The sequence below is a fragment of the Salmo salar genome, chromosome ssa28 (assembly GCF_905237065.1).
Source record: "Salmo salar chromosome ssa28, Ssal_v3.1, whole genome shotgun sequence".
Taxonomy (NCBI): domain Eukaryota; kingdom Metazoa; phylum Chordata; class Actinopteri; order Salmoniformes; family Salmonidae; genus Salmo; species Salmo salar.
Genome location: NC_059469.1, coordinates 36,924,446 through 36,989,406, shown reverse-complemented (window position 1 = coordinate 36,989,406; position 64,961 = coordinate 36,924,446). Strand labels below are relative to the sequence as shown.

Genomic DNA, 64,961 nt, shown 5'->3' with positions numbered 1-64,961 from the left:
GTACACAGTTCCATTGACAACATGCCTAAACATTTTGACGACCTTGTTCGTTAACAATGACTCAATGACTTATCATTCTGATGACAGTGACATGATCATTGGCATGAATATTTACTTTTGAGAGATGTACTAAGGATTTTTAGTGACTGACTAGCTTTAGAAACACATCTATTGTATATTGCAGTTTGTATAAATTGTTCTGAGAAACGCACTTATTGCACTTATTATTTTGCACGTTAGGGATGATGTGAAAAATGCACCAAAGCGACTTAGTGTAACAGTGTAGGTTCCGTCCCTCTCTTCGCCCCAACCCGGGCTCGAACCAGGGACCCTCTGCACACATCCACAACTGACACCCCCACGAAGCATCGTTACCCATAGCGCCACAAAAGCCGCGGGGAAACCCTACTTCAAGTCTCAGAGCGAGTGACGTCACTGATTGAAATGCTACTAGCGCGTACCACCGCTAACTAACTAGCCATTTCACATCGGTTACATGAGTAACTGTAACATGAGCATAAATATTACATTTTAGTAATTTAGCAGCCGCTCTTATCCAAAGCGACTTACAGTAGTGAATGCATACATTTCATTTCATGCATTTTTTTATTAAAAATAAAAAATAAATTGTACTGGCTCCCTGTGGGAATCGAACCCACAACCCTGGCGTTGCACACACCATGCTGGCATTGCAAACACCATGCTCTACCAAGTTTGTAATATTGATAGGCACAAATTATTTATTTTTCAAGTCCATTTCTGCTTGATACCTGGTATGTCAAATTGCAATGTTTTTCTTTGGTAAATGTTCTTTCTTTGTAAATAAAGTATGCAATTTATCTTATCTCCTTGGTGTTTGAGCTTTATTTTCTGAAAATATTTTGGGATGTTCAACACTTACAGACCCAGATTAAATATTTCTAAAAACAGTGACCCAAGTCTCTCCAGTATGTGTGGTGTGTTAGGACCTCACTGTCTGCCACATTGAAGAACTCCGGGGTTCAGTGAATTATCACTTCTACCTCTAAAATCAGCAATCAAAGGATTCATTCATGCTCCTTAGATGCCAGGTTAGGGTTACACACTAATGTTCTGTCATGTTCTATTGATCCCCTGAAGTAGCCTTGGTCACCCCCTGGCCACCCCATGTAGAAAACTCTAGTTCTGCCACTGCTTCCTATGGAGCTTGTCCTAGCCACTGTGCTTCTGCATCGCTTGCCGTTTGGGGTTTTTGGGTGGGTTTCTGTACAGCACTTTGATGACATCTGCTGATGTAAAAAGGGGCTTTATAAATACATTTGATTTGATTGAGATACCAACATAAAAAAAAAGGGGTAGTTGCATCGGGTGTGACCACCATTTGCCTCATGCAGCGCGACATCTCCGTTGCATAAAGTTGATCAGGCTGTTGACTGTGGAATGTTGTCCCACTCCTTTTCAATGGTTGTGGGAAGTTGCTGGACATTGGGGGGAACTGGAACACACTGTCGTACAAGTCGATCCAGAGCATCCCAAACATGCTCAATGGATGACATGTCTGGTGATTATGCAGGCCATGGAAGAACTGGGAAATGTTCAGCTTCCAGGAATTGTGTACAGATCCTTGCGACATGGGGCCGTGCATTATCATGCTGAAACATGAGGTGATGGCAGAGGATGAATGGCACGACAATGGACCTCAGGATCACATCACAGTATCTCTGTGTACTCAAATTTCCAACAAAATGCAATTGTGTTCGTTGTCCGTAGCTTATGCCTGCCCATACCCTAACCCCTCCTCCACCATGGGGCACTCTGTTCACAACGTTGACATCAGCAAACCGCTAGTTCACACAACGCCATACACGCTGTCTGCCATCTGCCCGGTACAGTTGAAACCGGGATTCACCCATTTAGAGCACACTTCTCCAGTGGCCATTTAAGGTGAGCATTTGCCCACTGAAGTCAGTTACGACACCAAACTGCAGTCAGGTCAAGACCCTGGTCAGGACGACGAGCACGTAGGTAACTGCCACTTGAGTAAATGAGGGATACAATATTGAAAGCATGATGTGCTTCTACACAGGAAGTTGCAGACACTTATAGAATCTATGCTAAGGCGCATTGAAGCTTTTCTGGCAGCTCAATTAAGATCCAATCAAATTGTATTAGTCACATGCGCCAAACAGGTGTAGACCTTACAGTGAAATGCTTACTTACAACCACTTAATCAACAATGCAGTTAAAAAAAAATATATGGATAAAAATAAAAAGTAACAAGTAATTAAAGAGCAGCAATAAAATAACAATAGCGAGACTATATTCAGGGGAGTACCGGTACAGCGTCAATGTGCAGGGGCACCGGTTAGTTGAGGTAATATGTACATGCAGGTAGAGTTATTAAAGTGACTATGCATAGATGATAACAGAGAGTAGCAGCGGTGTAAAAATGGGGGGGGGGGGCAATGCAAATAGTCTGGGTAGCCATTTGATTAGGTGTTCAGGAGTCTTATGGCTTGGGGGTAGAAGCTGTTTAGAAGCCTCTTGGACCTAGACTTGGCGCTCCGGTACCGCTTGCCGTGCGGTAGCAGAGAGAACAGTCTATGACTAGGGTGGTTGGAGTCTTGACAATTTTTAGGGCCTTTCTCTGATACCTCCTGGTATAGAGGTCCTGGATGGCAGGAAGCTTTGCCCCAGTGATGTACTGGGTCATTCGCACTACCCTCTGTAGTGCCTTGCGGTCAGAGGCCGAGCAGTTGCCATACCAGGCAGTGATACATACAGTCAGGATGCTCTCGATGGTGCAGCTGTAGAACCTTTTGAGGATCTGAGGACCCATGCCAAATCTTTTCAGTCTCCTGAAGGAGAATAGGTTTTGTCGTGCCCTCTTCACGACTGTCTTGGTATGCTTGGACCATGTTAGTTTGTGATGATGTGGACACCAAGGAACTTGAAGCTCTCAACCTGCTCCACTGCAGCCCCGTCGATGAGAATGGGGGCGTGCTCGGTCCTCCTTTTCCTGTAGTCCACAATCATCTCCTTTGTTTTGATCACGTTGAGGGAGAGGTTGTTGTCCTGGCAACACACTGCCAGGTCTCTGACCTCCTCCCTAAGACACTTTCAGTTGGTGTTTCCTTTATTTTGGCAGTTACCTGTAACTGCAGGCTACACGGAGAATGGAACAGCTTGAGTCGCGCAAAAGGGAATTTAACATTGCAGATAAAGTTTTGAATGAGACAATTGTGTGTACAACATCTAAAGTCCTGCATTACTATACTGAGAGCTTTGGTGTTTGTCCGATGGGCATTATGATCTGGTTGCATGCAGCTGTGCACTGAATTTATGATTATTTGGGTTCTGCCAGCTGTGGGCATGTGGTCAGGATTAAACCCAACCCAAGGTAAACAGTTACTGTATGGTACCCTTCGTTCTGTGATGTATCATTTTTTCCTATCATCTCACCAAATGTCCGTTTTGGACGAGACTGATTTGACAAATTACAATACTTACACTTTATAGTCAATTTTGACACTAAAATAAATGTTTCTCGCTCATATCGATTCCATATAGCCCATTTTCTAAATGAAAAGTAGCTTTTTCGGGGCAGTCGCTCCAGGGCCCTCAAACTCAACTCTGGACCTCAAAGCTAGTTCCACTGTTTTTTCCTTTTCCCCCAGTAATCAGGGACTGATTTTGACCTGGGACACCAGGTGGGTGCAATGAATTATCAGGTAAAACAGAAAACCAGCAGGCTCCAGGCCTCGTAGGGTAAGAGTTGAATTCCCCCTGCTCTAGGGTAGGGCTCTCCAACCCTGTTCCTGGAGAGCTACCATGCAGGTTTTCGCTCCAACCCCAGTTGTAACTAACCTGATTCAGCTTATCAACCAGCTAATTATTAAAATCAGGTGTAGTAGAGTGTTGGTGTGAAGAGCTGTACAAAGAACAGGGTTGGAACCTGCTGGTTTAGGGTTTAGTTAGGGACGTCCCAAGGATTCCATAAAGCACTAACTTTGGTGAATCATTACCACATACATGTAATCTCTCTTTGCATAATCCTCGCTCCCTTTCCTCCCCTCCTTAGCTTTCCTAGATCCATTTCCTCCTATCTTAATTTCTAGCCTCCTTTCTTTTATCCCTTCCCCGCCACCCTACCCTTTTGCTCTAATTTCTTCTAACATCCTTTCCTTTCCTCCTATTCTAGTTTCCTTTCCTTCTTCATTTGCTCACATTTCCTTCCCTAACTGTATTTTCTCTTCTCCTTCCCATTCCTAGATCTCAATTCAAGATTGGCTTAAAAAAAAAAAGAATAAAAAAAGAATAATAATAATAATTTAAAAAAAAGATCGTGTTGATGCAGAGATTGAAGTTCAATCATAGGAATGTGGGCGTATGGATAATTTATAATAATCAGAAATACATAGTTATCACACAAAACACTAGATGGAAAAGGTTTGTTTGAAACATAATGAATATCTAAGTCTTCTACGAGCACTTCCGGTAAAAAAAAAACAATCTCTCTCCCGATTGGTCGAATTTAAAAAAGAGACCGCGACAGTTCTGGATGACAACAGAAAACTGTTTTTCGTTGCGAAACATTTTATTTTTTGTTGGGGAAAAACAAAAAGTCTGTCACGTAAGTAGACATTAAAAACCCTAATATCAATAAGAAAAATACTATATATATATTTTTTTTTTCTCATAATGATTCGAATATATAGGGTAAGTTAGTGGTTTTGCATGTCTCTTCCATTATGTTACAAAAAGACTTGACGTTAGCTAGTTAAGTTAGCTGTGTTGGCGTCGCATCGTCGGGAATAGTGTTTAGACAACTTAACTAGCTGTCGGTGCAAATACCAATTTGTTTCGTTAAAGCCAACAACATGTTTTACTCCGCTTGCTAGCAAGTAGTACTTTGATCTGCTTACGTTGAATGTCGAAGGTGATTGTTGTTAGCTAGCTAGTTGCTAGTGTAGAAGGTGCGTTGGTAACTAACTATAGCCAGTGTTTTTTGCTCAACACCTGTTTTCTTTGATCCCACCACATTTATTTGACACAGGATGATGGAATCAGGTTATCACAGCAGATTGGGAAGCGTGGAGAGGGAAATGAACGTCGACGACCTGAGGAAAGACCTTTTATCAGAGTTTCACTCACAGGAGTCATGCCTAGAAGAAAACGAGCACTTGCAGGTGTACCTCCGCATTAGACCGTTCACATCAATTGAAAGTGAAAATGGCGAATCACAGGTAATGTAACACACTGCTCCTCTGGCTTGAAATAGTTTTTTCACAAGAAGCACACACACACGTCAGGTAACAAGAGCCTTGGATAATAACTGTTGACCAAAGTTTAAATTGACCATTGACTCGCTGTCCTTTTGCTGTACAAATTCAAGGAGTGCGTTTCCATTGAGCCCCCAGACAAGGTCCTCCTCAAGGCTCCAAGGACTTCCCTGTCAGCAGGGCTTAGTGACAAATCAGTCCCGCAGACAGCTCAAAGGTTCCAGTTCTCACAGGTCAGTCAGCAGGGCCTGGCAGTGGCTCAGTTGGTAGAGCATGGTGTTTGCAACGACAGGGTTGTGGGTTCGATTCCCACGGGGGACCAGTACAGGGGAAAAAATGTATGAAATCTATGCTTTCACTACTGTAAGTCGCTCTGGAAAAGAGCGTTTGCTAAATGACTAAAATGTAAATGTGTGTGTATATATATATATTTTTTTTGTTGCCTGCCAGCTAAATCTGACGCATTTACGGTAATGGCGATTTTTAAATGTGCACTATCCCTGTAATCAAATCAAATGTATTTATATAGCCCTTCTTACATCAGCTGATATCTCAAAGTGCTGTACAGAAACCCAGCCTAAAACCCCAAACAGCAAGCAATGCAGGTGTAGAAGCACGGTGGCTAGGAAAAACTCCCTAGAAAGGTCAAAACCTAGGAAGAAACCTAGAGAGGAACCAGGCTATGAGGGGTGGACCAGTCCTCTTCTGGCTGTGCCGGGTGGAGATTATAACAGAACATGGCCAAGATGTTCAGATGTTCATAAATGACCAGCATGGTCAAATAATAATAAAACACATTTTAACAAGGTAGAACAAAAACACACATGAAAATAAATAATAACCACGTTTGTAATAAAGGAACAGAAGATGTATCCTCTAACAACACTGTTTATTTTTGTCCTCAGGTCTTGGGGCCAGAAACCTCTCAGAGGGAGATGTTTGATGGCACCGTGAGAAGTCTGGTCAAGGATGTTTTGGAAGGTGGAAATTCTCTGGTTTTCACATACGGAGTCACAAATGCGGGAAAGACGTTCACATTTCTAGGTTTGATTTCTGGATTATTTTTTTTGTTTTTCTTGCCTTGCAGCGTTGTGGAAAGATGCATACTGTTTTGTCATAACATCCTACTTGTACACGAGGGCTAGCCTGAGTTAGCTGTCGCACAGACTCACTGTGTATGAATAACACTGTGAAACACAATCCTTTTTAAAGTCAAATCATATGTTTACCCTTCACCCACTTTCAAACCCTGCTCTTTATGACCAACTCCCACAAACACACTAAGACAACATGATTCACACATTAACAGATCTTCAACACCTGTTGTTTTTTCTTAAGGTCCAGAGGCCAACGCAGGGATCCTCCCCAGGTCTTTGAATGTCATCTTCAACAGCATCGAGGGGCGTGTTTACAACCAGATGACTATCAAGCCACAGCGATGCAGAGAGTTCATCAGGCTCACTAAAGATCAGCAAAGTGAGGAGGCCACTAGCAAGAGAAATCTCTTCAGGCTCCTCAAGGAGGTACAGCATTGGTTTATTAACCTAAATTCATATATATTTTTTTAAATCTTTGTTTTAATTTTTTAAAGCCATTGCATTACTCAACAAGTTTTTCTTTGGGTTTAATAATTTATATTATATCATTGCTCTTCCCCCATAGAGTGATAACCCGAAAAGCTCCACCAGCCAGACAAGCTCCACCAGCCAGACAACCCTGCAAGGCAAGGAGATGCATCATTTATGTGTTCTTACACTACTATGCATGTTCATGTTTTGCATTTATACATGATTGTCACATGTCACATTGCTCTCTCGCTCTCTCGCTCTCGCTCTCGCTCTCTCGAAGTTTGGTGCATCGTTTGTCATCACAACAGACTTCTATCCAACAAGAGGGTTTGTAAACAGTCTAACAGCACCACTTGTTTCTCTGACAGGGTCCACACTAAGTGACATTGAGAGGACTGTGACTGAAGACGCTTTCAGTCTGGTTTTTGACGCACACACCAAGTTCTCAGTCTGGGTGTCCTTCTGTGAAATCTACAACGAGAATATTCACGACTTGCTGGAGCCCATACCGATCGGAGCCCTGAAGAGATCCACGCTGCGGCTGTCGCAGGATGTCAAAGGCAACTCCTTTGTGAAAGGTAACAGATGCATTGGAGGTGTAAAATATTAACCCACAATCCTGTTGTTAAAGCACCACGCTCTACCAACTGAGCTGCAAAGGACCAAATGTTCCTGCGTGTAATTTCAGATCTGAAGTGGATACAAGTGAACAATGCGGAGGAAGCCTACAAGGTGATGAAGCTAGGGAAGAAGAACCAGAGCTTTGCCAGCACAAAGCTAAACCTCCTCTCAAGCAGGAGGTATGATCATTTTTAAGCGCGTCAATACCTTTTTCAATGATTAATTTGAATGTTTCTTTGGGCTGCTACTAACTTGCTTTGAGCCAGGTTCACACAGTAGAGTAGATTTGACTGCTTAATAAAATAAATTCTGTTCCGTTCCTATGCTCAGCCACAGCATATTTTCTGTTCGTATCCTGCGGATTGAAGATGCTAGGATTCCTCGTGTTAACTCTGTCAGCGAGTAAGTGAAATGCATATTTCATTCATTTGCTCACAATAAATATCTTCTATGAGCCCCGTGCAGTATTTGTGGGTGTCTAAGGCAGGGCATTCCCCCCCCCCTTTCTGTTCAGGCTGTCCCTGTGTGACCTGGCTGGGTCTGAGAGGTGTGCTAAAACTCAGAATAAAGGGGAGCGTTTGAAAGAGGCCGGGAACATCAACACTTCCCTGATGACGCTGGGCAAGTGCATCAACGCTTTACGTCAAAGCCAGCAATCCAAGTGAGCCTTGTCTGCTTTTTAACATATGTAATACAGAGTCTACCAAACATTAGGAACGCCTTCCTAATATTGGGGGGTATACATAATCTTTTAGCTGAATCTGCTGCAACTCATTTCTCAGTGCTCTGAGAAGTGTGTTTTTGTTGTACATTGTCCCTGTCCAAATCTAATAAATACATTTTTATATTCTGACCTGCCCCTTGTTGCTAGGCTACCACAGCACATCCCTTTCAGGGAGAGCAAGCTCACCCACTACCTGCAGGGCTTCTTCTGTGGGCGGGGCAAAGCCTGCATGGTAGTCAACATCAACCAGTGTGCCTCCATGTACGACGAGACGATCAACGTGCTCAAGTTCTCCGCTGTGGCTCAGAAGGTGGTGGTGCTGACATCCAAGACCGCCCCTTATCTCGCCGCCAAGACGTCGACCCAGGAACTGTCCATGATCGTCGACCACGCAGACAGGAAGAAACTGTTGGGTCAGCGGAGAAGGAGCTCCCTGGTTGGCTGGGAGACCAGTCTGGAGGATGTGCAGGAGGATGACATGGAAGCGGAGAGCACGACAGAGGACAGCGTGATTGAGGAGACCATGCAAGAAGTGGACGATGACAAGTTTCTCATCGATAAAGATGCTTATGAGGTAAGGGTCTCCCCCTAGCTACTAGGGCTGGGAGTTGCCAGGGACCTCATTACACCCTACTGAGGGCCCTCATTACACCAGGCCTCATTGCACCCGACCTCATTGCACCCTACTGAGGGACCTCATTGCACCCTACTGAGGGACCTCATTGCACCCTACTGAGGGACCTCATTGCACCCTACTGAGGGACCTCATTGCACCCTACTGAGGGACCTCATTGCACCCTACTGAGGGACCTCATTGCACCCTACTGAGGGACCTCATTGCACCCTACTGAGGGACCTCATTGCACCCTACCTCATTGCACCCTACCTCATTGCACCCTACCTCATTGCACCCTACCTCATTGCACCCTACTGAGGGACCTCATTGCACCCTACCTCATTGCACCCTACTGAGAGACCTCATTGCACCCTACCTCATTGCACCCTACTGAGGGACCTCATTGCACCCTACTGAGAGACCTCATTGCACCCTACCTCATTGCACCCTACTGAGAGACCTCATTGCACCCTACCTCATTGCACCCTACTGAGAGACCTCATTGCACCCTACTGAGAGACCTCATTGCACCCTACCTCATTGCACCCTACTGAGGGACCTCATTGCACCCTACTGAGGGACCTCATTGCACCCTACTGAGGGACCTCATTGCACCCTACTGAGGGACCTCATTGCACCCTACTGAGGGACCTCATTGCACCCTACTGAGGGACCTCATTGCACCCTACTGAGGGACCTCATTGCACCCTACTGAGGGACCTCATTGCACCCTACCTCATTGCACCCTACCTCATTGCACCCTACCTCATTGCACCCTACCTCATTGCACCCTACCTCATTGCACCCTACTGAGGGACCTCATTGCACCCTACCTCATTGCACCCTACCTCATTGCACCCTACCTCATTGCACCCTACCTCATTGCACCCTACCTCATTGCACCCTACTGAGGGACCTCATTGCACCCTACTGAGAGACCTCATTGCACCCTACCTCATTACACCCTACTGAGAGACCTCATTGCACCCTACCTCATTGCACCCTACTGAGGGACCTCATTGCACCCTACTGAGAGACCTCATTGCACCCTACCTCATTGCACCCTACTGAGAGACCTCATTGCACCCTACCTCATTGCACCCTACTGAGGGACCTCATTGCACCCTGCTGAGGGACCTCATTGCACCCTGCTGAGGGACCTCATTGCACCCTGCTGAGGGACCTCATTGCACCCTGCTGAGGGACCTCATTGCACCCTGCTGAGGGACCTCATTGCACCCTACCTCATTGCACCCGACTGAAGGACCTCATTGCATGATATTATCACCATACTGGGGTGCCATTACAATATGTGTTGTGATTTGATACTTTGATTATTTTTTTTGCGTTCCGAACATATTGCTCACCACATGTCTGCTGCAGAGGGACAAGAGGGTCATGATAACTAGTTTTGATCAGTTGTGGAAATAAGTGCTGAAAACAAATTGCATTCCTATTTTAAAAGGTGGAGAACAAGCTATGAAGGAAAAATGAGTTTTGGTGCAGGTACAGCCAACTAGCGCAAAAATAATACAGCGACGTTGTCAAAAAGATAATATCACGATATGTAAAATAATACAGCGACGTTGTCAAAAAGATAATATCACGATATGTAACCGGATTGATTTGTTCCCCCATCACTACTAACCTCTGTTTAGTAGTCACCTACATTACCAGGCCCTGATTAGATATTTCGGGAAGATTCAGGCCTACTAATAGTCTCGTAAAGGGACCAGAGTTTTGCCTAATCAGGTCACATTGTCAAAAAACTGGTTACTTTTTATTAATGTGACGTTCACCCAGAACTAAAGTCTTGTATAATTTGGTCAGATGCTTGATTTAATATATACTGCTCAAAAAAATAAAGGGAACACTAAAATAACACATCCTAGATCTGAATGAATGAAATAATCTTATTAAATACTTTTTTCTTTACATAGTTTAATGTGCTGACAACAAAATCACACAAAAATAATCAATGGAAATCCAATTTATCAACCCATGGAGGTCTGGATTTGGAGTCACACTCAAAATTAAAGTGGAAAACCACACTACAGGCTGATCCAACTTTGATGTAATGTCCTTAAAACAAGTCAAAATGAGGCTCAGTAGTGTGTGTGGCCTCCACGTACCTGTATGACCTCCCTACAACGCCTGGGCATGCTCCTGATGAGGTGGCGGATGGTCTCCTGAGGGATCTCCTCCCAGACCTGGACTAAAGCATTCGCCAACTCCTGGACAGTCTGTGGTGCAACGTGGCGTTGGTGGATGGAGCGAGACATGATGTCCCAGATGTGCTCAATTGGATTCAGGTCTGGGGAACGGGCGGGCCAGTCCATAGCATCAATGCCTTCCTCTTGCAGGAACTGCTGACACACTCCAGCCACATGAGGTCTAGCATTGTCTTGCATTAGGAGGAACCCAGGGCCAACCGCACCAGCATATGCTCTCACAAGGGGTCTGAGGATCTCATCTTGGTACCTAACGGCAGTCAGGCTACCTCTGGCGAGCACATGGAGGGCTGTGCGGCCCCCCAAAGAAATGCCACCCCACACCATGACTGACCCACTGCCAAACCGGTCATGCTGGAGGATGTTGCAGGCAGCAGAACGTTCTCCACGGCGTCTCCAGACTGTCATGTCTGTCACATGTGCTCAGTGTGAACCTGCTTTCATCTGTGAAGAGCACAGGGTGCCAGTGGCTAATTTGCCAATCTTGGTGTTCTCTGGCAAATGCCAAACGTCCTGCACGGTGTTGGGCTGTAAGCACAACCCCCACCTGTGGACGTCGGGCCCTCATACCACCCTCATGGAGTCTGTTTCTGACCGTTTGAGCAGACACATGCACATTTGTGGCCTGCTGGAGGTCATTTTGCAGGGCTCTGGCAGTGCTCCTCTTGCCCCTCCTTGCACAAAGGCGGAGGTAGCGGTCCTGCTGCTGGGTTGTTGCCCTCCTACAGCCTCCTCCATGTCTCCTGATGTACTGGCCTGTCTCCTGGTAGCGCCTCCATGCTCTGGACACTACGCTGACAGACGCAGCAAACCTTCTTGCCACAGCTCTCATTGATGTGCCATCCTGGATGAGCTGCACTACCTGAGCCACTTGTGTGGGTTGTAGACTCCGTCTCATGCTACCACTAGAGTGAAAGCACCGCCAGCATTCAAAAGTGACCAAAACATCAGCCAGGAAGCATAGGAACTGAGAAGTGGTCTGTGGTTACCACCTGCAGAACCACTCCTTTATTGGGGGTGTCTTGCTAATTGCCTATAATTTCCACCTGTTGTCTATTCCATTTGCACAACAGCATGTGAAATTTATTGTCAATCAGTGTTGCTTCCTAAGTGGACAGTTTGATTTCACAGAAGTGTGATTGACTTGGAGTTACATTGTGTTGTTTAAGTGTTCCCTTTATTTTTTTGAGCAGTATATATATTTTTTTTAAGTCTGTCAACGAGAGATGAATGTGAAGTTTTTTAAAAATGCTATATGTCTGTCAACCCTTTCAGAGCCAGCTCCTCCAGTTGAAGGAGCTCCGGGAACAACTCCAGAAAGAGAGATCTGAAAACCTGGCGTTGGAATCCCGCATCCGTGACGAGGTCACAAAGGAGTTCTCTGACCTCTTCTCTGAAATGCAGACCGATTACAAGTGAGCTCTTCTCGGCCATTTTGTTTTAAGTCATAATTTTTGTTTGGCTGCTTTAAATAATAATAGATTGGATTTATACATTGCCTTTCTATCAACTGAGGTACTCAAAGCTTTACATAGTAAGGGGGATTTAAAGGTAAATATTTTTATTACATAAAACTGAACAAGCTGTAGCTATAATAACTTGATTTCTGTGTCTTAAAGGGAACGTCTGGCCAAAGAGAAGGAGATTGTCGAGGAGAGAGCGGAGAGGCGTCTAGAGATCCTGAAGAATCTAGTGAACAAGAACACCAGTCAAGGGGAGCTGGACAGAGCAGAGCGAGCCACGGTAATGCGGCCTAACTATAGACACGTTGGCCGTCTAGCAGTGTCAACCTCCATGTTGCCTTGTCTCTTCTGTCACCTGACTTTGCTCATAACTACTCTATTGAGGAAATATATACTATGACATGAGGTCTCACCTAGCTATCTATCTTAAGACGAATGTACGAACTAAGCTGGATAAGAGCTTCTGCTAAATGACTCAAAATGTGTATCGTCTCATGTAGAAGGAGAGCTCGTCGTTGGGAGGCATGTTTGACTCCATGTGCAGTGACCTGGCAGGCATAAAGATGGCGGCTGAGACGGCCAAGACATGTCTGGTGGTCGCCCACCCCAGTAGTGACACCGTCTCCAACCTCTCAGTGCAGCTCCCTGTCGAAACCAATGGTAACCATCTGGCGCCCAGTTGTTTTTCATTCTAGCACTACACAATGGATTCCACTAAGCAAAGGCTTGATGATGATTTGAATCGGGGGGGGGGGTGTGTGTGTAATGTTTAAAAACCAAGATGTGCACCCCAGGACCAGGATTATGAAACACCGTCAGCGTCTGTGGAACTCTGTCAGCGATAACCTGTTAATCATCAGTTTTCAGTATCCATCAATGACATAAGCAGACTGGTTTACCTGATGGGTTTTTTCCAGTGGCTATGAGGGAACATGCTAGGTTTCCTTCTGGTTGATTAGTCCGTTGTCTTCCGTTGATTTCAGAACTGGAAAATGATCGCAGACGAGCACCGCAATCAAAGGAACAGCTTGACGAGGCTAGGAAGGTACTGTCAAATTGTATTTTGGGTGGGGTATTTTTTTGCAGCAAATGGGACTTATTTTTGGTTCTGACTAATCAATCGTGGACAGACTACATACACCACATTGATGCTGCAGTTTTAGTTCTGTGTTAACTGAGAGTCGTACTGACAAACCCTTATTTGTGTTTTTCTCTTGAGTCTCAGGAGCTGAAGTTCTCCGACCTTCTGGAGATGTGTCATGAGAAGGACGAGATGATCTCCTCGCTTCAGAACACCGTGGACCAGCAGGTCAAAGACACTATCAAAGATGTAAGTTCATTTTTAAATGACAAGCGATCAGCCTGTTTCATAACCCAGGGGTTCTCAAACCTTTTGGGGGCCGGGGACCCCTTTTTGTGACAGCAAATTCATCAGGGACCACCCTCGTAATCACAACACATCAAATGTGATTGGTCACATAGACATGATTAGCAGATGTTATTGCGAGTGTTGTGAAATGCTTGTGCTTCTAGTTCCGACAGTGCAGTAATATCTAACAATTCCACAACAACTACCTAATACACACATCTAAGTAAAGGAATGGAATAAGAATATTTTAATATATGGATGAGCAGCATAGGCAAGATGCAATAGATGGCATGTAATGTACAGTTGAAGTTGGAAGCTTACAAACCCAAGCCAAATACATTTAAACTGTTTTTCACAATTCCTGACATTTAATCCTAGTAAACGTTCCCTGTTTTAGGTCAGTTAGGATCACCACTTTATTTTAAGAAGGTGTAATGTCAGAATAATAGTAGAGATTTATTTCAGCTTTTATTTCTTTCATCACATTCCCAGTGGGTCTGAAGTTTACATGCACTCAATTAGTATTTGGTAGCATTGCCTTTAAATTGTTTAACTTGGGTCTAACGTTTCGGTTAGCCTTCCACAAGCTTCCCACAATAAATTGGGTGAATTCTGGCCCATTTATCCTGACAGAGCTGGTATAACTGAGTCAGGTTTGTGGGCCTCCTTGCTCACACACGCCTTTTCAGTTCTGCCCACCCATTTTTCTATGGGATTGAGGTCAGGGCTTTGTGATGGCCACTCCAATACCTTGACTTTGTTGTCCTTAAGCCATTTTGCCACAACTTTGGAAGTATGTTTGGGGGTCATTGTCCATTTGGAAGACCCATTTGCGACCAAGCTTTAACTTCCTGACTGATGTCTTGAGATGTTGCTTCAATATATCCACATCATTTTCTTTCCTAATGATGCCATCTATTTTGTGAAGTGCACCAGTCCCTCCTGCAGCAAAGCACCCCCACAACATGATGCTGCCACCCCCGTGCTTCATGGATGGGGTTCTTTGGCTTGCAAGCATCCCCCCCTTTTTCCTCCTAACATAACGATGGTCATTATGGCCAAACAATTCTATTTTTGTTTCATCAGACCAGAGGATATTTCTTTAAAGTACAGTCTTCGTCCCCATGTGCAGTTGCAAACCATAGTCTGGCTTTTTTATGGCGGCTTTGGAGCAGTGGCTTCTTCCTTGCTGAGCGGCCTTTCAGGTTATGTCGATATAGGACTCGTTTTACTGTGGCTATAGATACTTTTCTACCTGTTTCCTCCAGCATTTTCACAAGGTCCTTTGCTGTTGTTCTGGGATTGATTTGCACCAAAGTACGTTCATCTCTAGGAGACAGAATGCGTCTCCTTCCTGAGTGGTATGACGGCTGCGTGGTCCCATGGTGTTTATACTTGCGTATTATTGTTTGTACAGATGAACGTGGTACCTTCAGGCATTTGGCAATTGCTCCCAAGGATGAACCAGATTTCTGGAGGTCTAGAATTTATTTTCTGAGGTCTTGGCTGATTTATTTTGATTTTTTTTTCCCAATGATGTCAAGCAAAGAGGCACTGAGTTTGAAGGTACAGTGGGGGGAAAAGTATTTGATCCCCTGCTGATTTTGTACATTTGCCCACTTACAAAGAAATGATCAGTCTATAATTTTAATAGTAGGTTTATTTGAACACAGAGACAGAATAACAAAAAATCCAGAAAAACGCATGTCAAATGTTATAAAATGATTTACATTTTAATGAGGGAAATGAGTATTTGACCCCTCTGCAAAACATGACTTAGTACTTGGTGGCAAAACCCTTGTTGGCAATCAGAGGTCAGATGTTTCTTGTAGTTGGCCACCAGGTTTGCACACATCTCAGGAGGGATTTTGTCCCACTCCTCTTTGCAGATCTTCTCCAAGTCATTAAGGTTTCGAGGCTGACGTTTGGCAACTCGAACCTTCAGCTTTCTCCACAGATTTTCTATGGGTTTAAGGTCTGGCGACTGGCAAGACCACTCCAGGACCTTAATGTGCTTCTTCTTGAGCCACTCCTTTGTTGCCTTGGCCGTGTGTTTTGGGTCATTGTCATGCTGGAATACCCATCCACGACCCATTTTCAATGCCCTGGCTGAGGGAAGGAGGTTCTCACCCAAGATTTGACGGTACATGGCCCCGTCCATCGTCCCTTTGATGCGGTGAAGTTGTCCTGTCCCCTTAGCAGAAACACACCCCCAAAGCATAATGTTTCCACCTCCATGTCTGATGGTGTTCTTGGGGTCATAGGCAGCATTCCTCCTCCTCCAAACACGGCGAGTTGAGTTGATGTCAAAGAGCTTCATTTTGGTCTCATCTGACCACAGCACTTTCACCAGTTGTCCTCTGAATCATTCAGATGTTCATTGGCAAACTTCAGACGGGCATGTATATGTATTCTTGAGCAGGGGGACCTTGCGGGCGCTGCAGGATTTCAGTCCTTCATGGCGTAGTGTGTTACCAATTGTTTTCTTGGTGACTATGGTCCCAGCTGCCTTGAGATCATTGACAAGATCCTCCCGTGTAGTTCTGGGCTGATTCCTCACCGTTCTCATGATCATTGCAACTCTACGAGGTGAGATCTTGCATGGAGCCCCAGGCCGAGGGATATTGACAGTTCTTTTGTGTTTCTTCCATTTGCGAATAATTGCACCAACTGTTGTCACCTTCTCACCAAGCTGCTTGGCGATGGTCTTGTAGCCCATTCCAGCCTTGTGTAGGTCTACAATCTTGTCCCTGACACCTTTGGAGAGCTCTTTGGTCTTGGCCATGGTGGAGAGTTTGGAATCTGATTGCTTCTGTGGACAGGTGTCTTTTTTACAGGTAACAAGCTGCGGTTAGGAGCACTCCCTTTAACCTCTCTGGGCCAGTGGGACGCTTGCGTCCCACCTACTCAACAGCCAGTGTAATCCCGTGGCGCGATATTCAAATACCTTAGAAATGCTATTACTTCAATTTCTCAAACATATGACTATTTTACAGCTATTTAAATACAAGACTCTCGTTAATCTAACCACACTGTCCGATTTCAAAAAGGCTTTACAACGAAAGCAAAACATTAGATTATGTCAGCAGAGTACCAAGCCAGAAATAATCAGACACCCATTTTTCAAGCTAGCATATAATATCACATAAACCCAAACCACAGCTAAATGCAGCACTAACCTTTGATCTTCATCAGATGACAATCCTAGGACATTATGTTATACAATACATGCATGTTTTTTTTTCAATCAAGTTCATATTTATATCAAAAAACAGCTTTTTACATTAGCATGTGACTAGCATTCCCACCGAACACTTCCGGTGAATTTACTAAATTACTCACGATAAACGTTCACAAAAAACATAATTATTTTAAGAATTATAGATACAGAACTCCTTTATGCACTCGCTATGTCCGATTTTTAAAATAGCTTTTCGGTGAAAGCACATTTTGCAATATTCTCAGTAGATAGCCCGGCCATCACAGGCTAGCTATTTTGACACTCACCAAGTGTGGTACTCACCAAACTCCGATTTACTATTAGAAAAGTTCGATTACCTTTGCTGTTCTTCGTCAGAATGCACTCCCAGGACTTCTACTTCAATAACAAATGTTGGTTTGGTTCCAAATAATCCATAGTTATATCCAAATAGCAACGTTTTGTTCGTGCGTTCAAGACACTATCCGAAGGGTGACGCGTTTCGTGACAAAAAAATTCTAAATATTCCATTACTGTACTTCGAAGCATGTCAACCGCTGTTTAAAATCAATTTTTATGCTATTTTTCTCGTAAAAAAGCGATAATATTCCGACCGGGAGTCGTTGTTTTCGTTCAAAGAGAGAGAAAGTAAACATGGTGTCGGCTCGTGCACGCGCCTCCAGTCTCATTGTTCTCTGATCGACCACTATCCAAATGCGCTAATGTTTTTCAGCCATGGCCTGCAAAGCCACCATTCATTGTTCTGGGGCCTTCTGAGAGCCTACGGGAGCGTTAGAAAATGTCACGTTATGCCAGAGATCCCCTGTTTTGGTTAGAGATGATCAAGAAGGCCAAGAATTAGTCAGAGCGCTTCCTGTTTGGAATCTTCTCAGGTTTTGGCCTGCCATATGAGTTCTGTTATACTCAGACACCATTCAAACAGTTTTAGAAACTTTAGGGTGTTTTCTATCCAAATCAAACAATTATGTGCATATTCTAGTTACTGGGCAGCAGTAGTAACCAGATTAAATCGGGTAAGTTTTTTTATCCGGCCGTGCAAATACTGCCCCCTATCCCCAACAGGTTAAGAGTGTGCTCCTTATCTCAGCTCGTTACCTGTATAAAAGACACCTGGGAGCCAGAAATCTTTCTGATTGAGAGGTGGTCAAATACTCATTTCCCTCATTAAAATGCTGATCAATTTCTGACATGTGTTTTTCTGGATATTTTTGTTATTCTGTCTCTCACTGTTCAAATAAACCTACCATTAAAATTATAGACTGATCCTTTCTTTGTCAGTGGGCAAATGTACAAAATCACCAGGGGATCAAATACTCTTTTCCCCCACTGTAGGCCTTGAAATACACTAATTGGAGGAGTACCTGTGGATGTATGTAAACTTCTGACCCACTGGAATTGTGATGCATTGAAATAATCTGTTTGTAAACAATTGTTGGAAAAATTACTTGTGTCATGCACAAAGTAGATGTCCTAAACAACTTGCCAAAACTATAGTTTGTTAACAAGAAATTTGTGGAGTGGATGAAAAACGAGTTTTAATGACTCCAACCTAAGTGTATGTAAACTTCTGACTTCAACTGTACATATGAGATGAGTAATGCAAGGTATGTAAACATTAAAGTGACTAGTAATCCATTTTATTGAAGTGGCCAATGATTTCAAGTCTGTATGTAGGCAGCAGCCTCTCTGTGTGTTAGTGATGAACATAATTCCATATGAGTACTGCTATGACTTTAGCAGTGCATCATGGCTGGACGAACCAAGTCTCAGACCCTGGGAAGGAATATATTTTATTTTTTATTTTTTAAAGGCCCATGTCTTGGCATCAGAATATTGCATTTCGACACATTTTGTGATGGTGCATAGTTGTAAAATTTACTGTGGATACCAATATCCCTGTGAGCCACCAAGGCCCGTGTTACTCCGGGTTAAGAACATGCATTGTAAATTAATAATACTCTAATACACCCTCTTAACTTATTCCATGGATGTGTTGCCAAAATGTGTTTAATCTGTTAGTAATATATATATATATATATATATATATATATATATTATTTTTAAATCTGAACGTTGACCCCCTGCAGTAACTAGCCGACCCCACTTTGAGAACATCTGTCATGCGCCATATTTGACAATACCTCTCCCATTTTATAGCTCACTGGTGCCAATTTCCCATCCAAATGTGACCTTTTTTATAAATGCTCATATCCAGAACGTGCCTTTTTTTAAAATATATTTTTTTTATATTCCAGCTTGAGTAGGCCATGCTAGATGTTTTAACACCGTTGTTGGGGTGGGGGGGGGGGTGTCCTTGACAGAAGACTACATTCGACGGCATCAAGGATGAGCTCCTGCGTCTGAAGAGCAGCTGCACTTGCTCCAGAGGGGAGAAGCGCAGCTCTCGCACAGAGAGCCGCAAACGGCTGGTGGATCTCCAGCCGGACCTGGAGGAACAGCCCCCCAGCAAGAAAGGTATGGGGTTGGCTCCGAGCACTGCCGGGATGTCCCTCCCACCGTTTGTGGGGGGAGAACAGGGGGGAGAGAGTAATGCCAGAGGTCGCAAAAACATCCGCTCGAAAAGGCGGCTGTCTGCGCTCCAGAAGTAATGCTGCCTCAACTTCCTTATGGATAAATGCTTCTATTCCTCATGTGTTTTTTTTTTTTTTTAAAGTGGTTGTCGTATTCATGATTTTAAACCATAATAAACCGTTTTTTTGTTGGTTTTCTGTACTCAGACATTTTTTTTTTTTAAAACATTGTACAGCTGTGGAAGGATTTGAGGTGTCACGTCATTAGTAGAGAAACCATGTTCTGAGAAATGGTCTTCACTAACCATACTCGCTAATATGGACTTAGAAACGTTTTATTTTCCAATATCAATTGCTGACCAAAATTGCAATGTGTCCAGTTGTTTGCTGTTTAGCAAACCAACTAGCCCTAATCCTATTCCACTGGCTAACGCTTAAGGACAGAACACCAGATCCATTCAGTTAAATACTGTTAAGCATCTCGTTAACCTAAACTAACATCCCACCATACCTCAGATCATCCTATTATAATATGCTTTGTTTGCAACGCCTTTTAGAGATGACTCATCAGATGTCCTGCTTCTTTGTTAGGTTTCCATGGGGAGGGTAGTGGAGAGGACGAGAAGATGGACAGATTGTGCTGGGAGCAGGTGGTGAAATCCTCAGAAGTGGCGGGACTAGTAGAGACTCTGCAGCTTGACCAGGTAGCACACGAAGAGGGTGACTTGAAAGTGCAGGAGGTGAATATCTCCTGTATGAAGGCACATGAGCTGGAGGTGCAGACGCGTGCTCGCGAGGAGGCCCTGTCCGTGGTGGTGGAGGAGGCGGCGGTGGCGGCGGCGAGGAGGGAGAATGCCAGGCTGCTCCAGGAACGGGAAGACTTGCAGCGGGAGATGCGCATACTTCGAGGGGAATCCCAGGCTCTAATTGGGAAGCTGCAGGCCATGGAGAGGGAGGTCAGTCTGCAGACAGCCAGAGCAGAAAAGGCTGCAGAGGACCGACAGGCCACGCATGACCACGAGGTCAGAGAGAAAACTGCCCTGATTGACTCCCTGATACAGGAAGTGACACGCCTAGGGAAGGAAGTCGTGACCTCTCAAGCTGCGTCGGGAGCACAAAGGGACAGCAGGCTTCTCAGAGACAAGATGGCGGAACTGAAGAGGGAATGCTCAGAGGCCCTAGAGGAGAGGCTCCTGCTGAAAGAGAAACTGGCCCAACAGCAGATCTCTGAACAGGAGCTGAAAGAGGAACTGGCCCAACAGCAGATCTCTGAACAGGAGCTGAAAGAGAAACTGGCCCAACAGCAGATCTCCGAACAGGAGCTGAAAGAGAAACTGGCCCAACAGCAGATCTCCGAACAGGAGCTGAAAGAGAAACTGGCCCAACAGCAGATCTCCGAACAGGAGCTGAAAGAGAAACTGGCCCAACAGCAGATCTCCGAACAGGAGCTGAAAGAGAAACTGGCCCAACAGCAGATCTCCGAACAGGAGCTGAAAGAGAAACTGGCCCAACAGCAGATCTCCGAACAGGAGCTGAAAGAGAAACTGGCCCAACAGCAGATCTCCGAACAGGAGCTGAAAGAGAAACTGGCCCAACAGCAGATCTCCGAACAGGAGCTGAAAGAGAAACTGGCCCAACAGCAGATCTCCGAACAGGAGCTGAAAGAGAAACTGGCCCAACAGCAGATCTCCGAACAGGAGCTGAAAGAGAAACTGGCCCAACAGCAGATCTCCGAACAGGAGCTGAAAGAGAAACTGGCCCAACAGCAGATCTCCGAACAGGAGCTGAAAGAGAAACTGGCCCAACAGCAGATCTCCGAACAGGAGCTGAAAGAGAAACTGGCCCAACAGCAGATCTCCGAACAGGAGCTGAAAGAGAAACTGGCCCAACAGCAGATCTCCGAACAGGAGCTGAAAGAGAAACTGGCCCAACAGCAGATCTCCGAACAGGAGCTGAAAGAGAAACTGGCCCAACAGCAGATCTCCGAACAGGAGCTGAAAGAGAAACTGGCCCAACAGCAGATCTCCGAACAGGAGCTGAAAGAGAAACTGGCCCAACAGGAATTGACCTTGGAGCAGCTCAAGGTGGAAATGGAGGCTAAAGAAGAGGCCCACGTTGACAGCAAAAACTCTGTATCTGAGAGAGAGACCGCTGAGGGCCTGAGGAAACTAAACTCTGATCTGGAGGCTGAGGTCGTGACCTTGAAGGGAAAGATGGCCTATCTGGAGGGAGAGGAGCGCACCCGCCAAATGGAGAGGGAGGTGGCTGTAACCGTGTCCCAAACGGAGAGAGTGGCAGAGTTGGAGAAGATACTGTTCGAGAAGGAGGCGGAGGTGTCGGGCCTGCAGAGGAGCCTGCGGGAGGTGCAGGAGAGGTGGGAGGATGAGGAGACCGCTGCGGTGCAGGAGGCTCGTAGGAGGGAGGTGGAGAGGAGGAGGGAGCTGCTGGCCGTGGCTGAGGAGGCCATCGCTCAGAAGGACGCTGAGCTGAAGAAGAGAGCCCAGGACATCACCAGGTTAGTGGGCTGGCTGGAACCATTCACTATGGCTAGTGGGGAAGCCTACGTGCCAATCCTAAATCATCCTCTAAACCCTATGCACGTGTGGAGATCTGAGAGGATTTGATTGGTGTATGCAGTACGGTGACAGTTCCACCTAGCCTATCAGAGGGCAAGGTGCAGCTATTACAAGATTGATTACAAGTGTTTCCTCAGATCTCTACAAGTCTATAGGGCACCGGGTTTCTTTATTTTCCCTGCTCATCCTGACTGTTAAACCTCTCTAATATAGTGGTGTTTTAAGTTAATCTCATGTGTTTGTGACCACAGATTGAAGGAGACCATTAAACTTGACTCGGACAAAGTGAAGATTTTGAGCTTGGACCTTGAGAGGAAAGACGATGACATTTCTGATCTCAAAGAGAAGCTGGCTGACTCTAAAAAACAGATACAGCAAGTTCAAAAGGAGGTAAAGGCTGATAAGATTTATATATTTTTTTCATGCAAGAGAGTAATATACAGTATATACACACACAAGTATGTGGACACCTGCTCGTCGAACATCTCATTCCAAAATCATGGGCATTAATATGGAGTTGGTCCCCCCCTTTTGCTGCTATAACAGCCTCCACTCTTCTGGAAAGGCTTTCCACTAGATGTTGGAACATTGCTGAGGGGACTTGCTTCCATTCAGCCACAAGAGCATCAGTGAGGTTGGGCACTGATGTTGGGCGATTAGGCCTGGCTCGCAAATTCATCCCCAAGGTGTTTGATGGGGTTAAGGTCAGGGATCTGTGCAGGCCAGTCAAGTTCTTCCACATCGAACTCGACAAACCATTTCTGTATGGACCTCTCGCTTTATGTTCGGGGACATTGTCATGCTGAAACAGGAAAGGGACTTCCCCAAACTGCTGCCACAAAGTTGGAGGCACAGAATCGTCTAGAATGTCATGGTATGTTGTAGCGTTAAGATTTCCCTTCACTGGAACTAAGGGGCCCGAACCATGAAAAACAGCCCCAGACCCTTATTCCTCCTCCACCAAACTTTACAGTTGGCACTATGCATTCGGGCAGGTAGCGTTCTCCTTGCGTCCGCCAAATCCAGATTTGTCCATCAGACTGCCAGATGATGAAGTGTGATTTATCTCTCCAGAGAACTAATTTTCACTGCTCCAGAGTCCAATGGCGGTGAGCTTTACACCACTCCAGCCAACGCTTGGCATTGCGTATGGTGATCTTAGGCTTGTGTGCGGCTGCTCGGCAATGGAAACCCATTTCGTGAAGCGTCCGACAAACAGTTATTGTGCTGACGTTGCTTCAAGAAGTAATTTGAAACTTGGTAGTGAGGGTTGCCACCGAGGGGCAGACTATTTTTACGCGCTTCAGCACTTGGTGGTCCCATTCTGTGAGCTTGTGTGGCCTACCACTTCTCGGCTGAGCCGTTGTTGCTCCTAGACCTTTTCATTTACATTTAAGTCATTTAGCAGACGCTCTTATCCAGAGCGACTTACAAATTGGTGCAATCACCTTATGATATCCAGTGGAACAACCACTCTACAATAGTGCAGCTAAATCATTTGGGGGGGGGGGGGGTTAGAAGGATTACTTTATCCTATCCCAGGTATTCCTTAAAGAGGTGGGGTTTCAGGTGTTAGGTTCTAATTCTGAGTAAAACACTCAACGGACATTTATGAAAGCTTAACCAAGTTTAATTCTTCCCAGAGGATCAATACAGCTGCATTAGACAAACATTATCAGACAAGGTCTGGTATTTAACCGTTCCTCATAGGCTGAGTCTCCTCCTACACATCTCTATAAACATCGTTCTTTACTGCTGGGCAGGACACTAGTGATACGAGCCATAAACTTTTCTTTCCCCCTTAACGTGACCTGACCTCGACACCCTTCATCACTAATCCATGGCTCGCTCCCCTTTATCAATGCCTGCCACATGTAATCAATCCCCAGCACTTAACACATTCCAAGCTTAATTGTACAGACTGTATACCTTCCTCCTATAACCATTAACTTCTGGTGTAGACCCTCTAAACCTCAGCCCATCCCTCGGTGACATGAATAAGTACATTTCCTACCCTCAGAACCCGACACACAGTTGACCGGGGGTAGCTCAAGCAGGGCAGAAATTTGACGACATGACTTGTTTGGAATGGGAACATCCTATGACTGTGCTGCGTTGAAAGTCACTGAGCTCTTTAGTACGGGCCATTCTACTGCCAATGTTTTGTCTATGGAAATTGCATGGCTGTGTGCTTTATTTTTTAATATTTTATATACACCTGTCAACAATGGGTGCGGCTGAAATGGATAAATCCACTCATTTTGTACGGGTGTCCACATACTTTTTGTAATGTAGTTGGTGAATAATTCTACACGTAATCACTATTAATAACATATTAAACACTAGTAATACAATACGAATAACACATTAAACACTTAAATAACGTATCAAAGACTTGATAACGTGTGCCCTTTTTTTTGTTATCCTTACCCAAGATCACCTTGGAGAAATCTCTGAAACTTAAACTGCAGGACTTGGAGAAAGTGAAGAAACAGCAGCAAGCAGACTTGGCTAATAAAGACCGGACCATACACCAACTGAAAACTGTATGTTGTGTACTCTCTGGGTTATTTTCATTCTAACAAAGAGGTGTGTGTGTGTGTGTGTGTGTGTGTGTGTGTGTGTGTGTGTGTGTGTGTGTGTGTGTGTGTGTGTGTGTGTGTGTGTGTGTGTGTGTGTGTGTGTGTGTGTGTGTTATGTATGTATGCCCTTGTTGTTGACCGGCTCTTCCTCTATCCAGGAACATTCCGCTGACTCGAAGTCTGAGGAGAACTTAAAGCTTTATCAGAACGCCTGCAAAGGTACATGGCTCAGTACTGTTCTACTGTTATGTGTTTTTGAAATCTGTCTTCCCCGACTACTTAGTAAAACTGTGTACTAATCGTCCTATAGACTCTTTAGAACACACTGTTCTAAAAATCTATGCCTGTTTTACTCGCAAATATCAACATGTGAGACTTATGCACACTGAGAACGCATCTAATGCAGTGTTACTGAGGCACGCTGAGAATAGTGTTACTGAGGCACGCTGAGAATAGTGTTACTGAAGCACGCTGAGAATAGTGTTACTGGGGCACGCTGAGAATAGTGTTACTGGGGCACGCTGAGAATAGTGTTACTGGGGCACGCTGAGAATAGTGTTACTGGGGCACGCTGAGAATAGTGTTACTGGGGCACGCTGAGAATAGTGTTACTGGGGCACGCTGAGAATAGTGTTACTGGGGCACGCTGAGAATAGTGTTACTGGGGCACGCTGAGAATAGTGTTACTGGGGCACGCTGAGAATAGTGTTACTGGGGCACGCTGAGAATAGTGTTACTGGGGCACGCTGAGAATAGTGTTACTGGGGCACGCTGAGAATAGTGTTACTGGGGCACGCTGAGAATAGTGTTACTGGGGCACGCTGAGAATAGTGTTACTGGGGCACGCTGAGAATAGTGTTACTGGGGCACGCTGAGAATAGTGTTACTGGGGCACGCTGAGAATAGTGTTACTGGGGCACGCTGAGAATAGTGTTACTGGGGCACGCTGAGAATAGTGTTACTGGGGCACGCTGAGAATAGTGTTACTGGGGCACGCTGAGAATAGTGTTACTGAGGCACGCTGAGAATAGTGTTACTGAGGCACGCTGAGAATAGTGTTACTGAGGCACGCTGAGAATAGTGTTACTGAGGCACGCTGAGAATAGTGTTACTGAGGCACGCTGAGAATAGTGTTACTGGGGCACGCTGAGAATAGTGTTACTGGGGCACGCTGAGAATAGTGTTACTGGGGCACGCTGAGAATAGTGTTACTGGGGCACGCTGAGAATAGTGTTACTGGGGCACGCTGAGAATAGTGTTACTGGGGCACGCTGAGAATAGTGTTACTGGGGCACGCTGAGAATAGTGTTACTGGGGCACGCTGAGAATAGTGTTACTGGGGCACGCTGAGAATAGTGTTACTGGGGCACGCTGAGAATAGTGTTACTGAGGCACGCTGAGAATAGTGTTACTGAGGCACGCTGAGAATAGTGTTACTGAGGCACGCTGATAATAGTGTTACTGAGGCACGCTGAGAATAGTGTTACTGAGGCACGCTGAGAATAGTGTTACTGAGGCACGCTGAGAATAGTGTTACTGAGGCACGCTGAGAATAGTGTTACTGAGGCACGCTGAGAATAGTGTTACTGAGGCACGCTGAGAATAGTGTTACTGAGGCACGCTGAGAATAGTGTTACTGAGGCACGCTGAGAATAGTGTTACTGAGGCACGCTGAGAATAGTGTTACTGAGGCACGCTGAGAATAGTGTTACTGAGGCACGCTGAGAATAGTGTTACTGAGGCACGCTGAGAATAGTGTTACTGAGGCACGCTGAGAATAGTGTTACTGAGGCACGCTGAGAATAGTGTTACTGAGGCACGCTGAGAATAGAGTGTTACTCGGGCACGCTGAGAATGCAGTGTTACTCGGGCACGCTGAGAATGCAGTGTTACTCGGGCACGCTGAGAAGGCATCATCTAATGCAGTGTCCCCACTCCAGTACCCCCACCAACAGCACACTTTTTATTGTATCCCCGGACAAACTCACCTGATTCAACTCATTGAGGGCTTGATGATGATAAATTGACAAGTTGAATCAGGTGTGTTTGTCTGGGGCTACAATAAAATGTGTACTGTTGGGGGGACTGGAGTTGGGAAACAATGATCTAATGCGCAATTTTGTGTTTTCCTGATTTGTTTATTTTTTTTGGTACAGCCATTCCCCTTATCTGATTATTAGACACGTGGGTCTGAAAATATGCTTTTCCTCCAATAGCATGCAGAGAATTATATTACTGTAGATGAAAGCCAAAATGAGTTTCCACATCTTGGCATTTTTAAAGCATTACTTTAAGTTTCAAAATTGCACATACTAGAAAACGTTCTATTTCCACATACCCAAAATGGCTACTATTTAGAATGCAAGTACAAGTATTGGAACACGGTCATAGTGTTGACTACACACGGTAGTTCAGGTATTGTGACACAGCCATAGTGTTTGACAGTACATACGGTAGTCTATTCCCATATGCTCTTCTCTGTGCGTCTCTGTCCTGTATTCATGGGGTTCATTGTGCTTCCTCAGACCTTCAGGCTAAGGAGCGTTTGATTGAAGACATGCGTCTGGCTCTGACTGAGCAGGAGGACACCCAGACCCAACAGGAGCAGGTGCTGGAGGCTAAACTGGAAGAGATTGACGCCCTCACAGAAGGTGGGATTATCAAATCACTATTTAAAGTGCATTTTAAACACGTGTCAATACACTTAACAAAAAAAAATATATATATATATATTAAAAATGAATAATACAATTTCTTTTTTTTATATATAGCTGCCCACACAAGCAGCAATGAACGGGGTTCACAGGATGACAGAAATGACACAAGATCAGTCTTTTATATGTAATCATTGAAGGCATTACCATATTAATAACAAATGTAATGAGTAAATACAAAATCTGGATTGAATCTGAAGTTCCTGAGGAGAAGTTGATTGTAGCTGATTGTGAGAACTAACGTTACATTATGCCAAGAATCAATACTAAATTCAGTGTAGTTCATTTTAGGGATGTCCGTGATAGCAATGACACGTTTCAAATTGATAGGAAACTGTGGAGTGGATGTACAGTGGTGAAAATCGAAAACTTAAAATCTGATTTCTTTTAATTTATTTATCAATAAATCAGCCATCTTTCGACCAATCCCTTAGCATTTCTCTGTACCATGGGCCGACATTCCAAATTTGGTGTCTGAATATTTGAAGTATTTTTAGCATATTAGCTAATATGCGTCTACTTGTATAGTGTGGCAATCTTTTGAATGCATCAGTTATTTTCTCAAACTCTTTAGGGGGTATTGTTAGGAGTGAATTTAACTTTTTAGTCCATGAAGATTTTTTTAATGTATTTTTGGCATTAGAATTACATAGTCAAATAAGTGAATTGTTAGTTTCCTTATTTAAGATATCAATGGTAAACTTAACCTGGCTCATCGTGTTAATTTCTTTGACGCTGAACAGTTTCATAGGTCATTGTTGAGTGGTACCAAGGATTTAAATGGACACGTAAAATCAGATTTCCTGATTTGTATCAGTAACTCAGCCATCTCTTAACCAATCCCTTAGATTTTCTCAAACTAAGTTAAGAGATGTACAATGAGCCTACATACCGAGATGTCCAAGATGGAGGAAAACCTATCCTGATGGAACTTATGGGCCCTTGAGACACATTTTGTTCAGCATGAGGATAGACACCAACATACAAAGTTTAAGTCGCTAGGTCAAACGGGGCGGCGGATATAAGCGTTTAAGTGAGACACCACCCCCCCCCCCTTATAACAGCACCACCTACTGGCCAATCAGTGCCATTATTTTGACCAAATTACTCATAGCCTCTAGTTTCTTTTGTCAAATTTAGAAAAAATATATATAATCTAAGAATAACGATAGATTACAGGTTGTCTGTGAACCCCTAAACAAGACTGTGGGGATGTGGTTTTCCATTCAGATTACAGCTCTTTATATTTGGTGACGGTACTCAAGTGTCTTTCTTTTATTTATTGTCATTTTCAGAGGTGGAGAAAGTGAAAGGACTGTTACGCTACCAGGACAATAGAAAAGACACTGCGTCCCTGAGAGACAGCCAATCGGACGAAGCCAAATTAGCCAAACAGGAAGCCATTCAGGCTCAAGTGACCTTGAAGGTGAACTTCTAAATATTTAGTTGATAATGCATATTTTGTCCCGTCTTTTTAGATTGGATTAATCTGTGTTTGTACGTGTTTTCCCCCAAGTAATCATATGAGTTAGAGCCGGGATGATAAAACAAAAAATGACCGTGACGACTGAACAGACCTCTTATCGAGGACATTTTACTGATATCGATAATTACGATAAATAGTCTATAGCCTTCTAGATGTGACGTTTGACATAAGTCTACTAATATGGGTGGTTGGTAACGGGACAATTGCTAGCTACAACGTTCAAACTAGAAGTATGAGTTTTTTTAAGGGTCATGTAAAAAGTAATTGAGGGCAACATTAATGTTAGAAACCTATTGATCTATTTATCATTATTGCGTATTTTTGTCTACATTGTGTGTGTGTGTGTGTGTGTGTGTGTGTGTGTGTGTGTGTGTGTGTGTGTGTGTGTGTGTGTGGTGTTTCTAGCTGTGTACTGAGAAGCACCAGGCTGACAGGAGGAAGTGGCTAGAGGAGAAGATGGTTCTCATCCGGCAGGCCAAGGAAGCCGAGGACAAGAGGAACCAGGAGATGAGGAAGTTCGCAGACGGCCGTGAGCGACACGCCAAACAGCAAACCCAAGTGGTAAAAGGACTTCCTGTAGAAATGACCCCTTAGAACCTCTCCTCCGGGGACCCCAGCCGTTCCGTGTATTTGAACTATTCCACAACCGTAACACCTGGTTCAACTGATCATCAAGCACTTTAAATAGGTGAATCAAGTGGGCTACAACAAAATGGTGAAATGTCTAGGGGTCCCCTGAGGAGAGGTTTGAAAACCCCTGCCCTTGAGTTTATTTATTTTTTTATTTTGTTTCACCTTTATTTAACCAGGTAGGCAAGTTGAGAACAAGTTCTCATTTACAATTGCGACCTGGCCAAGATAAAGCAAAGCAGTTCGACAACATACAACAACACAGAGTTACACATGGAGTAAAACAAACATACAGTCAATAATACAGTAGAAAAATAAGTCTATATACAATGTGAGCAAATGAGGTGAGATGAGGGAGGTAAAGGCAAAAAAGGCCATGGTGGCAAAGTAAATACAATATAGCAAGTAAAACACTGGAATGGTAGATTTGTAGTGGAAGAAAGTGCAAAATAGAAATAGAAATAATGGGGTGCAAAACAGACAGAGCCTACTAAGAAACCCCTCTGTCTGTGACCCTGCAGGAAGATCTCGTGGCCCAGCTCGGTGAGAAAGAGCAGGACCTAGTGAAATGGAGGAAGGAGAGGGACACCCTTGTAACAGCTCTGGAGGTCCAGCTAACCAAACTCATCTCCAGCATCGCCAACAAGGATGAGCAGATAGCCCGTCTGCGCTGCAACGACACCTCTCAGCCAGCAGAGGTCAGTTCAAACACACACGTGATGGACTGTTAGGTTGGTTGGGGCTGTTGGAGAATGTTCTCGTTTGGGATTGTACATGTTATTAAGGTTGGTTGCAGGGTTGATGGTCATTTTCCATTTGAACTTTGCAGAAGAAGAAGAACAGAAGAAGTGATTTGGAGTTTGCACTGTTTTGAAAACCTTATTGAAAAAAATAGTGGGCACTTATTTTAAGCACGTTGTGGCTCAGTTGGTAGATCATGGTGTTTGCAACGCCAGCGTGGTGTTTGCAACGCCAGGGTTGTGGGTTCGATTCCCACGGGAGGCCAGTACAACAAAAAAAAAATGTATGCATTCACTACTGTAAGTCGCTCTGGATAAGAGCGTCTGCTAAATGACTAAAATGTAAAAAAATGCACATTGAGTGTGGAAAATGCTCTCTACAAAGGTATTGTTACTGTAGGTTAATTATTATCAATCATTTTGAAATGGAATTGTTTCAAATGGGGCACAGTTCACATTCCATAATGTGTTGTGGTACCTTAACAGCACGAAAATGAACACGACTTTGGACCATGAGGATGGATGACGTCATTGGTCCATTATATCCTAATGGTTGGTTGTGTTGATGTTTTTCGTCCTTCCTCAGAGGCACCATGGCCAGGTGGAGGTAGAGGAGCTGCAGAGCCTTCTGTCTGAGAGAGATGCTGAGATCTTTAACCTGAAGGAACAACTGAAAGCTATTTCCAAAGCCAGCTGCAATGTCTCATCTGCGCCTCCCACTAAGCCCAGAGAGACCGCCACTCTGGTGAGAGAGCAGTCTCCTTTATAACAAATCAAAGTTTATTGGTCACGGATACAGGGTGTAAACGGTACAGTGAAATGCTTTACTTGCGAGCTCTCAACACTACAGTACACATTATCATAAATAGAACTTTATTCAATTTCCCATCTATATTTTGTAAGTTGGTCTTGTTGACACAATGGATGTTGTCCATGATGGCGCTCTCTCGCTCAATCTCTCTCTCGCTCAATCTCTCTCTCGCTCAATCTCTCTTGCTCTCGCTCTCTCTCTCTCTCTCTCTTAGACTAAAGCAGAGGAGTGCCCTCCCAAAGTCAGTGAGAGAACTCTCCATGACGACAACAGTCAACTAGTACATGGAGTGAAGACTGAGAAGAGGACCAGTCAGGTAATCGTCTCTCTAGACATCCGGGTTTCCTCCCATAATGTTCCAATGCCTTAACACATCTTTCTGTACATCACAGAACGTCAGTTTGGCGTAGAGGAAGTACGTCATTGCCTTGCCCGGCCTGTTGCCCACATCCCCCACAATAGTAGTTATCAAGGTGAAGAGATCAGAGGTTATTTTTAAGGAGTGTATTTCTCAAGTTTAATCTAGTTTGCATCAACTATCTTCACTTAAAACCACTGCAAAGGTTTATCCTGTAAACCTGTGGTTTTCGAATCGCAACGTTTTGTCATGTCTGCCTCGTGATTGGTTGGGAGTAGCTGCTGTTGCCTCGGGTCAGGTTCATGGACATGACATCAGAGCATCATGTCTGTCTGTCTGCTCTGAGAGGTGAAGGTTAACGAATGTAACCACAGTTATGTGAGCTATTGAATCAATCCAATATGGTATCCTTCCGCGCGTCGGGAGACACTCCGAGTAAGGCTTTTCAGTTGTAAAAACATTCTCTAAAGGTATGGGCCTCGTTCTGGTCCACGCTCATTTTCTGAAGTGTGTTTTCTGCCCTTTTTAAAAAAAAATGTTTTTCCATGTGGCAATTTGAAACACTAGTGAATGAAGAGCTGACTAGGCTCCTCCTATAGGTTAACCCAACTGACTAGGCTCCTCCTATAGGTTAACCCAACTGACTAGGCTCCTCCTATAGGTTAACCCAACTGACTAGGCTCCTCCTATAGGTTAACCCAACTGACTAGGCTCCTCCTATAGGTTAACCCAACTGACTAGGCTCCTCCTATAGGTTAACCCAACTGACTAGGCTCCTCCTATAGGTTAACCCAACTGACTAGGCTCCTCCTATAGGTTAACCCAACTGACTAGGCTCCTCCTATAGGTTAACCCAACTGACTAGGCTCCTCCTATAGGTTAACCCAACTGACTAGGCTCCTCCTATAGGTTAACCCAACTGACTAGGCTCCTCCTATAGGTTAACCCAACTGACTAGGCTCCTCCTATAGGTTAACCCAACTGACTAGGCTCCTCCTATAGGTTAACCCAACTGGCTAGGCTCCTCCTATAGGTTAACCCAACTGGCTAGGCTCCTCCTATAGGTTAACCCAACTGACTAGGCTCCTCCTATAGGTTAACCCAACTGACTAGGCTCCTCCTATAGGTTAACCCAACTGGCTAGGCTCCTCCTATAGGTTTAACCCAACTGACTAGGCTCCTCCTATAGGTTAACCCAACTGACTAGGCTCCTCCTATAGGTTAACCCAACTGGCTAGGCTCCTCCTATAGGTTAACCCAACTGGCTAGGCTCCTCCTATAGGTTAACCCAACTGGCTAGGCTCCTCCTATAGGTTAACCCAACTGGCTAGGCTCCTCCTATAGGTTAACCCAACTGGCTAGGCTCCTCCTATAGGTTAACCCAACTGGCTAGGCTCCTCCTATAGGTTAACCCAACTGGCTAGGCTCCTCCTATAGGTTAACCCAACTGGCTAGGCTCCTCCTATAGGTTAACCCAACTGGCTAGGCTCCTCCTATAGGGTTAACCCAACTGACTAGGCTCCTCCTATAGGTTAACCCAACTGACTAGGCTCCTCCTGTAGGTTTAACCCAACTGACTAGGCTCCTCCTATAGGTTAACCCAACTGGCTAGGCTCCTCCTATAGGTTAACCCAACTGGCTAGGCTCCTCCTATAGGTTAACCCAACTGGCTAGGCTCCTCCTGTAGGTTTAACCCAACTGGCTAGGCTCCTCCTATAGGTTAACCCAACTGGCTAGGCTCCTCCTATAGGTTTAACCCAACTGGCTAGGCTCCTCCTATAGGTTAACCCAACTGACTAGGCTCCTCCTATAGGTTAACCCAACTGGCTAGGCTCCTCCTATAGGTTTAACCCAACTGGCTAGGCTCCTCCTATAGGGTTAACCCAACTGACTAGGCTCCTCCTATAGGTTAACCCAACTGACTAGGCTCCTCCTATAGGTTAACCCAACTGGCTAGGCTCCTCCTATAGGTTAACCCAACTGGCTAGGCTCCTCCTATAGGTTAACCCAACTGGCTAGGCTCCTCCTATAGGTTAACCCAACTGGCTAGGCTCCTCCTATAGGTTAACCCAACTGGCTAGGCTCCTCCTATAGGTTAACCCAACTGGCTAGGCTCCTCCTGGAGGTTTAACCCAACTGGCTAGGCTCCTCCTATAGGTTAACCCAACTGGCTAGGCTCCTCCTATAGGGTTAACCCAACTGGCTAGGCTCCTCCTATAGGTTAACCCAACTGGCTAGGCTCCTCCTATAGGTTAACCCAACTGGCTAGGCTCCTCCTGGAGGGTTAACCCAACTGGCTAGGCTCCTCCTATAGGTTAACCCAACTGGCTAGGCTCCTCCTGGAGGTTAACCCAACTGACTAGGCTCCTCCTGGAGGTTAACCCAACTGGCTAGGCTCCTCCTATAGGTTAACCCAACTGGCTAGGCTCCTCCTATAGGGTTAACCCAACTGGCTAGGCTCCTCCTATAGGTTAACCCAACTGGCTAGGCTCCTCCTATAGGTTAACCCAACTGGCTAGGCTCCTCCTATAGGTTAACCCAACTGGCTAGGCTCCTCCTGGAGGTTTAACCCAACTGGCTAGGCTCCTCCTATAGGTTAACCCAACTGACTAGGCTCCTCCTATAGGTTAACCCAACTGACTAGGCTCCTCCTATAGGTTAACCCAACTGACTAGGCTCCTCCTGGAGGTTAACCCAACTGGCTAGGCTCTCCTGGAGGGTTAACCCAACTGGCTAGGCTCCTCCTATAGGTTAAGCCAACTGGCTAGGCTCCTCCTATAGGTTAACCCAACTGGCTAGGCTCCTCCTGGAGGTTTAACCCAACTGGCTAGGCTCCTCCTATAGGTTAACCCAACTGGCTAGGCTCCTCCTATAGGTTAACCCAACTGGCTAGGCTCCTCCTATAGGTTAACCCAACTGGCTAGGCTCCTCCTATAGGTTAACCCAACTGGCTAGGCTCTCCTGGAGGTTTAACCCAACTGGCTAGGCTCCTCCTATAGGTTAACCCAACTGACTAGGCTCCTCCTGGAGGTTAACCCAACTGGCTAGGCTCTCCTGGAGGGTTAACCCAACTGGCTAGGCTCCTCCTATAGGTTAACCCAACTGGCTAGGCTCCTCCTATAGGTTAACCCAACTGGCTAGGCTCCTCCTGGAGGTTTAACCCAACTGGCTAGGCTCCTCCTATAGGTTAACCCAACTGGCTAGGCTCCTCCTATAGGTTTAACCCAACCGGCTAGGCTCCTCCTATAGGTTAACCCAACTGGCTAGGCTCTCCTGGAGGTTAACCCACCCTCACTGTCATACTGTGTACCCCTGTCTTTAGGGGTCTGGGGGCTACCCGTCGGTGCTCGACTCCTCAGAGATCATAACGGAGGGAGGCAGGACCAGCCGCTTCCCCAAGCCTGAGCTTGAGATCTCCTTCAGCCCGCTGCAGCCCAACAGGATGGCCTTGAAACGCCAGGGAGAGGACGTGATTAACGTCAAAATCACTCGCAAGAGGAAGAGCTCTGAGATTGACAAGGTAGACAGTGTTAAAGGGATAGTTCCCCCCCCCCCCCCAAAATTACCAAATTACATTTTTTTTGTTACCTTTACCTAGTAAGAGCTGTTTGGATTTGAGTATGCTATCGCTCCTGTGACTTGAATGGGATTTGTGCCACAAATGCTAAAACGTTAGCATTTGCAAACCGTGCCAGGGTAACTAAACCAAAGCATGGGTTGCTGCCACACCTTGTCCATATACTGTTTAAAGGGTAAGCAAACCAATGTAATTTAGGTGAACTGTCCCTTTTTTAAATTTGCAGCGAGGGATTGGATGTTCAGTCCGGGGTATAACTGTGTGGTCCTCCTGCCACTGCACGCCTGTAGCTTGGTGGAACACTCCACTGAGATGCAGACCTGGTCCAGCTTAACCATTAACCATTCCTGTCAGTCATCTTAAAGACATGCTCCTGAACTTATGGCGACTAATAAGTGTTTTTTTTTTGTTTTGTTTTTTAAACCTCCTCTTTTTGGGCTGGATGTGTCAATGTGTAGTCCATACATGCATAATCTATGAGTAGAATTCCTGTTTTCAGTTAGCCATGAAATCCCTAGTATGACAGACTATATTTTTCTGTAAGCTGTGCTGCGGCCCCCCCCCACGTGGGCCGGCCCCCTAGCGGTCAGAGTTCTAGCCAATGAGCTTCAACCCCCTCACCATTTTGAGTGACAGGTGGTGCACTTACCTTCACATGGTTTTAATTGCCTCCGATAAGCTGTTTTATGAAGTGTTTTTAATTAGGTTCTACTTAACAGCAAGTCGTTCAACATATTAATAGTTTATTGCCCTGTCTTACGTTATGCGTTGAAGAGGGAAGTAAAAGGTTGGAAGTTTTCCCCTATTACATGTGGTGTGATCTAACACCAAGCACAGTTATTTTGTGACTACAATGAGTTGATGTAGTGTGTATGGGGGTCTCTGCTGCAGGGACGTAGGAGTGAGTGGAGGCTATGGTGCCGTATTTCCTCCATATAGGAGGAGTATTTCAAACCTCTGGAGTTAGAAACTCATGTAATTCCCTGCTGACTGTCCCAGGTGTATGATAGATAGGGGAGGAGAGTGAGACTAGGGGTGAATCTCAATTCCTCGCGTCCTCAACTCCCCGTCTCAAAATGCGTTGGTGGAGGAAGTTCGAGGGGAGGAACCTCATATCTTCTGCTCCAATGTGCTTTGAGAAGGAGACTGGGAGAGGAAACAAGGAGAGATTCAACTGAGGACTTAGGAAAGTGAGAGCTGACAGCACAAAGGCAGCCTCTGCAGAGGCTTTTGGTCAAAAGACACTACCTTTAGACCTGTAGCCTTGTACGATCCAGAACGGCTCATAGGAGCAGGAGCCGATCACCTGTTTCTGTAGCGTGAGGCAGCTTGATGTTACTAGTACACCCTCTGGACAGGATATCACCTGTTTCTGTAGCGTGAGGCAGCTTGATGTTACTAGTACACCCTCTGGACAGGATATCACCTGTTTCTGTAGCGTGAGGCAGCTTGATGTTACTAGTACACCCTCTGGACAGGATATCACCTGTTTCTGTAGCGTGAGGCAGCTTGATGTTACTAGTACACCCTCTGGACAGGATATCACCTGTTTCTGTAGCGTGAGGCAGCTTGATGTTACAAGTACACCCTCTGGACAGGACGCTAGTATATTGCAGGGTCTTACCTCCAATCTATCTCCCTAATGCTGAGTGCCAAGCAGTCCCATTTCCCCCCCCCAGTCTGGTATGACACTAAGTAGGCCTTTTAGACTTGTCCTGTGCTTACCAACAGAGGAACTACTATAACTAAAGCCCACACAGCTCAGCAGGGGAGCCCCTGGGAGCGCTGAGGTTCCTAGTCCTATTTTTACTCTTATTCAGCCAATCTGTTATATGACTCATTCACCTTTTTTTGGGGACACGAAAACAAGACTGTTTTCCCTGTGTCACATCACATTTGACTCCCCATTGCTGGGAATAAAATCACAAACATGTTTGTTGACCGCTAGACAGGCGGGTGGGCGCACCGACAGAATTGATAATAACAAGTGAGAGTCCAGACGCAGGTAACTGCCAAAATAAAGGAAACACCAACATAGTGTCTTTTTTAATAGGCCGTTGGTCGACCACGAGCCCCCAGAACAACTTCAGTGTGCCTTGGCAGATCGTCTGGACCTCTATTGGAGGAATGCCAGAGGATGTTTTGATGGTGGAAAATACTGTCTCAGTTGGGTTGAGATCTGGTGACTGAGACCCTTCTTTTTAAAATCACTGAGATTTCTTCTAGCCATGGTATTTGGGGCATTTTGAAACATGACCCTAAGCTCTACCATGCTCTACCAACTGTAGCTCAGTTGGTAGAGCATGGTGTTTGCAACGCCAGGGTTGTGGGTTCGATTCCCACGGGGGGCCAGCAGAGAAAAAAAAAAATGTATGAAATTGTATGCATTCACTACTGTAAGTCGCTCTGGATAAGAGCGTCTGCTAAATGACTAAAATGTAAAATGTAAATGTAAGCATGATGGGATGTTAATTGTTTAATTAACTCCGGAACCTGTGTGAAAGCACCTGCTTTCAATATACTTTGTATCCATCATTTAGTGTTTCCTTTTATTTTGGCAGTTACCCGTATCTTTAACAACGTTCTCTATTTAGTCAGAAATGTGTTATTTACCTAACAGCTTTTCTCTCTGACAATTTTAACATGTTTTTTTATCATGTTCACAACAAACACATGAACAGGGCAATGGTTTTAGTATTAAAGATGAACGCATCTGAAGGACTTCGCCGTTCACGGTTATTCTTGTTGCTACCTGATGGACGTCTTGCATCAGTTGATTTCTGCCTTAACACTTCTTTATAAATTTGTTGTTAATCCTCACTGCCATCTTAGTTAGGAGGAGGTTTGTTATTTTTTTTTTCTAACACGTCTTTCTTTTTAAAGAAGAAAGGTTGGCACAGTAAGGCTAAACGGAGAGCAACACGTGAGCTCCCATCTCAGGTATTCAAACCAGTCAGACCTGTACTCATCAGTCCATCGTACCATTTCAGCCATCTTGGGGTTACATTTTTTAACCTTCTTCATGCATGTTTTGTGATCATGCATGTTACTCCATCCATCGTCATTCTTCTCGTATTGTTGTTGTTGTATTACTTTGTTCAGTAATGTTTAGGTTGGCGTAATGGCAAAACTATACGTTCTCTGAGAGACGATATGGAAGGTCCTGATTTGAAATGACAAGTGTTTCAGCGCTGGGTATTTCCTGCTTTTATGGTAATTTATATAAATAATATATATATATTATACTCATTGATTTCTTGAAGACTAACTTTTTTATAAAATGCAGAAACACGAACTCCAGAGATCGTAATTTTTTAAGTTTGAAACACGCTCAATATCTTTATGTAAAACAAACACAAATCAAATGTAACACCTGTTTTAGCAGATGTTATTGCGGGTGATGCGAAATGCTTGTATTTCTAACTCCATCAGTGCAGTAATATATCTAACAATACACACAATCTAAAGTTAAAGGAATGGAATTTAAGAATAAATAAATGCATGTATGGACAAGCAATGTCCGAGTGGCATAGACTAAGATGCAGTAGGCTAGAGTGGATATACATATGAGATGAGTAATGCCAAATATGTAAACATTATTAAAGTGACTAGTATTCCCTTTTTTTTAAAAAATTTTTAAATTAAAGTGGCCAGTAATTTCAAGTCTGTGTACACTGATACAATGTTGGACAGGTGTTACCAATTAACTTATTGAACATACTTTTATTTTGGAATACACATTTATGTTTTTAGATTAGGTGTACTTTTGCCTTTTGCGTTTCTGGACATTTTCAGACTAGATTTGTGTCGGGTTGGCTTTCACTGGAGCTGTGAACTATGCTTTTGTTAATCCACATCAATAATTGGAAACCTACTGACTTATTTTCATCTGCATTTGCATGAGACTCTTGAAATGTTTGGTAAATCTTAATTGTATTTATTCAATTGATCTTTTGAAATCCTATACATTCATGAAATTAAATCAATTTGTTCTATCTAATCCCGATCATTAGAGGAGAGAACTGTTGTTGCCTACATGTTAGATTTGAATTTGACTTTGTTTTGGCTCGTACGTATGTAGCTTTAAAAACCACAGCATTTTAATTTCTCTCCCTGGTCTCCTCTCTCCGCCATGTGCTGGTGTTTCTCAGGATGAGGTGAACAGTGAGAACCGAAGGAACAACAGAACTAGGATGACTTCTAAACTGGCTGTACATCAAGAGGAGGTGAGAGACACGTTTTAAACAACGACTACCCCCCCCCAAAAAAGGCTGTGTTTTTAAAACGAGAGGTTGCTTTATGTGGCATCCCTAAAGATGCATCGGTAGAGCATGGTACTTGCAACGCCAAGATTGTGAGTTGGGCTCCCGTGGGTTAACCATACATCACATTTGTATTTTATTAGGATCCCCACTGGCTGTTGGTGTTTTGTTAGGGTCCCCATTCAGCGACTCTTCCTGGGGTCCGCACGAAACATGACATAAGACAGAACATGAATAGACAAGAACAGCTCAAGGACAGAACAACCATTAAAAACATTAAGGCACACGTAGCCTACATATCAATACATACACACACTATCTGGGTCAAATAGGGGAGAGGCGTTGTGCCGCGAGGTGTTGCTTTGTTTTTTGAAACCAGGTTTGCTGTTCATTGGAGCAATATGAGATGGAAGTCCCATGCAATAAGGGCTCTATATAATACTGTAGGCTTTCTTGAATTTGTTCTGGATTTGCGGACTGTGAAAATACCGTGTGTGTGTGTGTGTGTGTGCGTCAGAGCTGTGTATACAGCGGTTCCTCCTTTAACAGTTGCGTGACTTAGAGGTACCCAGCGTCACTACTTCATTGCTCCAGACCACCACAAGGGGGAGTTAGAGCACTCATTATGCATTTGAGGCCCCAAGGTTTCAATATGACCAATCATATCGAGTGGTTCCAATGACGGATTTGACGCGGGCCACCCGTTCCCTGGTAACTGGCTGACAAAACATTACGGGGAAACCAAATGTAAGTAGTTATAACGTCATAATGAGTCAAGCAAAAAATATATATAATTGAGAGGAATATGTTAGTTTAATGTAGAGACAAACGATTGTGCATATTTTATTTTTTTGTCATAAAGTACGTTTACGAAAATCACTATTTAAAGTTTTTTTTTCAGCCACATCCAATACCAGGTGTATCAAACTCATTCATTATACACTTCAACTGTGTTTACCACTCTTGCTCCTGGGACATCAATGATTACACATTGTAACTATGCAATAGACTGGAAACATGATTTAAGTAAAGGCTGATTTTGTAATTCATATATACAGAATGAAAAACAGTACATCCTGCCAGCACGCCCACAAGCGAGCCACTCAGGTGGAGAATGACTTGTGGAAAAGAGCGAGGAACGAGATGGGAGTAACAATCCAGGCTATTTTGCTCTGAGACCGGCATAATAATGTAATGAAACAAGCAGGGAGCAGGTTTTAAACCCTCAACATTCTAGCCTGAAGTCCAGCATCCTATTGACTGAGCCTAAATGTATTAATTGGGGTTGGGGCCGATTGTGGCTAAAAAAACATGTTAAAGATTCCAATCGATAAAATGTGAAAAACTAACAATAATACTTTCCCCCTTTTTCCACAAGCGTAGCAGGATGGGTTATTAGCTGAACAATAGACCATTCAACCTTTACTAAAGAATTGTCTTAATAGCCGAGCTAGGTGTGAATCCCCCCCCCCAACTTGCATCAAATCATTTTCAGGACTTTTAGGATTTTAGAAGTAGGATTTTTTTTTTTTATATATATATATATTTTTTAAATTATTTTATTATGCCTACTTATAATTGCAACTGATAAAAAATGTAGCATCCTACATAAAACAATAATTTAAAGAAAAAAAGTCTCCACTTTTGAACTAAAACAATGTAACTAAAAATAGAGCGCACATTTGTAATTCCCAAACACTAAAAGTAATTGGAAAGGTAGATGCAAATGATGTGACATTGTGGTTACAATAAAAGAATGTAGCCCATCATGCAAATGTTTCCTATTAGCAGGACAATAGACTTTTTATAACCCGGCTACTGTTGTGAAAATCCCTCAACTTGCAATGTATTCGATGCTTAAATACTCTGAAGTGTTTACATTTCTAACTCAAAACAGCATTTCTTCATCAACATCTTTATGCTTTCGTTAATCTTGATCTTTTTTTTTCTGTAGCAATTTTGAGCAAATTGCTCAAGGGCCACGATTTGATTCGTCGGTGAAGATGACATTATTGAATGTCTCGCCAGCTTTGATCTGGGCCTGCAGGACGCAAAGTTCTTTGTTTGTCAGACAAATCATTGGGTCAGAACTACAGAACACACATGGTTAATGTTCTGCTATTCCAAGGATGTGAAACGGAAGAGACGCCACGAGTGGGCACAGAATTCATAGCCTTCCTGCTGCGCCATCTATTTCAGCACCGTTTTGTGCTGCTCTGAGACCAGCGTGGAGAAACGGAAATGTTCAAATATGTTCTTAAGATATGTGTTGACTGAATATAAGCAAGTGATTTTTGCTAAATAATGAAGTTGGGTTTCTCCAGGAATAAATCATTCTAAATAACTGGCTTTATTTTCATATTAGTGAGAATGCCTCACCCCATGTTCAAGAATTGCCTTTTTTTCTCGCTCACTCTAGGTTAAATGAGATCTCCAAATTATAGTTTTTAAACAAAGCGATTATTAATTAATTTTGAATGATATAAAAGCCCCTTAGGATCTGTAGGAATATCTGAGAATATCTAATGGAAAATACCCCTTAGATATTAATTTCGAGTACTCCAATCCTCTAAATGTAATAATTGGCGGAGAGTCAAGTCATTGGGGAAAAAAATATCTATTTTTCGATATACTTTAGGTCTACCATAGGTGAAATGAGTCTCGCTAGTGTTGAGTAATGTGCTGTTAAAAATGGTGTAGGTCTTATTTATTTATAGAGCATATTGAAGTTAGAAGCAAAAGCCTACAACTGTTTTAGCACCGTTTAGCGATGCTCTGAGGCAAGCATGGGGACTGGTCTTGATAAATCAATTCGATTTTTATTTTCACTTAATCTCCATTTGGGTATTAGTTAGACAAGAATTAGAAAATTAGGGTGCGGAAATGTTATGCTCTTAGTGTAACCTTTTATTTAACTAGGCAAATCAGTTAAGAACAAATTCTTATTTACAAGGAGAGCCTACATCTTCCTCATAAATAGCCCAGTACTGTACTGCTGACCATCATTTTCCGTTCCAGCAAGTACCAGTCAAAAGTTTGGACACACCTACTCATTCCAGGATTTTTCTATATTTTTACTATTTTCCACATTGTAGAATAATAGTGAAGACATCACAACTATGAAATAACACACATGGAATCAGTTAAGAACAAATTCCTATTTACAAGGACGGCTTACTCTTTCCTCCCCAACGGGGATTTGAACCCCGGTCTCCCGTGTGCCCTGCATTCTGTAGTACAAACATGGCCTGCTCTCCCTTATGAAAGGAATTAGGCACTTTCCCATGTTTACTACAGTATGTATTGTAGACTAATAAACATTTTATTAATAAAATAATGATAAATACTTTCAAAATGCAGATGTTGATTTAGTTATGGATCCATAACGAATTACTATGGGATTAAATATCTGATTCTCAGAAATATTGGAACAAAGTTGTCTAATGAAGGCAAACAATTTAGAATCCTCCAATCCTGTAGCCTACTCCCAACCGTCACGTTGTACAGCGCCATATTTTCCATTCAATCCTAACGGAAACCCTGAGGGTTTTGTTTTTCTCTGAGTAGAAACACCACAATATTAAGCCCATATACTATGTTATTACAAAAAAGGTTTTAAATTCTATGCTAATGCCAATACAGAAGACTATCAAATGCTTCTCAAAGATGTCCTCTGGTGGTCAAACTATCAATAACTTGCAGTAACAGAGAAAATGGCTGACAATTAGATAACGTGCCACAGAATGCTGCAGCAGCACGCAAGGTGTGCTGCAGTATGACACAACTTTTAAAGGAGGAATCACTAAGTTGACAATGCAAACAATTTGGGGTTTTCAACACAATGTTTCTTGTAAAAAGAAGTGATGTAGCCAATCTCTCCTCAACTCTTAACCAAGAGAGACTGGCATGCATAGTATTTATATCAGCCCTCTGATTACAATGAAGGGAAAGACGTGTTGCTCTGTTCTGGGCCAGCTGCAGCTTAACTAGGTCTTTCCTTGCAGCACTGGACCACACAACTGGACAATAATCAAGATTAGACAAAACTGGAGCCTGCAGAACTTGCTTTGTGGAGTGTGGTGTCAAAAAAGCAGAGCATCTCTTTATTACAGACAGACTTCTCCCTGTCTTTACAACCATTGTATCTATATGTTTTGACCATGACAGTTTACAATCTAAGGTAACGCCAAGTAATTTAGTCTGAACTTATTCAACAGCCACACCATTCATTACCAGATTCCGTTGCTCTTAGTTTTAGAGATGTTCAGGACCAGTTTATTACATCGTCCACATAAGAGTCACAGAAAAATCTTTTGTATGATCTCTTATACACTATTTTAGGCCCAGCTGTTGGAACTTTGTCTTTCCTGGATATAGCCACTATATTGTGATCACTGCATCCAATGGGTACGGATACAGCTTGAGAACAAAGTTCTACAGCGTTAGTAAAAATGTGATCGATACATGTGGATGATCTTGTTCCTGTAGTGTTTGTAAACATCCTGGTAGGTTGATTAATAACCTGAACCAGATTACAAGCGCTGGCTACAGTAAGAAGCTTCCTCTTGAGCGGACAGCTTGATGAAAACCTGTCAATATTCAGGTCCCCATCACATACACTATCAAGCATTTCACACGTAATATTTTGATACTGACTGTTAGCACTTGGTGGCCTGTAGAAAAGGCTTTAGATGTGCCAAGTGAACCTGCAACATAAGATCTCTAAGCGTTACAGGGATATGGCTCTGAATATATCCGTCTCTCAACCCCTCACCCACAAGCATTTCTGTCTCTTCTATAGATGTTATATCCTTTGTATTGCTACTGATGTATCATCAAATGAAAATGGATAATACAGCTCTGGGAAGAAATTAAGAGACCACTGCAAAATGATCTGTTTCTTTTGTTAGCAAGTTACGGATTTTCATTAACCTTATTTCTAAGGCTACATATATTAATATGGGCTGTTTTCATCCCTTTCCTGGGTGGCTGATCAGAGACGGATATAATATGGAAAAGAGCAAATGGAACAAGAGGGAAAAAAATACATTCAGCAGTCCATGAATTAATTGGTGTGTGTGGCTGCTGCGGGGTTGACGCTATGAACCCATAGGCTTGGCTCTCATCCCTTCCAGGCTTCTGGGAGGGAGGGTGGACAGTAAAACCTGTCATAGCGGATGTACGCAATGTCCCCACGCGCTCTGGCAGCTTTCATGGCATGGGATCAGTTCTTTCCTCTTCTGGCGCACAGCTTCAGGAAAGTCCTCGTTGAGGGAGATGGATATACGTTCCTCTCAAGTTCTTGGCTCTTTCCAGAACAGCTACCTTGACCATTATCGACCTGTCACCTGGGCCTGTCACCTGGGCTAGTGGTGGGTTTTCCAGTCCTGTGGGTGCGCTCTACCTCAATCTTCCTGTGGCCCATCTTCAATTTCTAAGAGAGAACTTTCCTCACTTTGTCCTCAGACTCCGTCCACAACCATGTTGTTCCAACTTGATTGTCTCGAGATTTTTCTTTTTGTTATCATGGATTTACACACACAAATGATGTCCTCTCAATGACTTACAGATAGATGTCTGTCATCTTGCCGTTGTCATGTTTCAACTCATTGAGCTGACCCTAGGATCACTGCAAACTGTTCTTCAGGTCCTGGACCTCTCTGGTCAGGTCGACCGTTCTTTTATTAGTTGAATCCACTAGTATTTGGACAAACCACTCAAAGCTATTTTGTTGTTGTAACAACTGCTTGTATTAATATTTTTGTTTGTTTTAAAAGATCCTTCACGTGTGATAGAGAGACACCACTGTCCTCAACGGTACTCCCACCGGCTTTGGTCTTTGTCATGGTTGCTAACAACGTAGGTTACACCGTTACTCCTCTCAGTTCCAGACAGGGCAGGTCACGGGGAAGATTGAAAACAACAAACAGCAGGGATCTAGACAGCCACAAACCCGGGCCAATCCGCGGTCTCAGCCACAATGGCTAACAGTGTCACGGGCTGCGTTCAAGCCCTCAAGAAAACCCCGCTAGCTTGATAGGCAGCTAGGCTAGCTGCGACGCCAAATAGCTCCTCAGACCCGGCCTTAGTAGGCAGGATCTCTGGACAGAGACTAGCAGTCCCAGCAACTGATGCCAACTGCGGATAGGCTGTGCAAACTAAAAAGTTAGCTAGCTACTAAGAAACTTTCCAATTCCCTTTTCAAAACAACAAACCCATCTCTGGATAAAAGCCTCTGTAAAATATAATATATTACACATACACTACATGGCCAAAAGATGCTCATCCAACATTTAATTCCAAAATTATGGGCATTAATATGGAGTTGCCCCCCCCCCCTCCCCTCTCTTGCAGCTATAACAGCCTCCACTCTTCTGGGAAGGCTTTCCCCACTAGTGAGGTCAGGCACTGATGTTGGGTGATTTAGGCCTGGCTCGCAGTCAGCGTTTCCATTTTATCCCAAAGGTGTTCAATGGGGTTGAGGTCAGGTCTCTGTGCAGGCCAGTCAAGTTCTTCCACATCGATCTCGACAAACCGTTTCTGTATGGACCTCACTTTGTGCACCGGGGCATTGTCATGCTGAGACAGGAAAGAGCCTTCTCCAAGATGTTTTGTACTTCCACAAAGTTGGAGGCACAGAATCGTCTTGAATGTCATTGTATGCTGTAGTGTTAAGATTTCTCTTCAATGAAACTAAGGGGCCCGAACCATGAAAAACATCCCCAAGACCATTATTCCTCCTCCACCAAACTTTACAGTTGGCACTATGCATTGGGGCAGGTAGTGTTCTCCTGGCATCCACCAAATCCAGATTCATCTGTTGGACTGCCAGATGGTGTAGCGTGATTCATCACACCAGAGCACGTGTTTCCACTGCTCCAGAGTCCAATGGCAGCGAGTTTTACACCACTCCAGCTGACGCTTGGCATTGCGCATGGTGATCTTAGGCTTGTGTGCGGCTGCTCGGCCGTGGAAAACAATTTCATGAAGCTCCTGGCAATCAGTTCTTGTGCTGATGTTGCTTCGAGAGGCAGTTTGGAACTCGGTAGTGAATGTTGCAGCTGATTTTTACACGAGTCAGCACTCGTCTGTCCCGTTCTGTGAGCGTGTGTGGCCTACCACTTCGCGGCTGAGCCGTTGTTGCTCCTAGACCTTTGACCAACCGGCTCAAATCGGTCTTATGTAGCAATATTTGAAATTGTTTTTTTTTTATATTGGATAGTAGAGACTCAGCGCTACAACATGATATATCATACACTACAGTTGAGGAACAATGGGGAAAGTAATTCTGCTTTGAAAGTTGATAAACTTGTAACTCCACTTTTAAGAAAATGACCTTAAAATGTTTTGGTACACCTACTGAAGAGCTCTCCTGTCTCCACCCATTCAGCATCGTTCACACCCTCTTAAGCTTTAGCCCCACCCATCTCTTGTGTGGTCATGTGCTAAACAGTGAGTAGTGTAGTAAATTTATGATTAAAAGTGGTAGTAGCCTACATTAAGGATAAATTCCAGGTTAACAAAACTTCCAGATAACAAAATAATTTATAAATATTAGATGTTTACCCAGACACACTTGTCTAAATTGATGGGTCATGTGAAAGAAATGTTCCACTTCACAATAACAGCACTTACAATTGACCTGGGCAGCTCTAGACATTTTACAAACTGAAACTTGTTGGAAAGGTGGCATCCTATGACGGTTCTGCGTTGAAAGTCGCTGAGGTCTTCAGTACAGTCCGTTCTACTGCCAATGTTTGTCTGTGGAGATTGCATGGCGGTGTGCTCGATTCCAGCAATGGTTGTTTTGAAGGGGTGTACACATACTTATTATTATAAACTGGCTGGTTTGAGCCCTGTATGCTGATTGGCTGAAAGCCATGGCGTATACCACGGGTATGACAAAACCATTTTATTTTTACTGCTCTAATTACGTTGGTAACAAGTTTTTATAAAAGCAATAAGGCACCTTGGGTTTGTTATATGGCCAATTAACCACGGCTAAGGGCTGTGGCAGCGTTGCATTGTGCCTAAGAACAATCCTTAGCCGTGGTATATTGGCCATATACCACATCACCTCGGGCCTTATTGCTTAATTATATCATGGTTTCGTAGACATCTCCGGCGAGGGGCAGTAAAGACCCGGACTCCATTAGGCCCCAGGACTCCCAGTCCAGCCTTCGGAGCAGGAAAGAAGGAACGATGCAGAAGATCGGCGACTTCCTCCAGAGCTCCCCAACGTTTTTCGGTAGCAAGGGTAAGAGTTGACACTATAGCTATTCTGTGCTACTGTTAGAGCGTCCAGCACAGACTCCATCTCATCATCATCATCAGACCAAAGAGTCAGAAACACAGAAACCACACTGGAGCCAAAGTACCATCTGCAGTGGTATAAATCACACCTTGATGGTCAAGTTCAATATTACCTGCCACAGTGTCTCTCTCTCTGTCCATCCAGTCTCTCTCTCTCTGTCCATCCAGTCTCTCTCTCTCTGTCCATCCAGTTCTCTCTCTCTGTCCATCCAGTCTCTCTCTCTCTGTCCATCCAGTCTCTCTCTCTCTGTCCATCCAGTCTCTCTCTCTCTGTCCATCCAGTCTCTCTCTCTCTGTCCATCCAGTCTCTCTCTCTCTCTGTCCATCCAGTCTCTCTCTCTCTGTCCATCCAGTCTCTCTCTCTGTCCATCCAGTCTCTCTCTCTGTCCATCCAGTCTCTCTCTCTGTCCATCCAGTCTCTCTCTCTGTCCATCCAGTCTCTCTCTCTGTCCATCCAGTCTCTCTCTCTGTCCATCCAGTCTCTCTCTCTCTGTCCATCCAGTCTCTCTCTCTGTCCATCCAGTCTCTCTCTCTGTCCATCCGCAGTCTCTCTCTCTCTGTCTATCCGTCCATCCAGTCTCTCTCTCTCTGTCCATCCGCAGTCTCTCTCTCTCTCTATCCGTCCATCCAGTCTCTCTCTCTCTCTCTCTCTCTATCCGTCCATCCAGTCTCTCTCTGTCTGGCCTGGCCCCAGAACTGTTTGTGCTTTTAACTACTACACAGTGCTTGTCAAGCATGGCAATTCCATAATAAGCTGGCAATAGAAGGGAAACCGACTGGAATCCCAGGCGTATTGTTTCTGGCCCACAGTAATGGTTTGCTCTGGCTTGACCCTTTTAGTGGCCTATGCTGCTGAGCTTTTTTTTAAAGCCCTTACATCCCTCTTTCTCTTTGCAGCTAAAAAGATAATGGGATTGGTGAGCGGGAAATCCCCAGAGACAGAGGGTGGGGCATCCATGAGCTTCAGACCCAAGAAGTCCAAGAGGAAGCTTTACAGACCAGAGATCTCCACCCCGATGGACTTCCCCTCCCACCCGGTGAGAATGGTTAGGCTTGGGCGACATGGTTAGGCTTGGGCGACATGGTTAGGCTTGGGCGACATGGTTAGGCTTGGGCGACATGGTTAGGCTTGGGCGACATGGTTAGGCTTGGGCGACATGGTTAGGCTTGGGCGACATGGTTAGGCTTGGGCGACATGGTTAGGCTTGGGCGACATGGTTAGGCTTGGGCGACATGGTTGGGCTTGGGCGACATGGTTAGGCGACATGGTTAGGCTTGGGCGACATGGTTGGGCGTCATGGTTGGGCGTCATGGTTGGGCGTCATGGTTGGGCGTCATGGTTGGGCGTCATGGTTGGGCGTCATGGTTGGGCGTCATGGTTAGGCGTCATGGTTAGGCGACATGGTTAGGCTTGGGCGACATGGTTAGGCGACATGGTTAGGCTTGGGCGACATGGTTAGGCGTCATGGTTAGGCTTGGGTGACATGGTTGGGCTTGGGGCGACATGGTTGGGCTTGGGGCGACATGGTTAGGCGACATGGTTAGGCGACATGGTTGGGCGACATGGTTAGGCGACATGGTTAGGCGACATGGTTAGGCGACATGGTTAGGCGACATGGTTGGGCTTGGGCGACATGGTTGGGCGACATGGTTGGGCGACATGGTTGGGCGACATGGTTAGGGCGACATGGTTGGGCTTGGGCGACATGGTTGGGCGACATGGTTGGGCTTGGGCGACATGGTTGGGCTTGGGCGACATGGTTAGGGCGACATGGTTGGGCGACATGGTTGGGCGACATGGTTGGGCTTGGGCGACATGGTTAGGCTTGGGCGACATGGTAAGGCGACATGGTTGGGCTTGGGCGTCATGGTTGGGCTTGGGCGTCATGGTTGGGCTTGGGCGACATCGTTGGGCGACATGGTTAGGCTTGGGCGTCATGGTTAGGCGTCATGGTTAGGCGTCATGGTTGGGCGTGGGTGTCATGGTTGGGCTTGGGCGACATGGTTAGGCGACATGGTTGGGCTTGGGCGACATGGTTAGGCGACATGGTTGGGCTTGGGCGACATGGTTAGGCGTCATGGTTAGGCTTGGGCGTCATGGTTAGGCGTCATGGTTAGGCTTGGGCGACATGGTTAGGCTTGGGCGTCATGGTTAGGCGACATGGTTAGGCTTGGGCGACATGGTTAGGCTTGGGCGACATGGTTAGGCTTGGGCGACATGGTTAGGCTTGGGCGACATGGTTGGGCGTCATGGTTAGGCGACATGGTTGGGCGACATGGTTAGGCTTGGGCGACATGGTTAGGCGTCATGGTTAGGCTTGGGCGTCATGGTTGGGCTTGGGCGTCATGGTTGGGCGTCATGGTTGGGCTTGGGCGACATGGTTAGGCGTCATGGTTAGGCGACATGGTTAGGCTTGGGCGTCATGGTTAGGCGACATGGTTAGGCTTGGGCGACATGGTTAGGCTTGGGCGTCATGGTTAGGCGACATGGTTAGGCGACATGGTTAGGCTTGGGCGACATGGTTAGGCTTGGGCGTCATGGTTAGGCGACATGGTTAGGCTTGGGCGTCATGGTTAGGCTTGGGCGACATGGTTAGGCTTGGGCGACATGGTTAGGCTTGGGCGACATGGTTGGGCGACATGGTTGGGCGTCATGGTTAGGCGACATGGTTGGGCTTGGGCGTCATGGTTTGGCTTGGGCGTCATGGTTTGGCTTGGGCGACATGGTTAGGCTTGGGCGACATGGTTAGGCTTGGGCGACATGGTTAGGCTTGGGCGACATGGTTGGGCGACATGGTTGGGCGACATGGTTGGGCGACATGGTTGGGCGACATGGTTGGGCTTGGGCGACATGGTTGGGCTTGGGCGACATGGTTGGGCTTGGGCGACATGGTTGGGCTTGGGCGACATGGTTGGGCTTGGGCGTCATGGTTAGGCGACATGGTTAGGCGACATGGTTGGGCTTGGGCGTCATGGTTAGGCGACATGGTTAGGCGACATGGTTGGGCTTGGGCGTCATGGTTAGGCGACATGGTTAGGCGACATGGTTGGGCTTGGGCGACATGGTTAGGCGACATGGTTAGGCGTCATGGTTAGGCGTCATGGTTAGGCTTGGGCGACATGGTTGGGCTTGGGGCGACATGGTTGGGCTTGGGGCGACATGGTTAGGCGACATGGTTAGGCGACATGGTTGGGCGACATGGTTAGGCGACATGGTTAGGCGACATGGTTAGGCGACATGGTTAGGCGACATGGTTGGGCTTGGGCGACATGGTTGGGCGACATGGTTGGGCGACATGGTTGGGCGACATGGTTAGGCGACATGGTTGGGCTTGGGCGACATGGTTGGGCGACATGGTTGGGGTTGGGCGACATGGTTGGGCTTGGGCGACATGGTTAGGCGACATGGTTGGGCGACATGGTTGGGCGACATGGTTGGGCTTGGGCGACATGGTTAGGCTTGGGCGACATGGTAAGGCGACATGGTTGGGCTTGGGCGTCATGGTTGGGCTTGGGCGTCATGGTTGGGCTTGGGCGACATCGTTGGGCGACATGGTTAGGCTTGGGCGTCATGGTTAGGCGTCATGGTTAGGCGTCATGGTTGGGCGTGGGTGTCATGGTTGGGCTTGGGCGACATGGTTAGGCGACATGGTTGGGCTTGGGCGACATGGTTAGGCGACATGGTTGGGCTTGGGCGACATGGTTAGGCGTCATGGTTAGGCTTGGGCGTCATGGTTAGGCGTCATGGTTAGGCTTGGGCGACATGGTTAGGCTTGGGCGTCATGGTTAGGCGACATGGTTAGGCTTGGGCGACATGGTTAGGCTTGGGCGACATGGTTAGGCTTGGGCGACATGGTTAGGCTTGGGCGACATGGTTGGGCGTCATGGTTAGGCGACATGGTTGGGCGACATGGTTAGGCTTGGGCGACATGGTTAGGCGTCATGGTTAGGCTTGGGCGTCATGGTTGGGCTTGGGCGTCATGGTTGGGCGTCATGGTTGGGCTTGGGCGACATGGTTAGGCGTCATGGTTAGGCGACATGGTTAGGCTTGGGCGTCATGGTTAGGCGACATGGTTAGGCTTGGGCGACATGGTTAGGCTTGGGCGTCATGGTTAGGCGACATGGTTAGGCGACATGGTTAGGCTTGGGCGACATGGTTAGGCTTGGGCGTCATGGTTAGGCGACATGGTTAGGCTTGGGCGTCATGGTTAGGCTTGGGCGACATGGTTAGGCTTGGGCGACATGGTTGGGCGACATGGTTGGGCGACATGGTTGGGCGTCATGGTTAGGCGACATGGTTGGGCTTGGGCGTCATGGTTTGGCTTGGGCGTCATGGTTTGGCTTGGGCGACATGGTTAGGCTTGGGCGACATGGTTAGGCTTGGGCGACATGGTTAGGCTTGGGCGACATGGTTAGGCTTGGGCGACATGGTTGGGCGCATGGTTGGGCGACATGGTTGGGCGACATGGTTGGGCGACATGGTTGGGCTTGGGCGACATGGTTGGGCTTGGGCGACATGGTTGGGCTTGGGCGTCATGGTTAGGCGACATGGTTAGGCGACATGGTTGGGCTTGGGCGTCATGGTTAGGCGACATGGTTAGGCGACATGGTTGGGCTTGGGCGTCATGGTTAGGCGACATGGTTAGGCGACATGGTTGGGCTTGGGCGACATGGTTAGGCGACATGGTTAGGCGTCATGGTTAGGCGTCATGGTTAGGCTTGGGCGACATGGTTGGGCTTGGGCGACATGGTTAGGCGACATGGTTAGGCTTGGGCGACATGGTTAGGCTTGGGCGACATGGTTAGGCTTGGGCGTCATGGTTAGGCGACATGGTTGGGCTTGGGCGACATGGTTGGGCGACATGGTTGGGCGACATGGTTGGGCGACATGGTTAGGCGACATGGTTGGGCGACATGGTTAGGCGACATGGTTGGGCTTGGGCGACATGGTTGGGCTTGGGCGACATGGTTGGGCTTGGGCAACATGGTTAGGCGACATGGTTAGGCTTGGGCGTCATGGTTAGGCGTCATGGTTAGGCGTCATGGTTAGGCGACATGGTTAGGCTTGGGCGACATGGTTGGGCTTGGGCGACATGGTTGGGCTTGGGCGACATCGTTGGGCGACATGGTTAGGCTTGGGCGTCATGGTTAGGCGTCATGGTTAGGCTTGGGCGTCATGGTTAGGCGTCATGGTTAGGCGACATGGTTAGGCGACATGGTTGGGCTTGGGCGACATGGTTAGGCGACATGGTTAGGCGACATGGTTGGGCTTGGGCGACATGGTTGGGCTTGGGCGACATGGTTGGGCGACATGGTTAGGCGACATGGTTGGGCTTGGGGGACATGGTTAGGCGACATGGTTAGGCTTGGGCGACATGGTTAGGCGTCATGGTTAGGCTTGGGTGACATGGTTAGGCTTGGGTGACATGGTTGGGCTTGGGCGACATGGTTAGGCGTCATGGTTAGGCGACATGGTTGGGCTTGGGGCGACATGGTTGGGCTTGGGGCGACATGGTTGGGCTTGGGCGACATGGTTGGGCGACATGGTTGGGCTTGGGGCGACATGGTTGGGCTTGGGGCGACATGGTTGGGCTTGGGCGACATGGTTGGTCGACATGGTTGGGCTTGGGCGACATGGTTGGGCGACATGGTTGGGCTTGGGCGACATGGTTGGGCGACATGGTTAGGCGACATGGTTGGGCGACATGGTTGGGCTTGGGCGACATGGTTAGGCTTGGGCGACATGGTTAGGCTTGGGCGACATGGTTGGGCTTGGGCGACATGGTAAGGCGACATGGTTAGGCTTGGGCGACATGGTTGGGCTTGGGCGACATGGTAAGGCGACATGGTTGGGCTTGGGCGTCATGGTTGGGCTTGGGCGACATCGTTGGGCGACATGGTTAGGCTTGGGCGTCATGGTTAGGCGTCATGGTTGGGCGACATGGTTAGGCGTCATGGTTGGGCGTGGGTGTCATGGTTGGGCTTGGGCGACATGGTTGGGCTTGGGCGACATGGTTAGGCGACATGGTTAGGCTTGGGCGACATGGTTAGGCGTCATGGTTAGGCTTGGGCGACATGGTTAGGCGTCATGGTTAGGCTTGGGCGACATGGTTAGGCGTCATGGTTAGGCTTGGGCGTCATGGTTAGGCTTGGGCGTCATGGTTAGGCTTGGGCGTCATGGTTAGGCGTCATGGTTAGGCGACATGGTTAGGCTTGGGCGACATGGTTAGGCTTGGGCGACATGGTTAGGCTTGGGCGACATGGTTAGGCTTGGGCGACATGGTTAGGCTTGGGCGACATGGTTAGGCTTGGGCGACATGGTTAGGCTTGGGCGACATGGTTAGGCGACATGGTTAGGCGACATGGTTAGGCGACATGGTTAGGCTTGGGCGACATGGTTAGGCTTGGGCGACATGGTTAGGCTTGGGCGACATGGTTAGGCTTGGGCGACATGGTTAGGCTTGGGCGACATGGTTAGGCTTGGGCGACATGGTTAGGCTTGGGCGACATGGTTAGGCTTGGGCGACATGGTTAGGCTTGGGCGACATGGTTGGGCGACATGGTTGGGCGTCATGGTTGGGCGTCATGGTTAGGCGACATGGTTGGGCTTGGGCGACATGGTTGGGCTTGGGCGACATGGTTGGGCTTGGGCGTCATGGTTAGGCGACATGGTTGGGCTTGGGCGTCATGGTTAGGCGACATGGTTAGGCGACATGGTTGGGCTTGGGCGACATGGTTAGGCGACATGGTTAGGCGACATGGTTGGGCTTGGGCGTCATGGTTAGGCGTCATGGTTAGGCGACATGGTTAGGCGACATGGTTGGGCTTGGGCGTCATGGTTAGGCGACATGGTTAGGCGACATGGTTGGGCGACATGGTTAGGCGACATGGTTGGGCGTCATGGTTAGGCTTGGGCGACATGGTTGGGCTTGGGCGACATGGTTAGGCGACATGGTTAGGCGTCATGGTTAGGCGTCATGGTTGGGCTTGGGCGACATGGTTAGGCGTCATGGTTAGGCGTCATGGTTAGGCGACATGGTTGGGCGTCATGGTTGGTCTTGGGCGACATGGTTGGGCGACATGGTTAGGCGACATGGTTGGGCTTGGGGGACATGGTTAGGCTTGGGCGACATGGTTAGGCTTGGGCGACATGGTTAGGCGTCATGGTTGGGCTTGGGGCGACATGGTTGGGCTTGGGCGACATGGTTGGGCTTGGGCGACATGGTTGGGCGACATGGTTGGGGTTGGGCGACATGGTTGGGCTTGGGCGACATGGTTGGGCTTGGGCGACATGGTTGGGCGACATGGTTGGGCTTGGGCGACATGGTTGGGCGACATGGTTAGGCTTGGGCGACATGGTTGGGCGACATGGTTGGGCTTGGGCGACATGGTTAGGCGACATGGTTAGGCGACATGGTTGGGCGACATGGTTGGGCGACATGGTTGGGCGACATGGTTGGGCTTGGGCGACATGGTTAGGCTTGGGCGACATGGTTAGGCTTGGGCGACATGGTTGGGCTTGGGCGACATCGTTGGGCGACATGGTTAGGCTTGGGCGTCATGGTTAGGCGACATGGTTAGGCGTCATGGTTGGGCGTGGGTGTCATGGTTGGGCTTGGGCGACATGGTTGGGCGACATGGTTAGGCTTGGGCGACATGGTTAGGCGACATGGTTAGGCGACATGGTTAGGCGTCATGGTTAGGCTTGGGCGACATGGTTAGGCGACATGGTTAGGCGACATGGTTAGGCGACATGGTTAGGCGTCATGGTTAGGCTTGGGCGACATGGTTAGGCGACATGGTTAGGCGTCATGGTTAGGCGACATGGTTGGGCTTGGGCGACATGGTTAGGCGACATGGTTGGGCGACATGGTTAGGCGACATGGTTAGGCGACATGGTTAGGCGACATGGTTAGGCTTGGGCGTCATGGTTAGGCGTCATGGTTAGGCGTCATGGTTGGGCGTCATGGTTGGGCGACATGGTTGGGCGACATGGTTAGGCTTGGGCGACATGGTTAGGCTTGGGCGTCATGGCCACAACATCATAGCACAATGTTTATCATTTTCTATAAAAAAAGAAAAATTCTGAATAATAGACGTTTTAAATATGTTTTATCGGTAGTACAGGACCTTAGGATGGCTACAAATGAATTGTACGTGGTTTTAATGGGCTTTATCCATTCTGATTTTGTTAATACTCAACCAAAACCTGACAGAGAAGTAGTCCAATTTTGTTTAACTTTTCATTTATTTAGCACTGGATCAACAAATCGTTGTAGAAGGTATTGTAATAAATCCCTAGCTGTATGTTTATACATCCATACGATATGTGACTGCTCCAAACCTGGGCCAACACCGATTTATTGGGACAGTAGGGCTTCCTGTTTACAGTTATTCACCACCCAGGGTGCTTGATCAAAGTATTTAATTTTTGGATATGTTTTTATCCCAGTTGTGTCAGGTGTGTGTAACCACAAAGCAAGGTATAGTCACGTAGACAACCCTATCAGTTCAGGTCTGATGCCTTGTTCTATGGGTAAGGATTCCCATTTATATGATGGGTGTCATGCAAGACATACGTGTTGATTTTTAACTTCAGTTGTAAATATTGTAATGAAACGGGCAGGGAGCAGGTCTCGGACCTTCGACGTTCTAGCCCGAAGTCCAGCGCGCTATCGACTGTGCCGCAAAAGCGTGCTCGTGCGGCAGAGTCGATATCCTCGCTTATAAACCCAGGGTCGTTACAATATAGGTCAACCTTATGGATACGTTATAAAGGTTTTGTGTGTGTGTGTAATTTCAGCCACTTGTTTTAAAAGTAGCACTCGCGATGCCAAAATCGGGACGTCATCCGTTTTGTATGAAATGTTAATAGATGGTTCATTCACTGCTCTAGAATGTAGTGAAGTACGGGGTCAATTCAAGAGGGTGCTACTAAATCAACGTCTTCACCTGTTTTTATTTGTGCCCTATGTCATTATGAATCACATTCAATGAATCATTAGATTGTTCTCTACAATATTACAACTTTAAACACACTTTTTTTAGATGACCGTGTTGATGAAATAAGAACGTTAATTTGTACTTTACATTGTGCTGCTCTTGGCTGTAAACTCTTCCTTATTTCAGCGTTAGGAGGTGGGGGCATTTCCGCTCTTTGGACCAATCAAAATCAACTTGATACCCTCGTCATGTTCAACTCCAGATCCGGGTATTTTTATTCCTCTAACCCCGGTCAATCAATGTTGAGAGGGGCCGTTTCCATGGCGATTTAAAGGGGAAGACTCGGAAATTCACAATGGAAACTAGAAAACGTTTTATTTTTTTTGTCGGGTAGGGTATATCTTGAAATTTAGTCTAACTTTTGGTAATTAATGTATACCCAGTATATAAGCTCCATTTTTTTTTTTTTTTTATTCTGGGGATATTATTTAGGGGAAAGCCCATATCACACACTAACCTGCAGCCGCTAGCTTGTCTGTTGACGTTGGAAGTTAGCGCCGTTCTGCCCACGGAGCAGTGACGGAGTTCTATTGAACAGCGACCACTTTCTGACCATGATGATGTTACATTCTCTTTAATTTAAATTCTCTGAGTAAATCGTCTAACTTTTGAAAAATATATATATATGTGTGTGTGTGTGTGTGTGTGTGTGTGTAGAGAGACAGGGTTTGGACTATTGTTTTTTTTCTGATGCAATTCTCTATTGAATGAACATATTGTCAAAACCTTTTTTGAATTACATGATTTTTATCGTTATATATTTTGCAGGATGTAATATATATCTCTCTCCCCCCCTTGTAATTGGTATGTTAGAAATGTGTAAGTGCTTCAGATCCTGTTCATTCTCCTGAACTGTTGACCTCTGTCTCAGATCATCGGTGGAAGTTCAGACGAGCGAGAGGGGGACCATCTCATCATCAAGAGAAAACTCCGGACGGCTAAATGAGTTGACTTCTCTGTTCCACAGCGAGGATGTTATCCCTGCTGCTCTTGTGTGGTAACGGGGAAATGAAATAATCCATTTTGTTGGTGTAATGTTGTGGTTGTTTTCTTCTTAATATCGGTTAGGTAGATATCAGTTTTAGTTTTCATATTAGCCTTCATTTATCACTTTAATTTATATTCGATTTTTATTTCTATGTATTTAATGTTGCACATTATGTGATTTATTTCTTTCATTTGTATGATTTAACACTATCATTTTTGGACCAAGTATGTTTATTCTCAGTCCAGAACATTTTGGTAATGTGCTCCTCTGAAGATGTACATGTCAACGATATTCATGTAAAAAAAAATAAACACGAGGCGTTTTTTGTTGTGCAGAATGAATGTCTTACTGGGGACAACCAGTCCTATTGTGGTGCTAAACATGTTGACGATACATGGTGGAATGTAGATTATAGCGCCCTGTTCAATCAGCCAATCAGAGTAGTATCTGGGCTAAGACATCGTTACAAACTGCTCTTTTGGCTTCAGGCCGTGAACATCATTTTATTTACTAAATTCATCTAAATACACTTCATGTTGTATCACAGGAAGTCCCATTTTTTTTGTTTTGTTGATTTAACCGAACCGTTTGACTGCTATTCATGTATAATACTGTACTGCTAACAAGGTGGTTTAATAAAAACACTGCTATTCTTACAAATTATTCCAGTGTCTGAGGATAACTTCAGGAACAAACTATATTCTAACCACGCCATCAAGTATTGTCACCATCTGTGTGTCGTGTCTTTGGGGTACCATTAAACTGAAGACATGTTTATCAATTAACTCCCTGTAATTATTATCACGCGATTAAACTGATTAATCGTTTAATTGTAATTAACTAGGAGATCGGGGCACCAAGGAGAATATTCAGATTACAAAGCTATAATTTTCCTAATATAACTTTCCTGTACTATAATATTATATTCTATTATGGTATAGGCCGATTATCTTCTGGTTTAAATGGTGTATTTTACCTCTAGTCCAGTCTCATTCCAAACGTCGTAAATTGTTGTATCTGCACGAACCCAGTCTTTACTAAGAGTCATCGATACATCAATTGTCTTAAAATCATTTATTTACTAAACTAAGTAATCACATAAAGTATACAAACAGTAATTATGGTCACAAAGAATTGGTAGAGTAATGTGCCCTAGTGGTCTAAAACAGGCAGGGCTGGTGTCTTGTAGAACAATGGGTCATAAAATGTTCAGCTGAGGAGGTACACAGTTCATTAATATTAACAATTGACATGCTAATCCTTTGCACATGAACGCTCACTCATTTGAGAACAATTGCAATCAATATATATTTACGCTCAGTGTGTAGTCGGGATCCTTGTTGGAGCGTCGTTCTGATGGAGAGTTTTCTCTCTCTCGGTTAGAATGGATGTTTCGTTGGTCTTCGCGTTCAATGATATTAATTATTAGTCTGCAGCTAAGTAAATTATATCAAAGACTTGTTCTTATTCTGTCGGTATCAATAGTCTAAATGTTAACCACGTGGTATAGTTCACTTTCAGTAGAGTACTTGGATGGTCAAACCTATTGGCCAACTCGCAATGGAGTGGAGGCCGGGGTCTGAAGAAAGTAGATCAGGCTATGGTTTTATAGTGAACATGTCACATGACACCTGGTACTGTCTGTGTCCCTGGGGGCGTGCCGATGACTGAGTTAAGCTTGGTACAGAAATATAATTCTATCACATTAACATCAGTACATAGCATCTCAATGTATTACAAATAGCTTTATCCTTATTAATACATTCTATACAACCATGTGGATGCAAGTCTCAAGGCTGAGGCTATTATATAAACCGTTTTATGGTAATATGGCTATATCGTCTCTTCTGAGTATCACAAAATTGTACCAAGCGGGCCAGTTCGTAGCTGGATTCTTCACCAGTCTTCCATACCTTCTCCAGAACACAAATGTCGCTTGGCTCCCCAATTCTGTGAGTTGGAAGAATTTCCTGTGTCTCTCTATGGGCCATGTGGCCAGAGACTCTCCTGGAATTTTACCACTCCTTCACACAGGGACTGGGTGGGGGAAGGTAGGTTGGGGGATGGTGCAAAGGGGGGAGGGGGTCAACTGTCCTCCCTGTACTCAAAGAGGCCAACGTCATGACGTGTTTTATACTCTGAAATCCCCTCAGCAGTCACTGTATTGCTTTTTCACTTACTCATAGAATATTTTTAATTGCATCCGAATAAGCAAAAATTATGAAGTGAAAAATAAAGGCAAAGGCAGCTGTTGATAGAGAGAGAGGAGGGGGGGAAAGAGAGAGAGAAGACTTGTGACATCCAGAGCTCTGTTCCCTGGACGGACGTCATTGTTATGGCCGTTCATCCGGCAGGGACAAGGTGTTCTCATGCTTTTTGCTTTCTCTGCAAAGGTGTGTTTTTTTTTTTGTTGAGGTGATATAAGAAGCCTGACAATCATGGTCTTCACACTTTAAAAAAAATTAATGAGGAAGATATTCATCTGTCAGAACTCTGGGTTTGGCAGTTAGTATCGGCTCAGAATTAGAGATATAGGCCTGAGTCAGCAAGTGATGTATTACAGCACAGTCGACTACTATCTTAACCGGCAGATTTTCTGAGTGCTTCGGGACCCCAGGAGAGGAGGAAAGGGGTGTAAAGGGATAGTTACCCAAATTACATTTCGGTGTCCTTAACCTTCAAAATCCAAAGGCCTCATTAGGAAATGACACAATGGCACATACAGCACTGTAAAGATAACAGACAGGCTACAGCACTGTAAAGATAAGACAGGCTACAGCACTGTAAAGATAACAGACAGGCTACAGCACTGTAAAGATAACAGACAGGCTACAGCACTGTAAAGATAAGACAGGCTACAGCACTGTAAAGATAACAGACAGGCTACAGCACTGTAAAGATAACAGACAGGCTACAGCACTGTAAAGATAACAGACAGGCTACAGCACTGTAAAGATAACAGACAGGCTACAGCACTGTAAAGATAACAGACAGGCTACAGCACTGTAAAGATAACAGACAGGCTACAGCACTGTAAAGATAACAGACAGGCTACAGCACTGTAAAGATAACAGACAGGCTACAGCACTGTAAAGATAACAGACAGGCTACAGCACTGTAAAGATAACAGACAGGCTACAGCACTGTAAAGATAAGACAGGCTACAGCACTGTAAAGATAACAGACAGGCTACACCACTAGAGGTAAAGATGACAGACAGACAAGCTACACCACTGTAGAGGTAAAGATGACAGGCTACAGTGAGAAGTGATGGACTCCATCCTAGCTGGAGGGGTGCTCTCATCTTATCTACGAACATAGACAGGGCTCTAACTCCTCTAGCTCCACAATGAAAAAGGGTGCAGGCCAGGCAGCAGGCTGTTAGCCAGCCTGCCAGCTTAGTGGAGTCTGCCACTAGCACAGTCAGTGTAGTCAGCTCAGCTATCCCCATTGAGACCGTGTCTGTGCCTCGACCAAGGTTGGGCAAAACTAAACATGGCGGTGTTTGCCTTAGCAATCTCACTAGAATAAAGACCTCCTCCATTCCTGTCATTATTGAAAGAGATCGTGATACCTCACATCTCAAAATTGGGTTACTTACTGTTAGATCCCTCACTTCCAAGGCAGTTATAGTCAATGAACTAATCACTGATCATAATCTTGATGTGATTGGCCTGACTGAAACATGGCTTAAGCCTGATGAATTTACTGTGTTAAATGAGGCCTCACCTCCTGGTTACACTAGTGACCATATCCCCCGTGCATCCCGCAAAGGTGGAGGTGTTGCTAACATTTACGATAGCAAATTTGAATTTACAAAAAAACAACAACGACGTTTTTGTTTTTTGAGCTTCTAGTCATAAAATCTATGCAGCCTACTCAATCACTTTTTATAGCTACTGTTTACAGGCCTCCTGGGCCATATGCAGCGTTCCTCACTGAGTTCCCTGAATTCCTATCGGACATTGTAGTCATAGCAGATAATATTCAAATTTTTGGTGACTTTAATATTCACATGGAAAAGTCCACAGACCCACTCCAAAAGGCTTTCGGAGCCATCATCGACTCAGTGGGTTTTGTCCAACATGTCTCTGGACCTACTCACTGCCACAGTCATACTCTGGACCAAGTTTTGTCCCGTGGAATAAATGTTGTGGATCTTAATGTTTTTCCTCATAATCCTGGACTATCGGACCACCATTTTATTACGTTTGCAATCGCAACAAATAATCTGCTCAGACCCCAACCAAGGAGCATCAAAAGTTGTGCTATAAATTCTCAGACAACCCAAAGATTCCTTGATGCCCATCCAGACTCCCTCTGACTACCCAAGGACGTCAGAGGACAAAAATCAGTTAACCACCTGAGGAACTCAATTTAACTTTGCGCAATATCTTAGATGCAGTTGCACCCCTAAAAACTAAAAACATTTGTCATAAGAAACTAGCTCCCTGGTATACAGAAAATACACGAGCTCTGAAGCAAGCTTCCAGAAAATTGGAACGGAAATGGCGCCACACCAAACTGGAAGTCTTCCGACTAGCTTGGAAAGACAGTACCGTACAGTATCGAAGAGCCCTCACTGCTGCTCGATCATCCTATTTTTCCAACTTAATTGAGGAAAATAAGAACAATCCGAAATTTATTTTTGATACTGTTGCAAAGTTAACTAAAAAGCAGCATTCCCCAAGAGATGATGGCTTTCACTTCAGCAGTAATAAATTCATGAACTTCTTTGAGGAAAAGATCATGATCATTAGAAAGCAAATTACGGACTCCTCTTTAAATCTGCGTATTCCTCCAAAGCTCCGTTGTCCTGAGTCTGCACAACTCTGCCAGGACCTAGGATCAAGGGAGATACTAAAGTGTTTTAGTACTATATCTCTTGACACAATGATGAAAATAATCATGGCCTCTAAACCTTCAAGCTGCATACTGGACCCTATTCCAACTAAACTACTGAAAGAGCTGCTTCCTGTGCTTGGCCCTCCTATGTTGAACATAATAAACGGCTCTCTATCCACCGGATGTGTACCAAACTCACTAAAAGTGGCAGTAATAAAGCCTCTCTTGAAAAAGCCAAACCTTGACCCAGAAAATATAAAAAACTATCGGTCTTTATCGAATCTTCCATTCCTCTCAAAAAAATTTTGAAAAAGCTGTTGTGCAGCAACTCACTGCCTTCCTGAAGACAAACAATGTACACGAAACACTTCAGTCTGGTTTTAGACCCCATCATAGCACTGAGACTGCACTTGTGAAGGTGGTAAATGACCTTTTAATGACGTCAGACCGAGGTTCTGCGTCTGTCCTCGTGCTCCTAGATCTTAGTGCTGCTTTTGATACCATCGATCACCACATTCTTTTGGAGAGATTGGAAACCCAAATTGGTCTACATGGACATGTTCTGGCCTGGTTTAGATCTTATCTGTCGGAAAGATATCAGTTTGTCTCTGTGAATGGTTTGTCCTCTGACAAATCAACTGTAAATTTCGGTGTTCCTCAAGGTTCCGTTTTAGGACCACTATTGTTTTCACTACATATTTTACCTCTTCGGGATGTCATTCGAAAACATAATGTTAAATAACACTGCTATGCAGATGACACACAGCTGTACATTTCAATGAAACATGGTGAAGCCCCAAAATTGCCCTCGCTAGAAGCCTGTGTTTCAGACATAAGGAAGTGGATGGCTGCATACTTTCTACTTTTAAACTCGGACAAAACAGAGATGCTTGTTCTAGGTCCCAAGAAACAAAGAGATCTTCTGTTGAATCTGACAATTAATCTGGATGGTTGTACAGTCGTCTCAAATAAAACCGTGAAGGACCTCGGCGTTACTCTGGACCCTGATCTCTCTTTTGAAGAACATATCAAGACTGTTTCAAGGGCAGCATTTTTCCATCTACGTAACATTGCGAAAATCAGAAACTTTCTGTCCACAAATGATGCAGAAAAATTAATCCATGATTTTGTTACTTCTAGGTTGGACTACTGCAATGCTCTACTTTCCGGCTACCCAGATAAAGCACTAAATAAACTTCAGTTAGTGCTAAATACGGCTGCTAGAATCCTGACTAGAACCAAAGAATGTGATCATATTACTCCAGTGTTAGCCTCCCTACACTGGCTTCCTGTTAAGGCAAGGGCTGATTTCAAGGTTTTACTGCTAACCTACAAAGCATTACATGGGCTTGCTCCTACTTATCTTTCCAATTTGGTCCTGCCGTACATACCTACACGTACGCTACGGTCACAAGACGTAGGCCTCCTAATTGTCCCTGGAATTTCTAAGCAAACAGCTGGAGGCAGGGCTTTCGCCTATAGAGCTCCATTTTTATGGAATGGTCTGCCTACCCATGTGAGAGATGCAGACTCGGTCTCAACCTTTAAGTCTTTACTGAAGACTCATCTCTTCAATGGGTCCTATGATTGAGTGTTGTCTGGCCCAGGAGTGTGAAGGTGAACGGAAAGGCTCTGGAGCAACGAACCGCCCTTGCTGTCTCTGCCTGGCCGGTTCCCCTCTCTCCACTGGGATTCTCTGCCTCTAACCCTATTACAGGGGCTGAGTCACTGGCTTATTGGTGTTCTTCCATGCCGTCCCTAGGAGGGGTGCGTCACTTAAGTGGGTTGAGTCACTGACGTGGTCTTCCTGTCTGGGTTGGCGCCCCCCCCCGGGTTGTGCCGTGGCGGAGATCTTTGTGGGCTATACTCGGCCTTGTCTCAGGATGGTAAGTTGGTGGTTGAAGTTTTCCCTCTAGTGGTGTGGGGGCTGTGCTTTGGCAAAGTGGGTGGGGTTATATCCTTCCTGTTTGGCCCTGGGGTATCATCGGATGGGGCCACAGTGTCTCCAGACCCCTCCTGTCTCAACCTCCAGTATTTATGCTGCGGTAGTTTATGTGTCGGGGGGCTAGGGTCAGTCTGTTATATCTGGAGTATTTCTCCTGTCTTATCCGGTGTCCTGTGTGAATTTAAGTATGCTCTCTCTAATACTCTCTTTCTCTCTTTCTTTCTTTCTCTCTCTCGGAAGACCTGAGCCCTAGGACCATGCCTCAGGACTACCTGACATGATGACTCCTTGCTGTCCCCAGTCCACCTGGCCGTGCTGCTGCTCCAGTTTCAACTGTTCTGCCTGCGGCTATGGAACCCTGACCTGTTCACCGGACGTGCTACCTGTCCCAGACCTGCTGTTTTCAACTCTCTAGAGACAGCAGGAGCGGTAGAGATACTCTCACTGGTCGGCTATGAAAAGCCAACTGACATTTACTCTTGAGGTGCTGACCTGTTGCACCCTCGACAACTGTGATTATTATTATT

At 45.4% G+C, this 64,961-nt stretch overlaps 1 protein-coding gene across 7 annotated transcripts; it reads left to right on the top strand.

Annotated features, from left to right (window-relative positions):
• The first annotated feature begins 4,327 nt into the window (after positions 1-4,327).
• LOC106589940 (kinesin-like protein KIF20B) lies at positions 4,328-64,695 on the top strand. 7 transcript variants are annotated; one of them, XM_014180397.2, is made up of 33 exons: positions 4,328-4,612; positions 5,036-5,225; positions 5,375-5,494; positions 6,167-6,305; positions 6,600-6,784; positions 6,924-6,984; positions 7,198-7,407; positions 7,518-7,629; positions 7,781-7,852; positions 7,965-8,111; positions 8,322-8,748; positions 12,297-12,436; positions 12,641-12,764; positions 12,985-13,144; positions 13,468-13,529; positions 13,704-13,814; positions 19,395-19,548; positions 20,196-22,119; positions 22,432-22,570; positions 24,616-24,726; positions 24,921-24,981; positions 27,288-27,413; positions 28,772-28,902; positions 29,368-29,523; positions 30,114-30,290; positions 30,919-31,077; positions 31,358-31,459; positions 34,824-35,021; positions 37,962-38,018; positions 39,230-39,304; positions 47,456-47,597; positions 48,551-48,690; positions 64,675-64,695. In XM_014180397.2, exons 2-33 carry the CDS (start codon positions 5,037-5,039, stop codon positions 64,678-64,680), a joined length of 6,117 nt encoding a protein of 2,038 aa, XP_014035872.2. In that variant the 5' UTR covers positions 4,328-4,612; position 5,036; the 3' UTR covers positions 64,681-64,695. The 7 variants fall into 7 exon arrangements, with proteins under 7 accessions (XP_014035872.2, XP_045566139.1, XP_014035869.2 ...); XM_045710183.1 differs by lacking the exon at positions 64,675-64,695 and adding an exon at positions 57,528-58,307 and having other exon boundaries at positions 13,710-13,814; positions 19,398-19,548; XM_014180394.2 differs by lacking the exon at positions 64,675-64,695 and adding an exon at positions 57,528-58,307 and having other exon boundaries at positions 13,710-13,814.
• Positions 64,696-64,961: the final 266 nt, after the last annotated feature.

Coding starts and splice junctions, on each gene's coding strand:
- LOC106589940 (XM_014180391.2), top strand. CDS start 5,037: ATGATGGAATCAGGTTATCACAGCAGATTGGGAAGCGTGGAGAGGGAA. Junction 6,306..6,599: donor AAAGACGTTCACATTTCTAG/GTTTGATTTCTG, acceptor TTTTTTCTTAAG/GTCCAGAGGCCAACGCAGGG. Junction 39,305..47,455: donor TGGCTGTACATCAAGAGGAG/GTGAGAGACACG, acceptor ATGGTTTCGTAG/ACATCTCCGGCGAGGGGCAG.